Consider the following 72,089-nt stretch of genomic DNA (forward strand, 5'->3'; position numbering starts at 1 on the left):
CTGGGCTCAGAACTGAGAAGATGGAAGGGAAAAGAACTGAGAAGACACCATCACTGAGACACAGGATTCAGTGTCTGCCTAAGACTGAGACTTAATCAAAACATCACAGAATGCCCTGCCACAGTGCCTGCCACTATCAAACTAACACACTTCGAATTACAAATTATAAGTAAGAGCAGAATATTGCAGGGAGAGGACAGAAGTGGAACACAAGCGTACAAAGAGATCTTTTCTGAGGAAAAAGTTCAAGAGGCAACCTAACATGCCTATTCTGGCAAACAAGCTCCCACGCCAAACACAAAGTGAAACTATAGGAAATTGAAGTCCATGCTATACTGAGGGTAAACACCGCCACAACAAACACAGTCCATCTGCTAAGGGGATTAACTCAAATAGAAACCGTTTGAAGTTTGTTTTCAGATCATAATAGAATTAATATAGAAATCAACAACACAAAGATTTTGAAAAATCTACAAATATTTGAAAGTTGAATAACACAATTTTAAATAATCCATGGGTCAAAGAAGAAATCTCAAGGAAAATTTAAAAATAATTAAAAATGAATGAATATAAAAATTCAGCATATCAAAATATGATATGTGCAACAAAAGCAGTGCTTAGAGGAGGAAATGTATAAAGGAAAATATATAGCATTAAATGTCCTAGTAAAAAAGAGGAAAGAACTCAAAGTAATAATCTTAATTTCTACCTTAAGAAACTAGAAGAAGAAAAGTAAACTAAACCTAAAGTAATCAGAAGAAAGAAAATAATAAAGATAAGAGTAGAAATCAATGAATTTCAAAAAAGTGATCAGTGAAAATCAGTGAAACCAAAAACTGGTTCTTTGAAAAGATAAATAAAATTGGTAAACCTCTGGCCAGACTACCCCCCAAAAAAACAGAGAAAATGCAACCTACACTATCAGGAATTATAAAGGGCCATCACTACTGACCCCACAGACACTATCAAGCTAATATAGGGATATCATAAACAATTCTTTGCTCATTAGTTCTGAAACCTAGATTATATAGACCAATTTCTCAAAAGACACAAACTACAAAAACTTACTCAAGGAGAAATAGGTAGCTAGAATAGTCCTTTATTTAGTAAAGAAATTGAATCCTCTCCAAAAAAGAACCCCGTGCCCAAGGGATTTTATTTGTGAATGCTACTTAATATATAAGGTAGAAATAATATATGCCAAGTTTATGCAGCCATCTCCAGAAAATAGAAAAGAATACACTTCTCAGCTCATTTTATGTGGCCAACATTATTCCAACACCAAGAACAAACAAGGGTTTTATAAGAAAAGGACTGAAAAATCTCTCTCATGAACATAGACACAAGAATCCTCAACAAAATATTAACTAATTGAATATAGCAATATATAAAAAAAGATAATCTGTCTTGACCAAGTGGGATTTATCCCAGGAAATGCAGACTGGTCCAAAATTTGAAAATCAATCAATATTTTTTGTAGATATTCACAAGCTTTTTCTAAAATTTGTATGGAAAGGCAAAGAAACTAAGATAACATGATTCTGAAGCAAATTAACAAAGTTGGAGAGCACTCACACTATTTGTTTTCAAGACTTACTAAATGCTACAGGACTCAAAATGTGGTATTAATGAAAGGATAGATCAGTGAAACAAAATACAAAGCCCAGAAATACATCCAATTTAATAAAGTAAAATGATTCTGACAAAGGTGCAAAGACAAATTAAGAGACAAAGTAGTGTTTCAACAAATAGTGCTGAAACAACTCAATTTCCATATGCAAAAATGTGAACCTTGACACATAGGTCACATTTTACACAAAAATTAACTTAATAAGTGTTAGTCAGAATCCTAAAACTATAAAATTCTAGAAATAGACAAAAACAAAAACTGTGTGAATTACAGTTTTGCAGGTATTTTTCAAACATGACTCCGAAAGCAAGATTCATAAAAGAAAAAAATTGTAACTGGATAAATTAAATCAAAATTAATTAATTAATTTTGCTTTGTAAAAAAACAGTGTTAAGATAATAAAAGACAAGCCATATTCTGTGATGAAGTATATGCAAATCACATATCTGATAAGAGACTTTCATGCAAAGTATATAAAGAACTTAACAATTTAAAAAACTCAATTAAAAAAAAGCAACTATTTAAAGAGTTATTTCACCAAAGAAGATATGCAGATGAAAAATAAGCATATGAAGATATAATCAACATTAGTAGTCATTAGGGAAATGCAAATTAAAACTTCAATGAGATACCATTACACATGTATTAAAGTGACTAAAATGAAAAAAAAAAATGACAGCACCAAGTGTGAATGTGAAGAGCTACTTGGTGGGAATGCAAAACGTTATAGCAAACTTGGAAGATATTTTGGCAATTACATATAAATATACATATAAATATACCATACACTTACCATATAACCCAGCTTTCCTATTCCTAGGCATTTACCCTAGGGAAATGTAATATTATACTTATAAATACTTGTATGTTTATGTTCATAGCAGTTTCATCCATAAGCTCCAAATATTGGAAACAATGCAAATGCCCTTCAACACAAGAATGGATAAACAAATGGTGGTACAGCCATGCAGTAGAATATTACTCAGCAATATAAAGGAAAAAAATTATGAATTCTCATAATATGCAAGAACCTAAAAAGCACTTTTCTAAGCGAAAGAAGCCAGACTGAAAGGGCTTCATATTGTATGAGTCCAAATATGTGGCATTCTGGAAAAATGCAAAATGGTAGGGCAGAAAGAAGATCATTGGTGCCAAGGTTAAGTCTGAGGGGAGGGGGTAACCACAAAGGGGTAGCACTGGGAAATGACAGAACTGTTTGGTACGATACTGTGGAGGTGAATATATGACTCAGTGCTTTTGTCAGCACCCATAGAACTCTATACCACAAAGAGGGAATTTTACTGTGTGCAAATTGTTTTTTAAAATGAGCTAGAATGTTGGGGGAATTCAAGATGAAATGTAGACTCTGACAATTGAATCTAAATGTTACAAATCCATACTATAAAGTGGAAAAGAAAGGAGCCACCTTAGGTAACTTTGGGAAATAGTGTGTTGACTGGATAATGTAAGGCTAAAGCTGAAAGTAACTAAACACAAACGTAGAAAGAATGAAAACAAAGTCCAAGGAAAAGCTGCTAGGATTTGCTGGCTCAGTCTCTGTGATGATCTCTAGGCCTAGGATTGCTGTGCCTTTACTCACTTCACAGGTTTTCCTGGGGTTTGCCTTGCCTTGATTCCTGCCTCTTCTCATCACTGGAATGGTTGGGTCATAAGACAATGAACCCAGGTGAAAGGGTTCAACATGTCACTTGGATTAATATTATCAAAGTATAGGCTGGTCTCTTACATGTCAAAAAAAATTCCCTGTAGTATCATTGCCATTTCACAGGTTACACAAAGCCCCATCTAGTGAACTTCATTTGACTGGTTTTGTCTCTGTGTCCAAATTCCCTTCTGGGGGCCACAGTGATGGCTAGTTGATGAAGGGACTCAGAGTTTCTAATTCTAGGATTTTCTCTCTTTCTCTACCTCTCTTGCCATATTTAAAGACAAAATAGACATTTCACACATATGACAAGAAACATATCTTTCTAGTTAAGCTAGGCTCCATAAGAACATAGAGTTAGAAGATACTGAACCTAAGCTATGTTGCTTCAACATTATTTTTTCATAAATCAATTCTATCCAGTCCATGTGCAAAAATCAATAGCATTGTTGCGGACCTTCTCCTCTAGGTGAAATTCACACATATTCAGAAGTACTTCTAGGGAAATCATGTGGTAGAAAAACATTATACTGTATGCCTGGAACTTTGTACATTTAAGAAATTTAAAAGGAATTCACTCTTACAGCAGTATGACCAAAATGTTCCAAGTGTAATTTTTAAAATCATAATATTTATACACTCTTTTTCATGGATATATCAGAACATTTCAGTAATCTAATTTTGTTCTTATCTCTATATCCATCTGTGAACTGTCAATTCAGTTTTTTAAGTGTTTAAAAATTTAGTCAATTGATTAATTCAACCAAAAAATAAATGACTAGGGAAGAAAGGTTGTATCAATTTCTGTTTTAAGATCGTTTTTACTATAGCAATATGTACAGCAAAATCATGTGTGTGTGTGCATATGTGTAAATGAGTGCATAGAATAAATATGAGCTTATCAATATTCCCATATCAATACTGTGTATTTAAACGTGAGCAACTGGTAAATCAGCTGCAACAGCACACTTGAATATATAAACCTTATCCACTCTTTAATATTATTTTCAAGCACTTTTCTCATTTTCTATATTGTATTTCTCCAGAAAAATTGAAATAATCTTCAGTTTCAGGACTAAGCATGCAGTTTCTTTTGATTGAGGCATTATAAATAGTGTAGTCTTCAGCATACAATGGTCTTTTAATATGTGTTACATTTTTCAATCAGAGAAGCAATTTTGTAGAAGTTACCTTATGGGGAGAGGAAAGGAGAACTAAAATCTACTATTCAGTGGTAAGAAATAGTGGAGAGGCATTGACACCCTAGTGTAAACATCACAAAAACCCGGCTTAGTGGGGAGAGGAAGAAGGAAAAGCTCTTCCATTAGGTGGGATTTGTAGACCTTGAGTTATGCCTTATTGCTTTCTGATTCTAAGCTCCATCCTGCAAAAATTTTAGTAGCTCCCTTCTATCTCTATGTGTTTATGTCTATTTTCTTCACTGGACACTGGGTTCTTTGAATCAGAAATTGCATCTTATTCTCCCATATTCCAATATAGCCCTAGCTCAGTGCCTTGCAAATAACAGACATATAATAAGTAATTATTATTTCAGTTTGATTAGACTTTGTTAATGGTTCAGATCTTACTTGCATGCGTGGCCTATTACAAATACTTAGGAAATCCTAAATATTTATTATTTTCCTTAGCTTCTTTTAAGCATATTTGTTCAATGCTCTGATGTTTTGGTGACAGTTCCAGGTTAACTGATTTGGCACATGGGAGGTGCAAATTCCACCAAGGCAAAGTTTAATGGATGAAACAGTACTTTGGGTGCAGGACAATCAGAGCCTTAATCTCATTTTGAGCTAGTAGAAGCTTTCAGTTTAACACCTCTGGCTCACCTCCTCCTCTTCAGCTTTCCACAGAGAAACCCTCAGCCTCTCCTTCATCTCTTCTAAAGAAGTCTTTTTCTTTGGCTACCGGTGGAATTTTGTCCACAAATAATATGGTTTTGCACTTGTCTCTGTTCACTGTCTACCATGAACTTCTGCAGGGAAGACAGCAAACTCTTCTCTTCCCTCTTCAGTAGACACCCTTGGCTGCTTCTTTTGATTTGAATAGTCTGTGAGAGTATTTCTCTTTTTTCATTCTCTTGTGAGGGATTTAGGTGATCAGTTTTCACTTCTATAGCTAAACCAGCTGTCATTCAGGCAAACCTTTAAGCGATGTACAACACAACTCCAGCTGTTTCAAGGCTGTGGAGACCTGTATGTTCCGGTTAACTAAACCCCTAAGGATATCAGAGAAAGACCCTCAAAGGCAGCAGCAGCCACTGAGCAGATGGGTATTTTTGTCTGTTTGTTTATACCTTACAGAGTTGACCACTATTGTTCTCCTTTTAAGCTAAGTTTAGTTATTGTCATTGAAAAGTTAAGAGGATAAATCAAGAAGAGAGAAGTAGGAGAGACTGAATTTGAAGAGAAAAGAAGCTTAGGTGCAGAGCTGGCAAATCCCTTTTCAGATTGAATATGAATGGTATAGCCTACATAAAGGTATGAGTGGTCTTAAATCAAAGAAAATGGAAGTTCTTTGTCCCAGAGGTTACCATCCTGAGGTCACTTTTTATTGTGCTATACACAGTGGAGAACCCCTGGCCAGGACAAGTAGAATAAAAGAGGACTCAATTCTGTGCAGTGCCATGGATTCTTAGTTTACTGTTCCATTTCATTGTGAGACAAAACAATATTTCTTTGAAGAGTTCTTTTTATTTACTCCGCTCACCTAGAGCTATGTGTACCGCCGTAATACGGTCACTTCCTTTCAGGGTAAATGCCTCTATTTTACATATTCCCAGCAAATCTACAGCTCAGCCCAACACATTATTAACTTTTCTGAGAACCAGAAGTGCCCTGAGTTTTACAAAATGGGAAAGTGGAAAGGACGCTCATGGGAGGCTTGGTGTGTACTCACTCTCCGCCAACTCAAGTTGATGGCTTAACAGCGGAGGGCCACAGGAAGAACCTGCTGGAAATAGGCATCGGCTTTACCTACATGGACCAATAGGACCTCATCCCAGGAAGATATTTTATCAAAAAAAAAAATCTACGAATGACTCATCTTTGTTTTCATGTCACTGAGTCTTACAAATTTAGCAGACAAGCATAAAGAATATTCTAAGATTAAAAAGCAGGTTTCATATCCATGGTGGTAACAGTCAGCATTGTTAACTAAGGAAAAAATACAAATCACCTGACCTATCCATCTTCAACAATATTCTGGAACTGTGAAATTTCTTATTTTAACCAAATTCCATAGAGGAATGATGGAAAGAAAGACTCCTTGGTTGAAAAATAATTTATAAGGGAATGCACAGAACAAACCAAGAAAGGAAATTAATCAGATTATTTTCGCACCTTCAAGTGATTGTTGCAGATGTTTTCACAAGTCTCAGGACATCTGCTGTTCATCAATTCTAGCAAGTACATGGTGTCACTATAAAGCCAAAGCATTACTCTCATATTTACAATCTGATGTTTCCTACTTTTTTTTCATGTTTTGCTTCTATAACTTAAAATCCTCAAGAAATTAGTTACTTTAGGCAGCTTTTGTTCTGTGGTAGTAGAGAAGGACTCCCTCAATTCAAAGAATTAAGATGGAGAAATACATGCCCTTTGATGAGCAAAAGAAGCAGAAAGTAATCTACTTTCATTAAACATCTATTTTGTCTGCTTTTTTTGTTTTGGTTTTTAATCTGATATTTATTTCCCTAAAAGGAAGTTAAGCAGTTGGCAATTAACTTGGATTGAATAACCATTTATTACAGAAAGCCATTTAAGGACTAAGAATTATTTGTTAAATCAATCCTCAATTTATTAGCTGTCACACTTTTAGCAAAACCGTTCAGGATGGCTCTTTATAACAATTCCATCTTTGGAATTGCTTAATACTCAGAAATAAAAGAACATTTTTAATAGAAGATATTTTAGTCAGAAACAACTAAGTTCACACATAGTGGAAATTATATATGCAGATTTACATAGGTAGTTTATACTTAGTTCGTAAAACTTAAAAAGTATTATATAGAGACATTAAAACATCTGAAATAAAAAAAAACAAAGTTTGACTTATAAACCAATACAGGATTTGATATGGAGCTATAAATACAAAAAAGGAAATCTTTAACTTTTCATTTCATGACTTAAAGAAAACAAAAACAAGGAAAGAAACAAGTCTGTGTTGATATGTAAATATAATTGCAAATGTGTTCCTTTGCTGTTTAAATCACCCAATATGAATAAGTGCTTTTGTTTTCCATGTTCCTGTGGGATGTATCAGGTCAAATGTCAGCTCTGGCCTCAAAATGTCCTCTTAAAATCCTGCTCTCCTTCCTCCAAAAGCAGGTGCATGAAATAAACCAGCAGGCAGTCAAAGTTGAAATTACATTTGTGTGTTCTAAATCATGACATTCAGTCTTGAAGAGAAAGAAGAAAGCACAGATGTCTTTTCACCAAAAGACCTATCTCTGTGGAAAAAATGGGGAGGGACAGGAAATCACAGAGACACACCACATTCCTGTTCGTTCCAACTGAGCACTTCCACAGACCTTCTTTGTATCAGACAGAACGGAGACCAGACCAAGTGTTCAGGCCAAGATTAGTGCTGTAAATTCTCAGCAATTCTCTGTGCTCACCCTGCATTCCTTAAACGACCAAAATATTAACATCATTTTATATTTGATCATTATGAATCTCATTTCCTGGGTAAGCAGGGAAAAGTTTTAGGATATTGAGAGAGAGAGGGAAACCCAGCTGAGACGTGCATGTGGGCCTCTTTTGGACCATTCCCTTGAATACGATGTCCACTCATATGGTGCTTCCATATAAATAAGCTCAGCAATTTCCCTAGAATGAATATTTGAATGAGTTTTAAAGGAAACTATTTAGAGATCTAGAAATGTAATTTGAATACTAAGATTAAACTGTGTTAATGCACCTGCATTTTCTTCCACCTTCAAATCTAGGATATTTCCCAAATTATGCTCCTGGTTTTTGTTTTATTTTAGTTATTTTAGTTTCAAATGTATATTTCAGCTTTTTGAAAAATAAAGAAAACTGAAAACAATGGAAAACAAAATGAAAATAAAATTTGCGTGTAATGCATCTTCTTTTTTAAAGAATACAATCTAGAAGAGTATAATCTCATGCCTACCCCAGTTCCATCCCCCAAGGTGATGATTACTAACATTTGGTTCTTAGCTCTCCAGACTTTTTATTTCTTGCTTATAAGAATATGTGTATGCCTGTGTATGTACATATGTATACATGCATGTTAATAAATGTCATCCTCATATATACATTAGAAAATTTTATCATATTTTATCTTAAATTTGAACTTAAAATTCTTCAACAAAATATCCTGAACATATTTTCATAGAAAAATATATACAACTACCTCATTTAATAACTATATTATATTATATAGTGTTTTCAAACATTCTCCCGTTGATGCTTGGTTCCAAATTTTGCTAATACAAATGCTGGTTATTTATAGACTGCTAATCTTTGTGCATAGTTGCATGTTACTCTAAGATCAAATCTAAGAACAAAAAAAATTTTCTATGTCAAAGGGTTTGTACATTTTATATTTTTATGGATGCTCCTTAATTGTCCCCAGTCATTGCGAAAAAGAGTATGTGACAGTACCTCCTTTTCCTCCATACTCATAACTGGATATACTTTACAATTTATACTAAAACTGATAGAGGGGAAAGAATTTCATTTTGTGTGGTTGGTTTTCTTCTTACTTAGTGAAATTTTACATTTAATCATATGTTGAGCGACCTTTTATATTTTCTTTTCTGTGAATTAATTGTGTGTTCAAGTTTTGCATCTTGTTTCTAATGTGCTATCTTTCTATTCTCATGTTATAGGCCCTGTTCATATATTATGGGCCATGACTCTTGAATTGCTAAAGGTGTTATAAAAAGTTTGAGTCTATGTTTTGTCTTTTAAATTTATTTAAGGTATATTTTATCATTCAGAAAAATTTAATTCAATGTCTCTAAGCAAATAAATTTTCTGAGTTTTGTGGTTTTATATCTCACTTAGAAAGGCCTTCTTTAATAAAAGAGTATAAAATAATTCCTTTATATTTTATCTCTTTTTTAAAGTTTATGTCTTCTACTCATCTAGGGTGTGTCTCTGTGTGTGTTTGTGTGTAATTACTTAGGCATCTAAATCTACTTTATTTCAAATATATTATTTGTAGATTTTAGAGAATGAGAAACATTTGTTAGGACAAGTTCCCACCCATTATTTTCTACTTTTGAAATAAATTTTTAGTCTACCTCTCAAGGTCCTACCCTCCAAACACACACACACGCACACACACACCGCCCTATAGATTAAATTCTAAATGCAATTAAAAATGCTCATATCAAATGAGGATGAATTAATATATTTACAATGTTAAGTCCTACCATTCAGGATTGTTGTAGGTTTTGCATTTCACTCAATTTTTATTTTATGACTGTTATTATCATTTTCTTTACATAGGTCAGATGTGTTAATGAGAGATATCAGTGTATACAAGATGCTGTCTCATCATATTATCAGAAATGGGAAAAGGCAGCATGGAGCTTTGGAAATTGTGCAGAAAATATTAGGTGGTATATCTACAGCACTGACTATCAACCCCATGAATTTTTAAAAGTATGACTCCTAAAGAGTTTTCTGTAATAATTAGGTAGAAAATACAACTACCTAAGAGAACTTAGAACTAAGTTAGAACTAAGAGAAGGAAAGGGACAATTACAGGGACTAAGTTACAGCTGTGGTGAGTTAATAAAACTCTTAGCCAATTGTTATTCATAGTTGCTTTCAGTTTTTGAGTAACAGCTCACATGGTGTTCCGTTGTCCCTCACATATATCCAGTGGCAGTCCACATAGAAACAACCACCTGTCTTGTAAATCTCATGCCACTGACTCAGAAACAACTGCAAACACTTTATTCATCCTGCTGCTTCCTAGTCCCAACTCCTTCACAGAGCACCAAGTATTAGACTAATCTTTCAAACAACTGGTACAGATTTGAACTCCTAATTGCTTACTATAGTGCTTTAGGAATTTACCTTTCTGTTTCCAGGATTTGAAAGAGTGAGGAAAGATTTGACTACAGAAAGATACACCCAGCATTAGAGAAGCAAGCAGAACCTGATTATGCCTTAGAGGCCAGAAGGTTTGCCAACTGGCAGTGCCTTCTGAATCCCTAGAAAACTTACGTTCACATAACTGATTCCCATTCAAAACAGACTTATTATTTGTGTGATTTTCACAAAAGTTTTTACAAGTAATTATATTTAAATACCATTTTAAGAAGGAAGATGAACTTTAAATTATCCAATATTTTCATCTCCACCAAACCCTGTCAGGCAGACACTTTCTATTTTATTGAAGTATAGTTGATTTATAATAGTGTGTTAGTTTCAGGTGTACAGCACAGTGACTCAGTTTTATATATATATATATATATATATATATATATATATATATATATCTTCCTTTTCAGATTCTTTTCCCATATAGTTTATTACAAAATATCCAGTATAGTTCCCTGTGCTATACAGTAGGTCCTTGTAGGTTATCTATTTTATATATAGTAGTGTATATATGTTAATCCCAACCTCCTAATTTATCCCTCCCCCACCTCCCTTTCTCCTTTGGTATTAAGTTTGTTTTCTGTCTGTGAGTCTCTTTCTGTTCTGCAAATGTTCATTTGTATCACTTTTTTCGATTCTATATATAAGCAATATCATGATATTTGTCTTTCTCTGTCTGATTTACTTCACTTAGTATGATACTCTCTAGGTCCATCCGTGTTGCTGCAAATGGCATTATTTCATTCTTTTTTATGGCTGAGTAGTATTCCATTGTATATATGTACTACATCCTCCTTATCCATTCCTCTGTTAATGGACATTTAGGTTGCTGCCATGTTTTGGCTATTGTAGATAGTGCTGAAGTGAACATTGGGGTCCATGTATTTTTTCAAAGTATGGTTTTCTCTGGATATATAGCCAGGAGTGAGATTGCTAGATCACATGGTAGCTCTATTTTTATTTTTTTAAGGAACCTCCGTACTGCTCTCCATAGTGGCTGCACGAATTTACATTCCCACCAACAGTGCAGGAGGGTTCTTTTTCTCCACATCCTCTCTAGCATTTATTATTTGTAGACTTTTTGATGATAGCCATTCTGAGTGGTGTGAGGTGATACTCACTGTAGTTTTGATTTGCATTTCTCTAATAATTAACGACGTTGAGCATCTTTTCATGTGCCTTTTGGCCATGTGTATGTCTTCTTTGGAGAAATGTCTATTTAGATCTTCTGCCCATCTTTTGATTGGTGGTTTGTTTTAGATATTGAGCTGTATGAGTTGTTTGTATATTTTGTAGATTAATCCCTTGTTGGTAGCATCATTTGTGAATATTTTCTCCCATTCTGTAGCTTTTCTTTTCATTTTGTTTATGGTTTCCTTTGCTATGCAAAATCTTTAAAGTTTAATTAGGTCCAATTTGTTTATTTTTGTTCTTATTTCCATTACTCTAGGAGGCATGTTCAAAAAGAGATTGCTGCAATTTATGTCAAAGAGTGTCCTGCCTATGTTTTCCTTTAGGAGTTTTATAGTACCTGGTCTTACATTTAGGTCTTTAATACATTTTGAGTTTATTTTTGTGCAGGGTGTTAGAGAATGTTCTATTTTCATTCTTTGACATGTAGCTGTCCAGTTTTCCCAGCACCACTTATTGAAGAGACTGTCTTTTCTCCATTGTAAATATATTCTTGCCTCCTTTGTCATAGATTAATTGACCATAGGTGTGTGGGTTTATTTCTGAGCTTTCTATTCTGTTCCATTGATCTATATTTCTGTTTTTGTGCCAGTACCATACTGTTGTGATGACTGTAGCTTTGTAGTATAGTCTGAAGTCAGGGAGCCTGATTCCTCTAGCTCCGTTTTTCTTTTTCAAGATTGCTTTGGCTTTCAGGGTCTTTTGTGTTTCCATACAGATTTTAAAATTTTTTGTTCTAGTTCTGTAAAAAATGCCATTGGTAATTTGATAGGGATTGCATTGAATCCATAGATTTCCTTGGATAGTATAGTCATTTTGACAATATTGATTCTTCCAATCCGAGCAGACACTTTTGAAGTTACCATATCAGATTGTTTCATTTAATGCTATCTCATGATTCTTTTGAAACCTAAGGAAAAAAATTACCATTTGTAAAAATTAAAATTTTACCTTGGTTTTCCTTAAAAAATCTTATATTTGTTTTATATTCCTTAATTTTTAAAAATACCAGTTTAAAAAACTGTGTTATATCTATACAATGGTTGGAATATTATTGAGTGATAAAAAGAAATGTGCTGTCAAGCCACAAGAATGCATATTACTAAGCGACAGAAGCCACTCTGAAAAGGCTACATATGGTATGATTCCAACTCTATGACATTCTGGAAAAGGCAAAACTATAGAGACAGCAAAAAGATCAGTGGTTGCTAGGAGTGCAGGGGTGGTAGGAAGGCTGAATAGGTAGAACATATGAGATATTTAGGGCACTGAAACTATTCTGTGTGAAACCGTAATGGTGGATACAAGACATTATGCATTTGTCAAAAACCAATAGAATGTACAACACAAAGAGTAAATTCCTAGGTAAACTCTGAACTCTAGTTAATAACCTATAGTATTGGCTTTTCAATTGTAACATATGTACTGCACTAATGCAAGATGTTAATAATAGGGAAAGGTGTGTGTGTGTGTGTGTGTGTGTGTGTGTTGGGGATAGGGAGTAATATGGGAACTCTCTATGCTTTTGCCCAATTTTTGTGTAAAACTAAAGCTGCTCTAAAAATTAAAGTCTATTAATTTTAAAAATGCAAAAAAAGGACAGCTCAAAGATGAGGTGCTGCATTTTCCCAGTACATTGTTCACTAGAATTTGTGATAAATTCATACTCATATTTAGAATTCTTCAGTTGAATGGACTGATGATCTGTCTTCTACAATACTTTATTAAATAATGCCCTTTTGGGTTGTCTTTTGAAAAAAAGGAAGAGCAGAAAACAATTGTCTGAATTAGTTTACTAAATTGTCTGAATTTGGGGAAGGTAAAAGGGACAGGAGAAGGGAAGAGATTGTGTATGAGAAGAGATGCCTTGCTGCGTTTAGGTTGTTGGATCTTCAGGCTTTTTCGCATCAGCTTTATTCCATTTATAATACAGATGAAAATGAAAGCAGATTGTCCAGTTTAAAGTGTACTAGATGCAGCCAAAACACTTTAGGCAGACTGCATATCGGTAATCTCTTTGCCTCTCAAGGGTTAGTGCTGAAATCTGGATGGTAATGACAGGTCTCAGGCGTGTCTGAACTGGTGTCAGAAAAATGGATCAGGATCCCAGAATGCATCTTTACATAAATAAAGATCGCAGTAGATGTGAGCCAGGGATAAGATACAGGAGATGAAGTGCAGCACAGGTTGTATTTCATTTAAGAGAGCTGTCAAGCTGGAGACTGAGTCTATGCAGTACTGAGGTGTATGTTCCCAAAAACGTCCCCTGCTCTAAACCACTCAGAAATAACAAGGACAGTCTTCTTCCCATATATTTCTACAAGTGGCAGAGCTCAAAAAGGAATGGCTGGTTTTAAAAATACATTTTCCCATTCACACAGCTTCTATATGGTAAGATGCTATGTTCCAGAGGCTTTTATCTTTGTAACATCACCCTGTGTGCAACTTCCTAGCTGGGGTAACAAAACAGACAAAATATTTTTAAAAATCAGCAAAGAAAGCCTTACTATTTTTCTTTGCTGAAAATCAATTTTTAACTTAACTCCTACAGTATTTTTCCCTCTTATCTAAGTTTATTTTAAAATATAAAATGGCTTTTAAACGTTAGAATTGTGCTGTCTTAGCACTTAGGACAGCTTCCTCTGGGGGAAGAAAATTAAGATGACCAGATACTGTCCTCATTATAATAGTAATGACACTTAAGTTTCTGTCCATTACCTTGAGGAGCATCCACTGGATTATAATTTCAGGGTAGCTATTTTTTTTCTAAAAATTCAAGAATCTGTCCAGAAATAGGTGCTACAGAGAAATATTAGGCCCAGTGTTCTCTGTAACAATCATTCATATACACATACTTTAAGGGGCCCTCAGATTTTTTTCAGTCATCACCAGGGTGCACTTAATTCTTCTGTTCATCCTCAAGGAAATCATTTCATTTAAATCCCCACCATAAAACAAGTCTCAGACTCTTACTGTTGGCACAGACTACAGTGGGAGTCTAAATCTCACCAGTTCCCTCTAACCCAGAGCTTCTCACCTGGGGCAGTGTTGACATTTTGAGCTGGATAACTCTGTGTTGCCGAGGCTGTCGTCTGCATAGCAGGATGTTCAGCGGCACCCCTGACCTCTACCACTTGATGCCAGTAGTGTTCTCCACCAGTGTGACAACGAAAAATGTCTCCAGATGTTGCAGAATTTCCCCAGGTGGCGGGGGGATGGGGTGGGGCATAGAAGTCACCTGAGCTGAGAACTACTGCTCTAAATCTTCCCCAAGCACTTTTCTTCCAGAATCTGTGTGAACACATCTAGCGATGTGGAGATTGCTCTTAAGTGAGGTTTCCAATTAAACATCCGTAACTTGGAACTGCGCTCAAATCAAGGTAACTGAATGTCATTTGGATCGTGGATTTTCTTTATTCAACACCCTCTACTTTCACCTCAAAACAAATCACTCATCTTTCAAGACTCAGGTCAAAGGAAAGATTTTCATGAAGCACTTTCTGGCCTCTCTTCAAATGTGAAAGCAACTCTTCTTTCCCAAGTGTCTCCCCTGAATCCCCTTTTCCCTTCCTCTCTCCCTCCCTCCCTCCCTCCCTCCCTTCCTCCCTCCCTTCCTTCCTTCCTCCCTTCCTTCCTTCCTTCTTTCCTTCCTTCCTTCCTTCCTTCCCCCTCTCTCCTTCCTTCCTTCCCCCTCTCTCCCTCCTTCCTTCCTTTCATTTACGAAAAAAACCTAATATACTCTTGCTATGTGCCAAGCACTCTTCTAAGTCCTACAGTTAAAGTTCTAAACAAAACAGACAAAAAAAAAAAAATCCTCCCTCATAGGGTTTATAGTCTATAATGTAGGTGGAGCATGATAACTATTAAAATAGTGATAAATTCTAAGAAAAAATAAAATAAAAATTGGGAGAGTTGAAATTGTGTAGGGAATCATCAAGGTCTCACTGACCATGTGCTCTCTTGAGAAACAACAGGAAAGAGGAGTGAGCTGAGTCATCCAGCCGTCTGACGGAAAAGCATGCCAGCCTGAGGGAACAGCAGGCATAACTGGAAGTCTTTACTGTGCTACGTGCTTTACACACATAAGGAGCGACACGGCCAATAGTTTGGTTATCCACACACTTGGAATACCCTCAGTGCTTAATATTTTTTTCAGTGAATTCAGACATTTTAAATTACCATTCCAAATATAGGCTCCTAACTGCTTGAGAGTCAGAAGGTTTTACTCAATTCAGACTTCTTTTATTTGGGATTGTTAATTTGGGACATGGAAATGTCTTAACATATGCTACAGAATTCTTTAGCTATCTGTTTATGTATCTATCTCACTATGTATATATCTATCATCATCTATATATCTTTATATCTATTTAACTAAAGGAAATATACATATAACAAACCAAAGTGGCATGCTGTAGGATTTTAGTATTAGGTTTGGGGGTTTTTGTTTTTTGTTTTTTCCATGAAAACTCCCAACCAGCTGTCACCATGTGTGGTCTTCTTTCCAGCCCAAGTTTCTCTTCCTCCTGGGCTACTCAGTTTTGCTGAGAGACTTTGCATCTTGCCACTTAGAGCACAGCTTGGCCTGGTGTAGACTGCTTCTTCTTTATATTGAGGGACTTAAAACTATTAATGAAAAATCCCCAGCCTCTTCATCTGTGACTCAGAGAGATTAGCAGTCTTTCAGAGGTGATTTACTGTGTGCTCACTGCAAAATTCTTTTTCCTCCCTGATACTAGTTTTCCTTTCTCTCTCTGTGATCCTGTGAAAGACTCTGTCTCTCTCACTCTGCTCTCAGTACTCTGTCTTGTGTGTCACTATTGTTCATCCGCCTGTCCCATGGCAATGTGAAGGGTATCATGTACTGTGCCTTCTGGTCGGGGTGAGGACGTTCCTGGTTGATGACTGAGACAGAGGCAGCAACTCCAATATCCATCTTGTGCAACACAACATTCATCTTTCCCTGCTGCAGCAGCCCAGAGGCTTGGACTCCCAGTCAGGAAGTTGATGCCACACAGACTGGAATAGTTTGTAATGATTCTAATCAAGGAAATATTTGCAAAGCTATGGTCAGAGAGTAAGGAAATCACAAAGAGGAGTGCAGTACCAAAGGGCGCGTGGGCCAGGTCGGCCTGCAGCGGCAGGAGGAGAGAGCAGTTACTGTCATTTGGAGAGGGCTGACTGACGGGCTGTAGCCTTCAGTCACACAGCCAGCCGGCAGTAATGACCTGCAGGGAGGAAGCAGGGAGAATACATATTCCAATCTCACTCTTCACCCCTCTGTTTCTCCTGTCTTCACTCCAGCATCAAGGGAGCCTGTTGATACAGTCCACAGAGACTGCAGCCCCTGGAGAACAGCAGGGCAGAGAAGGTTGGCGGGTGAGCAGCAAATGGAAGACATTCAGGGCATATTGTCACAGAAATTTCACCTCCATTATCCTTCGTCAACATTCACATCTCACAGATAGATTTTCCCAATTCAAAATACTCACAAAATAGTAATATTATAAACTATTCAAACAAACTAGGATCTTAGTAATCAATCATTTAGTCAGAAAAATCCCCAAGCAGGTGAAAGAATTGAATGCTGTTCATCGTACAATGCCAGATCTGAAAGAAGAAAACAGACCTCCTAACCTGCAATCTGGTGTGAAATATTCTCATGTTAGAGGAAAACGGAAATCCAAAATGGCAAATGCAATTTAGGACTTCTTGCAGTATGTAAGGTGTGTGTGTTGACAGGTAGATAGAGAGAGAGAGAGAGAGAGATAAAAAATAAACATAGATATAGACATTTATCAAAGACAGAGTGGGGACTTCCCTGGTGGTGCAGTGGTTAAGAATCGGCCTGCCAATGCGGGGAACACGGGTTCGAGCCCTGGTCTGGGAAGATCCCACATGCCGCGGAGCAACTAAGCCCGTGTGCCACAACTATCGAGCTTGTGCTCTAGAGTCTGCGAGCCACAACTACTGAGCCCGCGTGCTGCAACGACTGAAGCCCACGTGCCTAGAGCCTGTGCTGCACAACAAGAGAAGCCACTGCAATGAGAAGCCCTCATACCACAACAAAGAGTAGCCCCAGCTCTCTGCATCGAGAGAAAGCCCGTGCGCAGCAATGAAGACCCAACACAGCCAAAAAAAAAAAAAAAAAAAGACAGAGTGGTCAGAAAGCATAGATGACATGTCAGAAGGTGCCACTGAATTTCAGGCAGAGTTTCAAAAGTTATTCCAGTTCCATTTAATTAACCACAGGCATTGGACTTAACAGTATCACATAATGACCTTAGGAATTAGAAATATTTTCCCTTGTTCAGTTGAATATCTTTATACTTCAAATTCTATACATGTTTCTAATAGTTTTCTTTTTTGCAACATTTAAAGCAGTATTATTATGACATTAATAAAAAAATTTGATTTGATTATAATCGCATAGAGCCTTTAGAAGTCTGAATTGTCTGCACAATAGCAATCACATCTTATTTATTTGCTACTATTGGAGAATAACTGTTACAATGTAAATACATTTTTCAGATAAGTTAAAAATTGCCGTATTAAGCAACATGATTTTATAAGTTTAAGTGCTTGGAGTGGAGACATTTATGAACTGTGTTAAAACTTATATTATCTACTTAAAAATACTTTAAATGATATTATCTTTATTTGGTAACACACAGATGTTACTATAAATATAAATTGTTAAACTAAACTGTAATCAGATTTACCTTGAAGTAGAAGGGGAAGGACTATTTGTCTTTACATGAAATAATCCCAAGGTATTGTGCTTTTTGAGTTCTTATATCTACTTCCTATAGATTTTTGGCCTTTATAAGCACTTCCGTGACATAATCTATCAAGTCTTATTGTCAAGCTACCTGATTCTTGTTGCAGTCACCATCTTCACAAGTTAATTCTACTCAATCTAATCATCCATTCAGTCAATGATACTTATTAAATATCTTCTAAGGAAGTTTCAAGGAGACAAACTGAGTCAATATAAGTGAGCTTTTTAAACAAAATTGTCCAAAGCTAAAATAAACTGCCTCAAAATATAGCAAATTTCCCATTATTGGATGTGTGGATGTGCTGGATGACCATCAGAAGCCATGTTACAGAAGAGATTTTAGTATCAAAAAGGCATGTTATCAAAAAGGCAAATTTGTGATATTTTCCAAACATGAGATGCTGTAATTCTAGCTATAATTGTCAAAAAATCTACCCTCTCTAACTGCCGTAGACTTAGTTCATCTTACTGTCTTTTACATTGGAATTAGCAATGCCTAAAATAGAACTATGAAATTGCTTATTTCTTGGTTTTCAGTTATTTCAAGGAGGAATGGTTCACAAGTTAACACTATGTTCAGAAATGAAGTGATAATATAGGTTATTTCTTCAAGAAATATTTCTTATTTCTTTTACTCTGCTAATAAATCTAAATTAGTTTACTCCATATTCAATACCATAAAAGAAGAATAAAGAGCAAAAATGTTTTTGTTTGATTCAAATCTAAGTTAAACTCTTCAAGAATTCCCCAGTTAGTTAAATCACAGCTTAGCACTTCCACGAAGCTTTGGTTGACTCTCTAGAAGGAAGTCATCATCCTCCATTTTCTCTGCTTGTTGAAAGATGCAACTTCTTTTCCCGCAAAGTTTTCTTATTCAATAGCTTGTCAAAGTTAATGGGTACATGACTAGCATTAAGACTGAAAATAATGTATTATGTAAAATTGGAGCTTTACTTGGTACAAGAAGCTATGAAACCATGGGTTGGACTCAGAATAGGATCGTTTACGCCACAAATATTTGTGAGGTACCTTCCATGCCACAGGTACTCTTCTAGCATAGGCAATGCAGCTGTGAACAAAACAGGCAAAAATCACTGCTTTGAGGAGTCTGGATTTTGGTGTGGGGGGCAGAAAATAAACAAGATAATTATTTTTTCTTTAATTTGGTATATGCTATATAATCATAAGCGCTAGAAAGGAAAACATAAAGCGGAGGAAGGGAATAAGTGCATGTGTCTATGTGTGTATGTTCAGGGGGATACCAAGATTTTAGTTAGGCTGGTCAAGGTAGAGCTCACCAAAAGAGTGACTTTTGAGTACCGACTAATTAAATAAAGGATTAGCCCTGTGGATATCTGGGGGAAGAGCATTTGAGGAATGAAGAAGACGAAGTGCGAAGCCCTGAGATAGGCCTGCCCAGCAGCATATCTGAGGAAGAGCAAGGAAGCCAGAGTAGCTGCAGCACAGGAAGTAAGGGACACGCAGTTAGATCAGGTAAGGTTTCATAGGTCAGAAAACGAACGTTTGCTTTTACACAAAGTGAGATAAGACGTCACTGGGGACCTCTGAATGGAGGAAAGACATGATGTGGATTATGTTTTCATAGGATCACTCTCGCTGCTCAGTGGAGAACAGAGTAAAGGGTACGAGATGGAAGAAGGAATACGACATAGTAGATACAGTAATGACTTAAGAGCAGGATAAAGATGTATGGATGAGGGGGATGGTATTAGAGGTGGTGAGAAGTGGCTGGATTGTTCCAGACATATTTTGAAGGCACTGCTGACAGGTCCAATGTGAAGGATGAGTGTCACAGGGAGTTCAAAGATGACATCAAGATTTTTGGCCTGAACAAGTATAAGGATGGAGGTGTCATTATTTGAGAATACATAGGAACCTAAAGTTTAATTTGGTTGACAACTGAATTTCATTCACCTGTCCAGGTCCCAAGATCCCACCAAACTGAAAATAATCCAAAATACATTTTAGCATATTATATGTTTTAATATACAAAAAAGTTGCAAACTAGACTCATGTAATATGACAGGTAGTACATATTCAACAGGGAGAAATAGAAAATATAATGGCTATGTGGAAGATATATAATGAAGCACTATGACTAGTGATCTTTACCTTGAAATGTGATTCTGAACATTGCCACTTAAGCAGAGTAAAACAATTTGTTAAAATTAGCTATTTTAATTTCCAGTTATTTCCCCATCCACTGGATTTTTTCTCTGCTCTACTCCCCAGCATTCCGTAACTATGCCTAGCAACTATTAACCAAATACACTTCACTGAATCTTTGCATATACTCTAGACCATGCTGTGCAAAAAACATCCCACTATGCCATTCTTGGCCTAGATTGAGGATTAACTTTGAGGAGATCTCATAAATAAAATGGTCACTTTTCTGATTGCATGACTTATGCCAAGCCACTTAAATGGCATGTGTAAGGTAAACTAAAATAAATGGCAAAGAAGTTTAGACTGTAATTTTGTAGCTGCAAAGTATTCAGAAGAGTTGGTTGGAAGGTATCTCAAGAAGGAAAATTATCCTCCTTTTATCCTAACTGCCTGACTTAAGTTCTCCATCAATATCTTGTAATGGCATTATATTTCTTATTTCTGGTGAAAATTTGTCACAATGAATCTGGTGAGATAATCCCTGCAATAGTAATAGCCATTATGAAGCAATTTCATTCAAATGTGTTATAGAATGGTAACCATTTATTTCTTTTGTTGCCAACAAATGAGTCTTTAACCGACTAAAAGACAATAACACAATTTTCCTCTCTTGCCTCAGCACAGCCTGTTCTGATTTGGGGGGAAAATATTCTTAAAAATGTTCCATGGTATGCTTCACTGTAATACAATGATGGAAAAATTGAGATGTAGGACTCTCCTTTGGAGGAGATATGCCATCTTCTTTTCACTGCTTTTGCCTGCTTAACATGCTGCTAGTTATTTTTCTTTTTTAATGTCTTTATTGGAGTATAATTGCTTTACAATGGTGTGTTAGTTTCTGCTTTATAACAAAGTGAATCAGCTATACATATACATATATCCCCATATCCCCTCCCTCTTGTATCCCACCCTCCCTATCCCACCCCTCTAGGTGGTCACAAAGCACAGAGCTGATCTCCCTGTGCTATGCAGCTGCTTCCCACTAGCTATCTATTTTACATTTGGTAGTGTATATACGTCCATGCCACTCTCTCACTTCGTCCTAGCTTCCCCTTCCACGTCCCCATGTCCTCAAGTCCATCCTCTACGTCTGTCTGCATCTTTATTCCTGTCCTGCCCCTAAGTTCTTCAGAACCATTTTTTTAGATTCCATATATATGGGTTAACATACGGTATTTGTTTTTCTCTTTCTGATTTACTTCACACTGTATGACAGACTCTAGGTCCATCCACCTCACTACAAATAACTCAATTTCATTTCTTTTTATGGCTGAGTAATATTCCATTGTATATATGTGCCACATCTTCTTTATCCATTCATCTGTCGATGGACACTTAGGTTGCTTCCATGTCCTGGCTATTGTAAATAGAGCTGCAATGAACATTGTGGTACATGACTCTTTTTGAATTATGGTTTTCTCAGGGTATATGCCCAGGAGTGGGATTGCTGGGTCATATGGCAGTTCTGTTTTTAGTTTTTTAAGGAACCTCCATACTGTTCTCCATAGTGGCTGTATCAATTTACATTCCCATCAACAGTGCAAGAGGGTTCCCTTTTCTCCACACCCTCTCCAGCATTTGTTGTTTGTAGATTTTTTATGATGGCCATTCTCACTGGTATGAGGTGATACCTCATTGTAGTTTTGATTTGCGTTTCTCTAATGATTAGTGATGTTGAGCATCCTTTCATGTGTTTGTTGGCAATCTGTATATCTTCTTTGGAGAAATGTCTATTTAGATCTTCTGCCCATTTTTGGATTGGGTTGTTTGTTTTTTTGATATTGAGCTGCCTGAGCTGCTTGTAAATTTTGGAGATTAATCCTTTGTCAGTTGCTATTAATGGCACACTTGGGATCATGGTGACCTCTCTCCACCTCCTCCAGCAGAAGTAGGCAGACTATGTCCAAAACAAAAGATCAACAGGGGTATAATTCTATTTTGCATACAAAATAGCAGGGTATTAACTACTTCAAAAGATTCTATAGCCTGAAACTTCTCTCTGAAATCAATGCCTATGTGTGTTGTGATTGGTGAAGTGATCGTGCTGCTCTAAATGATATTAATGTCTAGTTGTGTCCTTCTTTCATAACTTTCTCCACCAACTACCTGAGCCTGAAGCTTTCTGTTTATTATTATTATTTCTCAATTTATTTCATTTCTTAAATTTCACTTCTAAAGCCAAAATTACCTTTGTGTCTTTTGGGGTTAAAATTAGTTCACTTTTTCTACCTTGCTAAGCACGTTTCATTAAAACACAATGTTGATATATCTCCACGAGGGAGGTTAATCTGTCCTCTCCAAATTAAAATTAAAATGGGAGATGAGATTGGATCTTCTTATTGTCCCTTCTGATTCACTTTTCTTCACAAACATGAATCAAAAATTTTTCTGAAATAACAGTTCCTATATGTGTCCCCGGGTGTGCAGATCCCAAAGGGAATATTCAATAAATAGGCACTGGGCTCCTACTTGATGTGAGGCATTATGTTAGATGCTAAGGTGAATATTGAAAAATATTGAAATGCTTCCCATCCAATCTTCTGGGAAGTCTCAGAAAAATCAGTCAACAATGACATTACAAATGCAGTCTGGCTACAGGTGAAGTGAGATTAAGTCCAGAGAGATCATAGCTTATTTAGAAAGCATTATAATATTTTATACACTTTCATGTTTGACCTGCACAACAGCTCTTTGCTGTCATTAGAGCATATGTTACCATCCCTATTTGACAAATGAAAAAACTGAGTCACAGCAAGTTATTTGCAGAATAACTACAAGTAGGAACTAGGTTCCTGAATCTTAGTCTGTATGTTTTTTAAGGTAGGTGTATAAAAGATTCTCTCAGGACCTAAACTGCAGCCTTTTTACCTTCACTCTATAAGTTTTTTAGTTATTATTGGAATTTGAAACAACTGCATTTGTATCTTAGTTCCAGTTCCCTGGGAAACAGACCCTGAGGCAGGTACGCACATGCAAAAATTTGACGGGCATGCTCATCTGTAAGGGAGTGGGAGAAACAAGAGTCAGCAGAGGGAGAGGTGGAATTTAAATGCAGTTGCTACAGGGAGTTTTGATGCTCCTTCTTCAAAGCTGTCCCTTGTCCAGGCAACAGGGTTGGGTCTTTATGCTGCCTCATTTACCAGTCATTGAATATAAGGTGCTCTGTAGAGAGAATGAGACTTGGGACAGGAAACTCTCTTTAGCTAGTGCAATTCCAAGAGAGGTATTCAGCCAGCAACCAGTTACTTGAGAAGTGAGTGAACTTTCCAGCAGTGGAGGTCTAGGTGATGCATCACAACCTCCACTACAACTAGTCAAGAGAGACTAAATTATGCTTTGAGAACAAATTAAACTCAAAATGCCAGTGACTTAAATGACAAAATTTATTTCTTGCTCACAGAACATATCCAGTGAACATCAGGTAACTCTCCTGGGCAACCGTCCTCAGGGCAGTGACTGAGTGATCCATGCTCCTCCTTCTTGTGTCTTCACCATTTCCATGTGTGGCCTCCACAGTTATGCAGGGGCTTTCACTGCCTCAGTCTGAAAGTGACAGGTCACTTCTACTCACAGCTTAGAGGCCAGAATTAGTCACAGGGCTCTTCAAGAGGACTGGGTAGTGTGTGCTTCCTTGTGTCCAGGAAGGAGAGAACCAGAGAAGGATCAATACTAGAAGTATCTCCATGTATTCTTTTGGGGTGCCAGGATAAATAATACTAAAACAGTAAAACATCAGCCAGTCAATCAGTAAGCACTTACGGATCACATTTCATGTAACAGTGCTACATTAGGAGTTTTGACAAGCAGTTAGCAGAAAAACAAAACATTAAAAATCTAGTTGGGAGAAAGGATGATCACATCGGCAAAATAAAGGAACTTACTCGCGGCAGTACGTAATTGAGAGTAAAATTGTGACTATTGATGCTAAATGTTATAAGAATGTAGGGAGGAGATGCCAAGGAGGGGAGAAGTCAGAAAAGGCCTCATGAAAAAGACAAAAATTGAATTGGACCCTGAAAATTGAAAACCCTGTGGAAAAAAAGAGCAGTTCGCCTCCACAATTTGAATAAGGTCTACCTCACGACCGATCTAACAACTTTTTAGATAGTTCTTTGTGAAAATCTCACATACTCAAGGATATGCTGCCATAATTAGTGCAAAATATTCCTTAAAATGAGGGAGGATTCGTAAATTGTGAAACGACATCTCACGAACCAAGAAACAATTTGTTGAATAGCAAAAATCAATGAGGTGCAAATGTGCTCATAGCAAAAAGCACTGTGCTAAAACCACCTGCTGAACTATATTCCTCCTGTTTCAAGACCTAAACTAAACTGCTAACTTCATTGATGCCTGCAGTGCTCATCCCCAACACTATGTGATTTCACCATTTGAGTAATTCCTGACATTGCTGTAATTCCTCCTTTCCACTCCCCAAAGGATCCCCCAACAAATGAAGCAATTTGATCTTTTTAATGTTTTTTTTTAAAGAATCAACTCAGAATATGGAGTAAAATTTCATCCACTTATCATTGTTGAGGAAAGAGAGCTAAAATACACACCTGATATGTCTTGGGTCAAGTGTTCCCTAACTTAATGCTCACAATCCCTGAGGGTGAACAATTTTATCCCAATTTTATATATGATGATATTGAGGTTTAGTGAGCTTAAATCACTTTCTCCAAGGTTAGAGTTGGTTAAACTGATTACCCAAAGTGTAATTCAAACTTGTATCTGACCGAATCTAAGATCCATCCTCTTTTCACCACAAAATTTCAAGCAAAGGCAATAATTCTATCAAAGTTAGCCTGAACAGGATCCCAGCTTTATTCTAAAACTTTTATAAGGTGAGCCCCATTTTGAATTTTATAGTAATTCAATTGCTAAAGTTCCTAACAGGGAATTTCCTAATGTCTCCACCATATAGCAGCCCAGGGCCATGGACTCTCAGGAACTACATTTCGGAAGCTCAAACATAATTTACTTGTGGTTGTCATCATTTACTCTACGTTGGTAGTCTGTAAGAAATTAAACTAAGACCACCCAATTTGTGGGAACGATCCTTCTTTCAACTGTTTCTGACCTGAGCCATACTCATACCAATAACCATAAGGTAGACCATGCTATGCCCCATTCTCACCCTGCTGGACAATGCTGCTCCTTTTGAACACTTTGAAAAACCATGTGCTTTCAAAGCATCTGCCCATGTTACTACGCAACAGCAGTTTTCAATGGACCGTGCTTGAGATGAATGGAACACAGGCTACGTCTATCACATAGAGCAGGACACTTGTGATCAGTGAGACCAGATGGTCTCAGGAGTTGTGAGAAAAGAACTAGAAAATGTTGCTCTGCTCTTACTATTGACTTTCCCCCTACCCCCCTCATGTTTGCTAGAACTAACTGCATAATTTAATCTAGTACATCAGTAAAGTTACTCCTAATAATTCAGAAACTGTTGCATCTGAGTTGCTAGGTAACCATATAAACAGTCTGGGACCCCAGCAGAAAATTCTAATCATCTGTTTTATCAACTTAATCAATTAATAAACAAATAAACAAAATGAGCAATCAACAACAAACTAAAAAATTTAAGAGGAAAAATGACCCATGTGACATCAAAAATATAAAATTTTAAAAGCTCCATATTTGTTGGGGGTGGGAGGAAGCATTAAAAACAAAACTCAAAGAAATTTGAATTTTGAGGTCAAATGAAAAATGATTAATTTAAATCCAAAGCACTGAATTAGCTTTTTATTGAGCTACTTTGGTAAATGCCCTGTATGTGTCCTTGCCCTTGAGAAGATGGCCTGTACTGAAATTCTCAATGAAAGGCATCTCACTTCTGAAGCCCAAATTCCATCCAAAGCAAAGCAGTCCCCAAAAGGGCTGAGTCAGAGAAGCTATCAACACTTGCTTTTCAGCCCCCTGCATAGCTCAGAAGCCAAAGGGAAGACTGAGTGGATGAGGAGGAAATGCAATCACCCTTCTCACCGTGCTAATCAAAATCCCTTCTGTGGTAATCACATGGGCAGCTGCTGGAAAAAAGTTCATTTAATCCAAATGTAAAACACAAGGTACTGCTGATGGTCCAGGCTTCAGTCCACTGAGGGGAAATATGTCATCTTCTTCCTTTCCCTTCCCTGGAAATGAAACAGTGTGTTCAGCTTTGAAACTCATCAGCACACCCTGTTTTCACTGTCCCCACAAATTGATAAGAAGTCTGTAATTTTGACTGAGAATGAACACCCTGCAGACATGATGATTTGTGTCAGATAATTCAGTTGGTTCCAACAGTGTGATGTGAGATCACAAGCAATGTGAACAATCAATCTGCAAAATAAAATGTCTTCAGGTCCAGTATTATTCATCAACTGCATACAGAAAACAGCTCATGCACAAAACAACTCTAACCACAGATAAGCAGCTCAAATTATGCTTTTCACTTGTTGATAGCATCATTGTGATAGCTGCATCAAAATGGAGAAGTAGGCCCATGAATAGACTACAGTTTCAGTGTGAAGAAGTTTTGAGGTATTAATAGATGATAGAAAGGAAAATGAAATCTGCAATTCAGAGGACAGCTTCTCTGCCCAACTCCACAACAATGCTAGGAAATTCATCTACTTTTTCTGAAAACCTAACCTCACTTTTTACCTAGAATGTTGCTTTACACTGATATCATGAGACTTAAACCACTAAAACTTGTTATATTCTCTCTCTTCTTAATAAATGAGGTTTTCTATGGAGAAACTCTTCTCCCCCAGTCCTGATGCTTCCTTCCATGAAGCTCCACTGATATGACAAGCCTGGACCTGCTCAACCCATTTGAGACATGGTGGAGACTGGTACAGTTGAAAAGAATGAGGTTGGCAGAGTTGGTTCAGCTCCTCCTCTCTCCTGGGGTTGAGTAGCCAGCAGAGGACTGGCACTTTCTTCTAATGCTCCTGCTGTTACTTTTATCTGGGACAGTCCCTCTAAGTGCAGAGAACTAACCTGAACAAAAGAGGTTCCATGGCTTTGAAAACAATTCCTGTCTTCTCCTCTCTTCTCTTCTCTTCTTTTCTCTTCTCTCCTCTCCTCCCTTTCACCTTCCCTCCTCTCCTCTTCTTCCTCTCTCTCTCTCTCTCTCTCTGTGTATGTATGCGTGTGTGTATATATATATATATATATATCCGCCTCTCTCCATCCTCCACCTCACTGGCTTCCCCACAGGCAGCAGGAACTCTCTGCAATGCCTTCAGGATCAGGCACATCAAATATCATGTTCAGCACTTCTATGACTATTAAAGGTGTCCAGTCCTGGGGTTTGATATTAGGAAACTCATTTGCTTTTCACACTAAGCTTCATCTCACACCTTACCCTTATCAGTAACATAGGTGATACTTAGATTTCCCATCTGCTTATTCCTTGCCTTATTTCTCAATGAGTTACCCAGTTAGGGAAGAAGGATACTTTTTATTGAAACCCATAAATCTCAAGAGTTACACCTTTGTAAAAAGTATATTAAAATGCTGGATAAGAAATCTAAGGTTTTGTTTAATGATATCCTATTATAAATGGTCACATACATTAGTTCTCTAAATTTACTTTGCTTTGCTGCACTTCAGACCATCACATTAAGAGAACAATATGAATTGGTGCTGGATTCAATGACCTCTAAATGGATGGGCATTTAATTCAAACTAGAAAATATTTGAGAATTAAGGGATTGGGGGTTCGGACAGTTAATAATGACACTGGGACAAATGATGTACACCAAGGATATTCCAGGAAGTAAGACCCTGCTTAAATGGAACTTTCCAACCTCAAATTCTATGAATTCTCCACCATTTGTCCTTTTTGCCTTATTTTTTTCACTCCTAATGAAATTTTAATGCAGCTGCCTAGCTTAAATAAGAAGCTTTATTAACACAGTTTTTAATTAACTCAACGCTGTTTCAAGTAGATTAAAATATCTGAACCATGTCTATGTCTATGTATTTGTTTATGTCGCTGTCATTTCTCTATGAAAATTCTCTAAAGGTATTTTACTTGTCAAGAGAAGCATTTAAAAGCTTTCAGGCCCCACGTGACATCAAGATAATTGAGTCTCAAATTGTTTTGTAATCAGCATTATCTGGAAATCTGCCTCAGTTCCCCACTCCATTTTGAAGTTGACACAGCCATCATGTGTGGTTTTGAGAACATCTGTTCCCGTAATTCCCAAGGAGAAAATGTCATGAACCTCTGCTCCCCCAAAGATTTGCATTTTGTTAAAAGTTGAATTCAATTTTACATGAGGTCTTAAAAGTCCCAAAAGACATATTAGAAATTCATTGCCAGGGAATTTGTAGTAAACAGTTGATGTTTTATAGCACAATACTGACAAGAGTTACCCTCTTATTTCAGGAAAGCAAAATCAGCGGGGATTTTCTAGGGCAGTGGCATATTATTTCATTCTCCCTTCCCTCTCAGAAGATTCAATATTACTTGGAAAATTCCCAGGGAACCTGAAACTCATAAAAGTTATTTTATGCTATCAATGAAGTTCCAATTCTCTCCTCTTAGAAAAGTTAGATATCTATAAAAAGAAAAAGACTCTTTATATTTTCATGTCCTTGAGAAAGTTTATCTTATTTCATGGAAATAAGAGTTGTAACCCCACATAAAGTTTGGTAATCTAATAATTTCCTCCATCCTTTGGGTGAGAAAGAAATATCTTCAATGAAAATATTGTGTATATATAGAAATAAAGCAGCAACACCAATGAACCAAGGCAGGTTACTTAGATTCTGAGGACTTGACATGTGGGATGAAAGAGAAAGTCTGGCTTTAAACTTATTTTCCTTTCCCCTGCTATATTTGCCTTTCTAGTTAAATTATAGACAGCATCATTTAATTTGTCTAGCATCAAACCCTTATCTGATGTAGAAATAGTGTAGCAAAATTAAAAATAAGATATTGTAAAAGTTGTTCTGCCCAGTTCTCTCCATATTTTTGTCCCAAAATAGGATTATCATTTTCATTTCCTCTTTTTGTTGATGCCACTTTATATTTCCTCTAATTTTCAGGAATAATTTTAAACAGAAAAGTGAAACTCTTACCCACTTAATTTTTATAGAAACTTTTATATTTTGGAATTTTTTATAGTTCTATAAATTTGTTAAGATAGGACCCAAAGTTCGTGTATACCCTGCCTCAATTTCCCCTAGTGTTAAACTCATATGGTATATTAGATGTAACTAATAACAAATATTGATACATTACTATTAACTAAGCTCCATGCTTCATTTGAATTTCATTAGTTTTCCTCTACTACCCTTTTTTCTGTCCAAGGTTCCATCGAGGATATCACATGGTGTTTTAGTCTTCTCGTCTCTTTAACCTTCTCTGGTCTGTGACAGTTTTTCAGGCTTTCCTTGTTTTTGATGACTTTGATAGTGTTGAGGTGTACTGGTCATATATTTTGCAGAATGTTCCTTAGTTTTGAGTTTGTCTGATATTTTTCCTGACTATAGTTCTGGGTTTTTTAAAGGAAGACCACAATGTGAAATGCCATTTTCATCACTTCACATTAAGGCTATATATCATCAACATGATATATTAACCTTGATTACCAGGCTGAGGTAGTATTTTTCAGATTTCTACACTGTAAAGTTAATACTCCCCTTTTCATGCTTTACTCTTTAGAAGCAAGTCACTAGGCACAGCCTACACTCAAAAGATGGAGAATTAAGCTTCACCTTTTAGGGGGCAGTATAGACTCCTATGAATATTTGAAGTTCTTCATTATAGGAGATTTGCCTCTTTGCTTCCATTTATTTATTCCTTCAATCATTTGTTTATATTAGTAAGGACTCATGGATATTGATTTTATAATTTGGGTTATAATCCAATGTAAAACGTTATTTATATTTTTGCCCAAATTGTTTCATCTCTCACTATTGTGAGCTCTATCAGTTCCCTCCTATGTCCGTTTTGCATACCCCATCATTTTGTTTGAGGACTTCCTTACTTTCTCACACAATAAGATGCTTCAGGTTCATCTCATATATTCCCTGCTGTGGCTCTGGAATCAAGCATTTCTGCAAAGAGCCATGGTTTCTTTTCTTGTAGAATGGTATTAGAAACTAAGGTCTTGGGCCTGGGTGAGCTCAATACTACTGGAGTGTCACTGCTTCAGGCCTCTCTCAGCAGACAGAGCTAAGAAATAATGGATATATGCTAGCTATATGAACATACTTATCTATAATTAGTTTTTTATTTATCAGTTTGTAACTATATCAAGCTAAACATGAATTCCTACTGATGTCTCCAACTTTAATCCAGTACCACATGGTCCATACTAGCCTTAACTCCCTTACTTATCTGTAAGTTCCCACTCCAATAGTGAGAAAAATCCCACCAACATCATTTTTTTTTACTTATTTGTTCAATCCCAGCTTATGTGTGTAATGGTTTCAGAATTATATTAACATATACTCACTTGAGAAAAAAACTTTATTACCTAGAGTACAGTGTTTGTGTATATTTCCTTTTGTATTTAGTCTTACAGTTTCCAGTCAAAACACAAATTTTCAAAGTTACTTAGATCAGAGCCTTTTCCCTTACCTTCAGTGAGACTATGTCATACATGTATGACAGTTAGTCTTCTGTCACAGTCTACATTCCATCTTGGGACCCCTGAATCTCCTGATGGATTTTTTTCAGTTTGTATACATTAAGGTACACTATTTGGTGCTGTAAAGTTCCAAGGGTTGTGATAAACACATAGTGGCATGTAGGCAAAACAAATTACCATACAAATTAGTACCGCTACTGAAAGACAGAGAGAGAGAGAGAAGAAAGAGAGAGAGAGAGGGGGAGGGAGGGAGAGAGGGAGGGAGGGAGGGAGTGAGAGAGAGAAAGAAAGAAAGAAAGAAAAAAGGAAAGAAGGAACGAAAGAAGGAAAGAAAGAAAGGAAGGAAGGAAGGAAGAGAGAAGAGAGGTAGGGAGGGACAGAGAGAAGGAAAAGAGGGCAGGACATATAAGTAAGTTAGCCATTGAAATCCATGATCTTATTAGACATTTCCTCACAATTTCTTCCATTAAATCTCTTTACCAACTCAGACATTTCAACTAGATAAACTTCATTGTGTTCTTTTCTTATATCCAATACTCTTCAGGGCTGTCATTTAGACAGGAAATCTTTCTTAAAATTGATCTACACAAAGTATCAGATGGTAGCCAGAATAATGCATCTTTTTCCTTGTTAGATGCACTGTTTCTCTTATTTAGTGTCAACCTTAGACTATATTTTCAACAAATAAAATATTGTACAAACTGTCACTTCAGGGTCCAAAAGGATTTGTCTCTCCTAGAAAGCAATTTCTAACCTAAGATTACAGTTTATATCACTTATATCCTTTTCTTACTAGAATATAAAAGGCATCTGGGGCACAAGAGTAGGTGATTTGTTTATATTGATCAAGCAATCATTTTGAATTATCAGTTTCTAATGTATACTCTACCACAGCTGGACTAAGAATTTGAAAAGATCAGCCAGTACTCTGTTGGAAACTTCTAAATGACAAAGATAAAAAATATACAATATACTTATAGGAAAAATATCTTTGGATAAAAGAAAATTAGAACCAAAAACAATATAGATTGTGCTAGTACTTAGTTGTGGTAATTTTACTTTTAATACTCAGTGGGTCTGAAAGTATTTCACCAACTCATCACCAACAATAATGTCAAAGGACATAGCTGGCTGTTTATACATGAATAGATCAGGCAATTACATATGTAGATTAAACTTAATTTTATTCAGCAAATTCTCTTTTCACTTGGGCCACTCACTTAGATAATTTCATGTACTGAATGAGAAAGTATTCAATGAACCTGTGGCACTAAAAATCGACAGATTCCTTCTCTAAAAACTATGCTCCTTTGCCAAGCATCAGTGTGATTCTTGCTATCTGTCCCTTTCATTTCATTTCTGGCATTTTTTCCTCATACTAAAGTTCACAGCACTTCCATGCTCCCCTAATCCTCCCAGACTTTTCATGACAGGAAACATCATGATGACTTGGGAGTATTTTGCAGAGTAACGCTTTTCCTTCTGCTAAAGGAAGAGCTGAAAATACATTAAACACAAAGGAACACTGGACTCGGTGTCAGAAACCTTTGTTTCAAGAGCTCAGTCTGCCCCAAATTAGCTAAGGAACTTGAGGCAAGTCATGCAACTTGAATGTCTAGTCTTTTAATTTTAAAAATATAGAATTTAAGCCACCCAGTTTGTGGTACTTTGTTATGGCAGGCCTGGTGAACTAATATAACTGAATTCCCAAGAAGAACACTAAGTTAGGTTCCTGGACCCAATTCCAGTGTGTGTGTGTGTGTGTGTGTGTGTGTGTGTGTGTGTGTGTGTGTGTGTGGCCTTCTCCTCACCAATAAGCAATTCTCAGACACCTGGAGATGGCATCAGATTTCATAGGTAAAGGGATCAGTCCCACAAGACTGCCCTCCACTTTAGATGCCAGTCCCAAGCCTGTACAGGTTGTTACCTGTACTTCTGACCAACTGGCTGTAAATCAGAGGTTCCCATAACTTCCCTGGGTTCAATTAATTTTCTAGAACAGCTTACAGAACTCAGAAAAACTCATTTACTCACTAGATTACCAGTATATTACAAAGGATATTAAAGGATACCAAAAAAAAAAAAAAAAAAAAAGAAAGAAAAAACGCTATGGGAGGTGATGGCCTTCTGCATGTTGCCTGAAATAAAAGGAGGAGCTCTGCATGGATTTGAAAAGAAGGTTAGTTTTATTTTATTTTATTTTATTTTTTAGTTTTATTTTTAAAAAAGCCAAAATAGTGTTGAGAAAAATATGAAACTTTTCTTCCATAATCAAGCTCTAAAAATGTGTCATCAAACACATGACTCTTTTAAACTACCAAAAATGAGCTGAGAATAAATCATTTAGGCAAAGGAAATAGGATTACTGAGTTTAATATAGCTATCAGGAAATTGTTTTTCATTATCTAGAAACTAAAATCTGAGTGACACAAACTTACACTGAATGAAAATATATCAAATGTTTCAATCAAATGAAAATGCTATAGCTTCAGAGAATATTCCTGTTGGCACTTATCTTTCCCGATCAGCATTTAATCAACTAGAATTATTTTTAAAGAAATAATGTATTGCAGTGAATAAATCCCTTACAAGTTTAAATCTCAGGATGCTTTTTCTGGGCATAGCTGAGGTTCCCTTCACCTTTCTTACCTTATGCAGAGCCTACCTATGTGGCCTGCTTAACACTAGTATTCATCTTGTTCTTCCACAGGTGTTCTCTCTATCCACAACCCTCATTCTTTTGAATAAGAGGCTATTATTTTCCAATTTCTTCACCCGACTTCTTTGTCTGAAGCAAAGCACAACCCTTTTACATTTTTGAAGAACCTCCTTAAAGTTCCAAAGGCAAAAGAAAAAAAAAAAAGAAATGAAAAGAAAAAAATAAGTGATAAATAAAGTAGGAGTTGTAACAAACTGTTAAAGTCCTGGTATTAATGGTTCCTGGCCTCTATGTAAATTGGAATGGGGTAAGGTGGGTTCATTTGAGGCTGCTTTTACCATCTTCCCTCCTAATTACTTCCTTCCTTTCTACATCAAACATTAACCCAATCCAGACTGAAATTGGCACAGACTCAAGGTACCTCAAGGTACTGAGTAGAATTAAGGAAACCCAGTCTCTTCCTCCTAGTTTTCTATTTGCATTTCAGTCCAAGGAAACCTCCTCTGACCTGGGCTATGCTGCATATCTGTTATGTCAACTCTTTGATACTCTTAGCTCCTGCCTTAGAGCCTAAGTTCTAAAGGAAAGAAAGGCAATTCTCTGTCGACCAGCTAAGACTCCGAGCTTGGTTTTTTTTATTAAAGAATTTAGTTTTTAAAGAAGTTTTAGGTTCACAGCAAAACTGAGGGGAAGATACAGAGATTTCCCATATACCCCCTGTCCCTACACATGCATAGCCTCCTCCATTGTCAACATCCCCCATCAATGTGGTGCATTTGTTGTAATTGATGAACATACATTGATACCTCATAATCAGAGTCAATAGTTTATATTATGGTTCATTATTAGTATTGTACATACTATGGGTCCGGACAAATGTTTAATGGCTTGTCCATCATTATGATGTCATACAGAGTATTTTCAAAGCCCTAAAAATCCTTTGAGCTCTGCCTATTCATTCTTCCCCTCTCCTCTGCAACCTCTGGCAACCACTGATCTTTTTTGCTGTCTCCATAGTTTTGCCTTTTCAGGAGGTTATATAATTGGAATCATTCAACATGTAGGCTTGTCAGATTGGCTTCCTTTACTTAGTACTATGCACTTAAGTTTCCTCCATGTCTTTTCATGGTTTGATAGCTCATTTCTTTTTAGTGTTTGAATAATATTCCTTTAGTATGAATGTACCACTGTTTATCCGTTCACCTACTGAAAGACATTTTGGTTGTTTTCAGGTTTTGACAATTATGAATAAAGCTGTAATAAACATCTGTGTGCAGGGTTTTGTGTGGACATAAGTTTTCAGCTTCTTTGGATAAACATCAAGGAGCATAATTGCTGGAATGTATGACCAGAGTATGTTTAGTCTTGTAAGAAACAGCCAAACTGCTTTCCAAAGTGGCTGTATCATTCTGCATTCCCATCAGCAATGAAACAGAGCTCCTGTTGCTCAACCTCTTTTCCAGCATTTGGTGTTGACAATGTCCAGATTTTGACCATTCTAATAGGTGTGTAGTAGCATCTCATTGTTTTAATATACATTTTCCTGATGACATATGATGTGGAACATCTTTTCATATCCCTTTTGTCACATGTATGTCTTCTTTAGTGAGGTGTCAACTAAGGTCTTTGGCCCATTTTTTTCCATATTATTTTTTCATGTTTCTTATTGTTGAATTTTAAGAGTTCTTTGTATATTTTGGATAATAGTCCTTTATATCAAATATGTGTGTTACAAACATTTTCTCCCAGTCTGTGGCTTGCCTTCTCATTCTCTTGACATTGTCTTTTGCAGAGCAGAACTTTTTAATTTTAATAAAGTCCAGCTTATCATTTATTGCTTTCATGAACCATATCTTTGTTTTTTTTTAATCTAAAAAGTCATCAATATGCCCAAAGTCATTTAGGTTTTCTCCTATGTTATATTCTAGAAGTTTTATGGTTTTGAATTTTACATTTTGGTTTGTGATCCATTTTGAGTTAACTTTTCTGAAGGTTGTCAGATCTATGTCTAGGGTCATTTTTTGTTGCATGTGGATATCCAGTTGTTCCAGAACCAGCACCATTTGATGAAAAGACTATCTTTGCTCCATGGCACTGCCTTAGCTCCTTTGTCAAATATCAGTTGACTATATATATATGGGTCTATAGCTGTACTCTCTAGTCTGTTCCATTGATCCATTTGTCTATTCTTTTGCCAGTACCACACTGTCTTGATTGCTATAGCTTGTCTTAGTAAGTAAGCCTCAAAGTCAGGTACTGTCAGGCCTCCAACGTTGCTCTTTTCCTTCAATGTTGTGTTGGCTATTCTGGATCTTCTGCATCTCTACATAAAATTTAGAATATGTTTGTCAATATCCACAAAATAACTGGCTGGGATTTTTATTGAAATTGTACTGAATCTATAGATCAAGTTGGGAAAAACTGACATTTTGACAGTACTGAGTCTTTCTATCTATTAACATAGATTCTCTCTCTGTTTTGTTCTTCTTTGAATTCATTCATCACAGTTCTGTAGTTTTCCTCATATAGATTTTGTACATGTTTTGTTAGATTTGTACCTAAGTATTTCATTTATGGGGGTACTAGTATAAATGCTATTGTGTTTTTTGTTTCAAATTCCACTTGTTCATTGCTGGTTCTGCCTTGATTTTTAATTTAATTTTATTTATTTATCTTTTATACAGCAGGTGCTCTTAGTTATCTGTTTTACACATATTAGTGCATATATGTCAATCCCAATCTCCTAATTCATCCCACCACCACCACCCACCCCCACTTTCCCCCCTTGCTGTCCATATGTTTGTTCTTTATATCTGTGTCTCTATTTCTGCCTTGCAAACAGGTTCATCTGTACCATTTTTCTAGATTCCACATATATGCGTTAATATAAGATATTTGTTTTTCTCTTTCTGACTTACTTCACTCTGTATGAAAGTCTCTAGGTCCATCCACATCTCTAAAAATGACCCAATTTTGTTCCTTTTTATGGCTGAGTACTATTCCATTGTATATATGTACCACCTCTTCTTTATCCATTCTTCTGTCGATGGGCATTTAGGTTGCTTCCATGACCTGGCTATTGTAAATAGTGCTGCAGTGAACAATGGGGTGCATGTGTCTTTTTGAATTATGGTTTCTCTGGGTATATGCCGAATAGTGTGATTGCTGGGTCATATGGTAATTCTATTTTTAGTTTTCTAAGACCTCCACGCTGTTCTCCATATTGGCTGTATCAATTTACATTCCCACCAACAGTGCAAGAGGGTTCCCTTTTCTTCACACCCTCTCCAGCATTTGTTGTTTGTAGATTTTCTGATGATGCCCATTCTAACTGGTGTGAGGTGATACCTCACGGTAGTTTTGATTTGCATTTCTCTAATAATTAGTGATGTTGAGCAGCTTTTCATGTGCTTCTTGGCCATCTGTATGCCTTCTTTGGAGAGATGTCTATTTAGGTCTTCTGCCCATTTTTTGATTGGGTTGTTTGTTATTTTAATACTGAGCTTTATGAGCTGTTTACATATTTTGGAGATTAATCCTTTGTCCGTTGATTCATTTGCAAATATTTCCTCCCATTCTGAGGGTTGTCTTTTCTGTCTTGTTTATAGTTTCCTTTGCTATGCAAAATATTTTAAGTTTCATTAGGTCCCATTTGTTTATTTTGTTTTTATTTCCATTACTCTAGGAGGTGGGTCAAAAAAGATCTTGCTGTGATTTATGTCAAAGAGTGTTCTTCCTATGTTTTCTTCTAAGAGTTTTGTAGTGTCTGGTTTTACATTTAGATCTTTAATCCATTTTGAGTTTATTTTTGTGTATGGTGTTAGGGAGTGTTCTGATTTCATTCTTTTACATGTAGCTGTCCAGTTTTCCCAGCACCACTTATTGAAGAGACTGTCTTTTCTTCATTGTATATCCTTGCCTCCTTTGTCATAGATTAGTTGACCATAGGTGTGGGGGTTTATCTCTGGGCTTTCTATCCTGTTCCATTAATCTATATTTCTGTTTTTGTGTCAGTACCATATTGTCTTGATTACTGTAGCTTTATAGTATAGTCTGAAGTCAGGGTGTCTTATTCCTCTAGCTCCGTTTTTTCCCCTCAAGATTGTTTAGCTATTCAGGGTCTTTTGTGTCTCCATACAAATTTTAAGATTTTTTGTTCTAGTTCTGTAAAAAATGCCATTGGTAATTTGATAGGGATTGCACTGAATCTGTAGATTGCTTTGGGTAGTATAGTCATTTTCACAATGTTGATTCTTCCAATCCAGGAACATGGTATATCTCTCCATCTGTTGGTATCATCTCTAGTTTCTTTCATCAGTGTCTTAGAGTTTTCTGCATACAGGCCTTTTGTCTCCTTAGGTAGGTTTATTCCTAAGTATTTTATTCTTTTCGTTGCAATGGTAAATGGGAGTGTTTCCTTAATTTCTCTTTCAGATTTTTCACCATTATTGTATAGGACTGCAAGAGATTTCTGTGCATTAATTTTGTATCCTGCAACTTTACCAAATTCATTGATTAGCTCTAGTAGTTTTCTGGTGGCATCTTTAGGATTCTCTATGTATAGCATGATGTCATCTGCAAACAGTGACAGTTTTACTTCTTCTTTTCCAATTTGTATTCCTTTTATTTCTTTTTCTTCTCTGATTGCTGTGGCTAAAACTTCCAAAACTATGTTGAATAATAGTGGCAAGAATGGGCATCCTTATCTTCTTGTTCCTGATCTTAGAGGGAATGGTTTCAGTTTTTCACCATTGAGAATGATGTTGGCTGTGGGTTTGTCATACATGGTCTTTTTTATGTTGAGGTAGGTTCTCTCTATGCCCACTTTCTGGACAGTTGTTATCATAAATGGGTGTTGAATTTTGTCAAAAGCTTTTCCTGCATCTATCAAGATGATCGTTTGGTTTTTCTTCTTCAATTTGTTAATATGGTGTATCACATTGATTAATTTGTGTATATTGAAGAATACTTTCATCCCTGAGATAAATCCTACTTGATCATGGTGTATGATCCTTTTAATGTGTTGTTGGATTCTGTTTGCTAGTATTTTGTGAGGATTTTTGCCTTTAATCTGTAATTTTCTTTTTTTGTAGTATATCTGTCTGGTTTTGGTATCAGGGTGATGGTGGCCTCATAGAATGAGTTTGGGAGTGTTCCCTCCTCCGCAAGTTTTTGGATGAGGTTGAGAAGGATAGGTGTTAGTTAGCTCCTCTCTAAATGTTTGATAGAATTCACCTGTGAAACCATTTGGTCCTGGACGTTTGTTTGTTGGAAAAATTTTAATCACAGTTTCAATTTCATTACTTGTGACTGGTCTGTTCACATTTTCTATTACTTCCTGGTTCAGTCTTGGAAGGTTATACCTTTCTAAGAATTTTTCCATTTCTTCAAGGTTGTCCATTTTATTGGCATAGAGTTGCTTGTAGTAGTCTCTTAGGATGCTTTGTATTTCTGCGGTGTCTGTTGTAACTTCTTCTTTTTCATTTCTGATTTTATTGACTTGAGTCCTCTCCTTCTTTTTCTTGATGAGTCTGGCTAGAGGTTTATCAATTTTGTTTATCTTTTCAAAGAACCAGGTTTTAGTTTTATTGATCTTTACTATTGTTTTCTTTGTTTGTATTTCATTTATTTCTGCTCTGATCTTTATGACTTCTTTCCTTCTACTTACTTTGGGTTTTTCTTCTTCTTTCTCTAGTTCCTTTAGGTGTAAGGTTAGATTATTTATTTGAGATTTTTCTTGTTTCTTGAGGTAGGCTTGTATAGCTATAAATTTCCCTCTTAGAACTGCTTTTGCTGCATCCCATAGGTTTTGGATCATAGTGTTTTCATTGTCATTTGTCTCTAGGTATTTTTGGATTTCCTCTTTGATTTCTTCAGTGATCTCTTGGTTATTTAGTAACGTATTGTTTAGCCTCCATGTGTTTGTGTTTTTTTCCCTGTAATTCATTTCTAATCTCATAGCGTTGTGGTCAGAAAAGATGCTTGATATGATTTCAACTTTCTTAAATCTACTGAGACTTGATTTGTGATCCAAGATGTGATCTCTCCTGGAGAATGTTCCGTGTGCACTTGAGAAGAAAGTGTAATCTGCTGTTTTTGGATGGAATGTCCTATAAATATCAATTAAATCTATCTGGTCTATTCAGTCATTTAAAGCTTGTGTTTCCTTATTTATTTTCATTTTGGATGATCTGTCCATTGGTGTAAGTGAGGTGTTAAAGTCCCCCACTATTATTGTGTTACTGTTGATTTCCTCTTTTATAGCTGTTAGCATTTGCCTTATGTACTGAGGTGCTCCTATGCTGGGTGCATATACATTTATAATTGTTATATCTTCTTCTTGTATTGATCCCTTGATCATTATGTAGTGTCCTTCCTTGTCTCTTGTAGCACTCTTTATTTTAAAGTCTATTTTATCTGATATGAGTATAGCTACTCCAGCTTTCTTTTGATTTCCATTTGCATGGAATATCTTTTTCCATCCCCTCACTTTCAGTCTGCATGTGTTGCTTGCTTTGAAGTGGGTTTCTTATAGAGAGCATATATATGGGTCTTGTTTTTGTATCCATTCAGCGAGTCTGTGTCTTTTCGTTGGAGCATTTGATCCATTCACATTTTAGGTAATTATTGATATGTATGCTTCTATTACCATTTTCTTCATTGTTTTGGGTTTAGTTTGGTAGTTCCTTTTCTTCTCTTGTGTTTCCCACTTAGAGAAGTTCCTTTAGCATTTGTTGCTGGTTGGTGGTGCTCAATTCTCTTAGCTTTTGCTTGTCTGTAAAGATTTTGATTTCTCCTTCAAATCTGAGTGAGATCCTTGCTGGTTAGAGTAATCTTGGTTGTAGGTTCTTCCATTTCATAACTTTAAATATATCGTGCCACTCCCTTCTAGGTTGTAGAGTTTCTGCTGAGAAATCAGCTGTTAACCTTATGGGAGTTCCCTTGTATGTTATTTGTCATTTTTCCCTTGTTGCTTTTAATAATTTTTCTTTGTCTTTAATCTTTGTCAATTTGATTACTATGTGCCTCGGCGTGTTTCTCCTTGGGGTTTATCCTGCCTGGAACTCTCTGCACTTCCTGGCCCTGGGTGGCTATTTCCTTTCCCAAGTAAGGGACATTTTAGACTATAATCTCTTCAATTATTTTCTCGGGTCCTTTCTCTCTCTCTTCTTCTTCTGGGACCCCTATAATGTAAATGTTGTTGTGTTTAATGTTGTCCCAGAGGTCTCTTAGGCTGTCTTCATTTCTTTTCATTCTTTTTTCTTTATTCTGTTCCACGGCAGTGAATTCCACCATTCTGTCTTCCAGGTCACTTATCCGTTCTTCTGCCTCAGTTATTCTGCTTTTGATTCCTTCTAGTGTATTTTTCCTTTCAGTTATTGTGTTGTTCATCTTCATTTGTTTGTTCTTTAATTCTTCTAGGTGTTTGTTCTTTAATTCTTCTAGGTCTTTGTTAAACATTTCTTGCATCTTCTCGATTTTTGCCTCCATTCTTTTTCCCAGGTTCTGGATCATCTTCACTATCATTATTCTTTTTTTTTTTTTTCACTATCATTATTCTGAATTGTTTTTCTGGAAGGTTGCCTATCTCCACTTCATTTAGTTGTTTTTCTGGGGTTTTTTCTTGTTCCTTCATCTGGTACATAGTCCTCTGCCTTTACATTTTGTCTGTCTTTCTGTGAATATGGTTTTCATTCCACAGGCTGCAGGATTGTAGTTCTTCTTGCTTCTGCTGTCTGCCCTCTGGTGGATGAGGTATCTAAGAGGCTTGTGCATGCTTTCTGATGGGAGGGATTGGTGTTGGGTAGAGTTGGGTGTTGCTCTGGTGTGCAGAGCTCAGTAAAACTTTAATCTGCTTGTCTGCTGATGGGTGGGGCTGGGTTCCCTCCATGTTGGTTGTTTGGCCTGAGGCAACCCAGCACTGGAGCCTACCTGGCTCTTTGGTGGGGCTAATGGCGGACCCTGGGAGGGCTCATGACAAGGAGCACCTCCCAGAACCTCTGCTGCCAGTGTCCTGGTCCCCATGGTGAGCCACAGCCACCACCCACCTCCGCAGGAGACCCTCCAACACCAGCAGGTAAGTCTGGTTCTGTCTCCTGTGGGGTCACTGCTCCTTCCTCTGGGTCCTGATGTGCACACCACCCCGTGTGTGCCCTTCAGGAGTGGAGTCTCTGCTTCCCCCAGTCCTGTCAAAGTCCTGCCATCAAATCCCGCTAGCCTTCAAAGTCTGTTTCTCTATGAATTCCTTCTCTCGTTGCCGGACCCCCAGGTTGGGAAACCTGACGTGCGGCTCAGAACCTCCACTCCTGTTGGTGGACTTCTGTGGTGCAAGTGTTCTCCACTTCGTGAGTCACCCACCCAGCAGTTATGGGATTTGATTTCATTGTGATTTTGCCCCTCCTACCATCTCATTGTGGCTTTCCTTTGTCTTTGGATGTGGGGTATTTTTTGTGTTGAGTTCCAGTGTCTTCCTGTCAATGTTTGTTCAGCAGTTAGTTGTGATTCCAGTGCTCTTGCAAGAGGGAGTAAGCGCACATCCTTCTTCTCCACCATCTTCTCTCCTTGTGGTTCTGCCTTGATTTTGAAGTCACCTCTTTTGTCCTCTCCAGGCAACAATGGACTCCTGACAATTCTAGCTTCTCCAATGTACTCTATCCCTGAGTATCTATTCAGTTTACTCACTTCACTAGCCAGTTATTAAGGTAGTGCATTTTCTTATTTAACTTTTATCTATTTAACAAATTATTGAGAGTTGCTTATGTGCCAAGCACGGTACTAGGCTTGGAGTATACTATAGTGAATAAAAAGACATAGTGCCTGTACTGATGGGACCTAATAGGACAAATATGGAAAATGATATTACAGATCACATACAATGAAAGATAAGAAAAAGATCCTATGAGGGAGAATAACAGAGATCTACTTTAAATTGGTTTTCCAAGAAGCACTTACCTGAAAAAGTAAGATTTTAATTGAGACACTAAAATAAAAATAAAAAACATTATAGAAATGAATGGAAAGTGTGTCAGCGGCAGAGTGAACATCTGAGACAGTCCTAAAGCACATCATGGTGACTTCATACAATTGCTCAGGTTATGCTGTGGCACTAGTTCCTGGGGAAAACATTTATTCCATGAATTGGTCTTGTTGTCTTATACTGGGTCTTACCCTTACTCTAAGTCAGGGTTTGAAACTATCTCATACATGGACTTGATACCTGATGCCCTCATCCATGATGTCAGGCTACCATAGGCCTTTGAAAATATCAGTAGCATGCTTTATGTTCTGCTGTTCCAAAGGTTGTACCTCTAGTAAACCTTCTGCTGAACTTTGTTTCTAAACAGAGAGGAGCCCCTAGCCTCAGCTCATTTTCAGGGCAGATGTTTTCTAACCCTTCTTGTTCAGGTTGACAGCTCTGCTCCCTCCCTTCCCCTTCCAGAGGACTAAGGTCCAAGGGCCTGTCTCTATTTTCAGCCAAATATTGGAAAATATGAGCAACAGTTTAAAAAGCAAATTTTCAATGAGAATGAAATATGCATTTTAACTTTAAAAAAATCTTAGTTTTCATTTCTTTTGGAGAAGGTCATTCTTACTGCTATATACTTATAACATAGTAGGAGATTTAAAAGCACAGCATCCATATCTCATGGACAATAGTCTAAGGACTCAGTTTTAAATATATGCAAATAGAATAATCTTCCTCCATCATATGAAAGTTGAGTTATAATAAAAGTTTTGTGTGTCACAAAATAGAATTTCAGAGTGACAGATAAGGTTAGGAAAAATAAGGTAGAATGGATGGTTAATTCAATTGGAATGGTTGATTCAATCTGAAAGTGGACAATAAAATGTTTAAGCAATGAATAAACACAATGGGGTATTTTTCTAATTCTTGCTTGTTTGCAAAAATGTCAAAGAATATGTCAAATATAAAGTGGAGACAATTTTAAATTAGAAATATAGTTAGTTAATGAAGGTGTTCTTATAAACTTATTCTAGAAGTACAAGCGAGTTTCATATCTAGAACTATTGGCACCTTACTTAAAAATCCTGTTAATGACAGTATCAGTAATGTTGGCATATTTATAATTAAGAATGACACTTCTCAACATAAAGCATAAATTTTTGCATTTCATATTTATGAGTATTAATTGCTCTATTTCCTCATGCCTAGACTATATACTGATGCTATCACAACACAGAGTAAAACCCTAAGGAGATTATCGATTAATTAGCTTTTCCAGTTTATTTGGAAATAACAATTTTGTTTCCAAAATAGAACCAGATTAAGTATGTTTACTAGATCTCTGAAATTGAAGAAATACAATTTACAAAATAGCTACCATTGTACACTTATTTATTTTTAAAAGAATATCCCATTTTTGAAATACTTACTTCCTACAAAATTGAACTAAGGTCTTTTCCAGATTAAGTAGGTTTTTTAAAGGCTCTGTATCATCAAGACTGTAAAGATCTCTTAAATTGGTCAACAATATAAAATAGTACATGAGGAATGGAGTGACAGGCATAGCACTTGTTGGTAGAGTAGAGAGAGAATATTCTTGTCAAAGCTGTAATCAGAAAATTTTCTAGACATGCCAGCCTAGGTAGCCACTTGTTACATGCATTTAAGCTGTATATGATAACTGTATGTTTTTCTTCTGTTTTTTGCCCTGGAAGCCCCAGTCTTGAAACTAAAACCTTGCCCCAGAGTTGAGAAACCCTTTGACTATCTCAAGTGCCGGTGCTAAACCTGAATTACAGTGGAGGTGATTCCTATCTCTGTGCATCTCCATCTGAGTTCTATAACCATCTTGGGCTGCTTTCTCTTTTGGTTTTCATCTGTTTTTAATTTTTCTCATTTTGGGGGATTTTTTCCCACACACTACACACCATTTTGTAAAGTTCTCCTTAATCCCAAAGGTTGAGACAGAAAATGGAAATATGTAACTCTTGACAACTCACCAGGAGCTCTGATTTTATCCAAACAAGATTTTCATATGGAAACAGGGAAGAAGTGAACAAGATACAAATTGCACCCCGTTCCCTCCTCCCAAAGCCACGAGCCTTTCTCTGGCTCCCCTCACACTCCTTGAGGCAACAGACTCTGCATGCTTAAGAGGTTTAGACCTCCAGGATTTCAAAGGGGAAGGCCAAGGGGAACAACACTGCTGAAGCTGATATAGCACATGTGGTGGCCTCATGGCATTAGTACTAGATGTCTGAGGCACTAAATAATAACTCACACATTAAAAGCAGTTTCTTCATTGAATGAACTTTGAGAAAAGATGAACAGGATAGATTAATGAAGATTCTGGTGTATAATCTTTCAAATCAATGAACTGCATGCAGGGGCTGATGACCCAAATAATCATTTGATCCCACCCTCTAGGCTGCAGAGTTCTACCCATTGTCTATTTCCAGGATGGTGAAAAGTCTTCAATACTGACCTGCCCCAGAACAAAGTCTTGGCAGTACCAGAGCCTGGATTTGACTTTATAGCAGCTGTGAAAAGAGTGAATAGTCACATTTAACCTTTCTGAGCCCTGAAATCTGGTAGCAGTTTTATGAACCAGACTTGCGCATCTGTAATGCAATCATCTCTGACCCCAGCACTTCTGAGCCTTTTCACTTCCCTCCACACCAATTTTATTCACAATTATATCATCCTCATGCAAGTACTGAGTCACAGCTTCTCACATTTAACAGCCTAACACATAATTTGGGAAGTTGGAAATAGTTACGACACTCTAGAGGCAAGGTTTTAGAATTTACACTATTTTAGATAGCTTGTAACAAGCCCATAAAATTTGAGAGTGCCTATTCTGAGGTTGATTGAGCAAAAAGGTATGCCTCTAAGCAATGATATCTTATTTCTAGACCTGTAATATGTGATATCATTACAATTTAAATGATTTCCAATGTCATAAATTTCAAGGGCTTTTAATCAAAATTAGTTAATGTCATCAATTAGAGAATCTCTTACCATATTTTCCTTTTTTAAAGGGAAAGGCTAAATATTTGTGAGATATCCAGGATAGCATTCCATGCTAGGTTGCTCCACAGCCAGATTCCTATGCATAAATCCTGGCTCTATCATTTATTGGCTGAGTAACCTTAGTTAATTATCAAATGTATGCATTCTTTGGATTCTTCATCTGTAAAATGGGAATAATAAGAGTGTTTACATCACAAGGTTTCTAGGGGGTTGAATGAGTTAATATGTGTAGAGAACTTAGAAGGATACTGGGCTCATACCATACATTCAACAAATGTTAGATATTATCAGCATCAATGTTTGGAAACAGACAATACTATATATTTCAGCTTTTGAGATGGCAAAACAGTGTAAGAAACTGGTCAATCAAAGGCTCTGTAACTGTGTGACTACTGTCAGTAAGAATAAATTAAAGATGGGAATCAGGAATTTTCGAGTTTAGAAAACGATTCATGTAAATTTCTAATCTATAGAAATAGCTAAAATATACAGCATGGGATTTAACAAATGGCTGTCATGTTATTGTTGAGGAAGGCATCATTTTGTAAATATCTAAACTTAATGTAAATATCTAAACTTAATTCCCTGCAAGTAAGATATTTTGACTTCCATAATATCTTCTCATTCAAAGGAGAGCTGCTGAGTATTCTGTCCAATGCATCTCCACTTTTTAAACAATACACAGGAGCTAGTGGTATCTTCACTATCCCTCTCACCTTGCCTTGTCTTATCTTCTCTCCTTCCTGAATTGAACTTCCACAGCTGTGACTCTGCTTCAGCAGCAAGTCTTTCACATTTTGAACTCAGGAACTTTTTATACTCTTAAAAATCATTAGTGACTCCAAAGAGCTTTTGTTGATATGTATTATACCTATCAATATTTACTATAATCTAAATTAAAATTGAGAAATTTAAAGTATGTATTTATTCATTTATTTTTAAATAACCATAATAAACCCATTATTGTGTTATTATAAATGGCACATTTTTATGAAAAAAAGTATTTTCAAAACCAAAAAAATTTAGTGAGAAAACGCCACAGAAACTTGAAAAAAAGGCAAATAATATCTTAGTATTATTATAAAAATTTTGAACTCTCAGATCCTCTCCAAGATTTCCTGGACTCCACTTTAAAAAACACTGTCCTTGAGAATTCATTTGTTCTCTACTAAGTATTTACTATGCAGTGCTGTACACTGGGGGTATACAAGAAAAATGAGGTATACAAAACCTCTTCAGATACATATATTCTTGCTAAGGAGATTCAAAATATACATTTTCAAAGCAAATACAATTTTAAGACAGCTCCTTTTCTTCTTTCCTGTCCTATAATATGCTAATAAATTTATATATAATTTCTCCTTAAATGAGATTATCAACATATGCCATAAAATTAGGGACAAACCCATAATAGTTCAAAGTAGAAAAATATCAGTGAGGGCAGACTTCAGGAATGGAGAAAGAACCTGAATTGGGCCCAGAATAATCAGTCAGAAATAAATGGAATTAAATCTTGGTAAAGAGATGTCAAACAGCATGACATAACATGGTGTATTCAGGGTACTTTCAAGAAAAGCTTGGAGAGGAAAATGTAGACAGAGGTGAAATGAAAGATAAGATTAGACTGAGACTTAGTTGTGGAAAGATTTGAATTTTATGATGAGAATATAGAGGTTTCCTTATGTAAGTAATGGGAATCACAAATGCTTCTGAGCAATGGCATAATATGAAAAATGTATGGTATAGATGGGAAAGAAAGAGAACTGGAAAGTGAAAGAACAAGTTGGGAGGGGATGGAGTAATGTAGGCACTGCACAACCACTGAAGAGCATTTCAAGGAATTTTAGATTAACTGGAATAAAGCTAGATGATATATTTCACTATCAACTCACTCCACTCTACCAGTATCCCTGAAAAAGCCCTCTCTCTATACAAGGTTGAGAGAGATTGGAAGGTAGGTATTACAAATATCCACATAAATTCTGAATGGCAACAGTTTGAAGAATCCATATACTGACTCATAATTTAGTCCTCAGGGTTTCATCATCATCTAAAAACGCCATGACTAGTTATGGCTTTAGTCCTTGCCATGAAACTTTTCCCTCTAAGAGGGACCAGCAGCCAGTCTTTCAGGGGACTTGCGATATGATTGGCTGCAGTTGGCATCATCTGCTAGTTTCTGGGACATTCTGTCATTAAGGAAAATCTGTCTGACCATTATGGTTTCCATGGCAGCCGATATGTTTTGAATCCAAGGAACAAGTGGGAAATAGAAAGTTAATGTTAGCAGTCATCACTTTGTTCTATGTTCTGTGATCTTTCAATAATAAAATCATTATTGTTATTATTAGCTATCATTTATTGAGTGCTTAATATGGGTCAGCCATTTCCCTAAGCAAAGGGAACCAGAAGTACCTTCTTTTTAAAAATGCTTTTACAGACCTACTGCCTGTTGAGTCTTTTCTTTTTTTTAAAACATTTTTATTGGAGTATAATTGCTTTACAATGGTGTGTTAGTTTCTGCTTTATAACAAAGTGAATCAGTTATACATATACACATATCCTCATATCTCTTCCCTCTTGCGTCTACCTCCCTCCCGCCCTCCCTATCCCACCCTTCTAGCTGGTCACAAAGCACTGAGCTGATCTCCCTGTGCTATGCGACTGCTTCCCACTAGCTATCTATTTTACATTTGGTAGTGTATATATGTCCATATATACACTACCACTCTCTCACTTTGTCCCAGCTTACCCTTCCCCCTCCCCGTGTCCTCAAGTCCATTCTCTAGTAGGTCTGTGTCTTTATTCCTGTCTTGCCCCTAGGTTCTTCATGACCATTTTTGTTTTTTGTTTTTTGTTTTTTAGATTCCATATATATGTGTTAGCATACGGGATTTGTTTTTCTCTTTCTGACTTACTTCACTCTGTATGACAGACTCTAGGTCCATCCACCTCACTACAAATAACTCAATTTCGTTTCTTTTTATGGCTGAGTAATATTCCATTGTATATATGTGCCACATCTTCTTTATCCATTCATCTGTCGATGGACACTTAGGTTGCTTCCATGTCCTGGCTATTGTAAATAGAGCTGCAATGAACATTTTGGTACATGACTCTTTTTGAATTATGGTTTTCTAAGGGTATATGCCCAGTAGTGGGATCACTGGGTCATATGGTAGTTCTATTTTTATTTTTTTAAGGAACCTCCATACTGTGCTCAAGAGTGGCTGTATCAATTTACATTCCCACCAACAGTGCAAGAGGGTTCCCTTTTCTCCACACCCTCTCCAGCATTTATTGTTTGTAGACTTTTTGATGATGGCCATTCTGACCGGTGTGAGATGATATCACACTGTAGTTTTGATTTGCATTTCTCTAATGATTAATGATGTTGAGCATTCTTTCATGTGTTTCTTGGCAATCTGTATATCTTCTTTGGAGAAATGTCTATTTAGGTCTTCTGCCCCTTTTTGGATTGGGTTGTTTGTTTTTTTGATATTGAGCTGCATGAGCTGCTTGTAAATTTTGGAGATTAATCCTTTGTCAGTTGCTTCATTTGAACACAGCAGATGAAGGAGCAAGGTAAAAACCCACCAGACCTAACAAATGAAGAGGAAATAGGCAGTCTACCTGAAAAAGAATTCAGAATAATGATAGTAAAGATGATCCAAAATCTTGGAAATAGAATGGAGAAAATACAAGAAACGTTTAACAAGGACCTAGAAGAACTAAAGAGCAAACAAACAATCATGAACAACACAATAAATGGAACTAAAAATTCTCTAGAAGGGATCAATAGCAGAATAACTGAGGCAGAAGAACGGGTAAGTGACCTGGAAGAAAAAATAGTGGAAATAACCACTGCAGAGCAGAATAAAGAAAAAAGAATGAAAAGAATTGAGGAAAGTCTCAGAGACCTCTGGGACAATATTAAACACACCAACATTCAAATTATAGGGGTCTCAGAATAAGAAGAGAAAAAGAAAGGGATTGAGAAAATATTTGAAGAGATTATAGTTGAAAACTTCCCTAATATGGGAAAGGAAATAGTTAATCAAGTCCAGGAAGCACAGACAGTCCCATACAGGATAAATCCAAGGAGAAACACGCCAAGACACATATTAATCAAACTATCAAAAATTAAATACAAAGAAAAAATATTAAAAGCAGCAAGGGAAAAACAACAAATAACATACAAGAGAATCCCCATAAGGTTAACAGCTGATCTTTCAGCAGAAACTCTGCAAGCCAGAAGGGAGTGGCAGGACATATTTAAAGTGATGAAAGGGAAAAACCTACAACGAAGATTACTCTACCCAGCAAGGATCTCATTCAGATTTGACGGAGTCTTTTTTTAATGTCTCATCAGCTGTAAAGATACATGCCACTCCTAACTGCAACAGAATCTAGTATGAATGAATCCTCTAGTGTTTCAGCCTTTCAAGTAAAGGATATCAGGGAAAAGGTGGCTGTGAAGGACTTTGGTGCCAATAAACAGAGTCTGTAATAGTACCCAAGACAGGGAAGCATTCTGACTTTTGTGGGCCCATGGTACTTTTGCTTTTATGGGTCTCTTCTTCTATATAAGTAAATAAATAAATACATAAATAAATAAAGCAAAATTATATTTTGTGAGTACATTGGTATAAATATATCAGTACTGCACGTAAATATAATTTCTTCAACCTAAAAGTTTACTTTCTTTGTTGATATTAAAAGAAATTTAAAAATTTTGTGAGCTACTGAAAGCACTGTCAGTCATAAATCTACTATATTTAATGTAGCTGGTGCATTTATGTAACCTACTCTCCCATTTCTTCCTCCCACTTCTCTCCTGTAAACTCTACTGCTTACCTTTACCCCAAATTCCTGCTTTCCCCCAGCAGGAAATAATTTACTCCCAACTGTGTACTTGATTTCCAGCTTTGTTCTGGGAATAATGCAATCCTCTCTAGAAGGATCTCTAGCTCAAAAATCAGGTATTTTTTTCCTTGTCCCATTCGCTTCAATACTAGCTCCATTTCTGTTAATTAGGATTCTTTCTTATTTCTTGGCAAAAACCTCTGATCCTGGACTAGTTGTTTGACTCTGTTATGATTATTGGATAATTCTTTGTTCCACAGAACCGTATTCCCTATCTTTCCAGAATGGAATCTCCTTTGCTTGTTCTGCTCCCTCTATAGTAACATACTTGACCCTCCTGCCCCTGGGCTCATCATCTCTGCTGGTAAACTTCCATTACTCCCATATCTGCCTGACCAAGTCTCCAGATATTGCCTATCCCAGATTTGTCTGCCTGTGCACTTGTTTGAAAAACAGAGTAAGACAGGATTCTTGGTTACATTTGACTTAAATTTAAAAAGAGAATTTACTGGCTAAAAGTGAAGGGATGAATTTGACATTTGGTTAGCTAATGCTAGGAAACTTAAAGGATTTTATCTACATATTGCCTGTTTTTCTTTTTGGCCCTTGGCTCTATCTACTTCTGTGTTGGTTTTATTCTAAGGCAAGCTCTCTCTACAAGGTGCCAAGAGCTTATAATCCACCAATTTAGCAAACCAAGCAAAAGAATTTTATACCGAAATCCAGGGTACTTTCATTGGCTGACCAAGATCACAGACCCATACCCAAATCACTCAGTATCCCTAAGTATGTGCAGTACTTCTTTTGCCCAAGCCTGGAGGCAAGATAAAGGTCATCCCCCTGCAACTCCATAGATTGGGAGTGTGGATAAGATGGTTCTACAAAGGAATATCAGGTAGATGCTGTTACCAGTAGAGGGGACTCTCATTAAGCAAACAAACTGAAAAAATAGATGTCTATTCAGTTATTTCTTCTTTTCTCACTTTTTACCTCGTTACCCACCTATTGTCTAACACTGAATTCTCTGGATACTATATGCTACCTACCTGGTTGGATTTCCTTTTATAACTTGCAGATTTATCTACCTAGGATTTTCTTTGCCCTAGGGGAGCTAGTCCTATCCCTTTCAAGTCTCTACAATGCTATAGTGATATTAATTTAGTTTTATTACGAGAAAGAATATCTATAAATCTCCCTACTGCTTATCATTGAAGAAACAGTATTCAGGAATGCCATACATTCATGGCATAATTCAGCATGGTGGTCCTGGTGAAAAAACAGTGAGAATTAGAAGCATTCATTATGAACGAACGATAGAGACCAGTGTGGAAACCAGATAGTAAACACATCCTGGGAAAGATGAAGCTTGTCTGTGGCACCTTCAGAGTCCAAGAAGGATGACAGCAAATGAGTACAATTTCTGGAACTTTGAGAGTTGAGTTGTAAAGGAGGTTGGGGCTTTACGCCCATAACACTAGGAGATGACATTTTTGCAATAACTAGAATAACAAAAATTAAATGGTATGCTTACAGTTAATATATTTGTAGAAAGTTATATTAAAATTCAATGGAAAATTTTCAAGAATGAGTTATTACTCATTAGAACACATTGGGTTGACTTTTTATCTTTTGATTAAGTCTAGGGCTCATGACTCAAGAGTCAGACCAAAGGCTTTATGTGCCTATAGACCATGCCCTCCACCTGAAAGGTCCACAGAGGAATTCACCAACCTGTTCCTGAGACTTTCTCATCAAAGAGAGTAGGAAACATAGTGTTGTTCAGAGGATTTATGGGTCAAAAATGAGTAATAGATCAGCCCCAGCCATATACATATTTCACAAAAGTGTACTTTAAAAGGCTGAAATAAAATGGATAATATTAGAGCCTATGAAAAAGAAAATTTTTCTGCACTTGCATCTACTCTCTCACATGTCATCAGGCAGAAAGAAACATAAAGGGAGTAAAACCAAGTAAAGCACTAAGCCATCAATTCAACCTCCATATTTTCAAATCAGACAAAGCCCTGGTGATGACAATTGAGGAAAAACTAACAACTGATGTCTTAAATAATCATTCCAATAATTTTATTTCCATCTTTAAGAGAGAGTTGAATACTTTCCATCATTCGCAAACAAAGCTTAAAATCAGGATATGTAATAACCCTATCATTAGATTATAGCACCTGATTGTGTATTGTGTATTCAGGCCTATGGCCCAAACTTATCATAAATGTAAATTTCATTCACCCAAAGATAGTTCCATCAAACATACTGATTTTCGAAGATACCAGGAGAGTAAGAGCTAACACGAGTGAATGTCTGTAAAAGATCTGTAATTGTTTTGGTACTTTGGAAGAACTAGGAGTCAAAATATACAAAAACTAAAAACATCAACAATTTAAAATTTTCATAAAATAATTTGAAATACATAGCTTAACTTTAAAATTAACATGTAACCTTTGTTCATAATTCATCTGATTATGAGTGGAAGATGAGATGTTGAGGGGTTTGCAGAGGTTTTGGCATTTGTGAAGTTTGTTCTAGACAATCAAAGGAATATTTCCTGGCTTTGTCTGGGACCCCCAGTCAAAAACTTAAAGTGCCTTCCATATTTCTCTGAGTCCTTACCCTCTTTATTGTTTTCTCACCATAGCCAAAACTTTCACAGGATAGGGTTCCTATCCTATCCTATAGTTCCTATAGGGTTCCTAAGGAACTTTTTGTTCCTTAACAAAAGTCCATTTTGTTAAGAAGATGAATTTAAAGGATCAAATCCATACTCTAAAGAGGAGAGGCAATCCAAGGGTCCTGTTGTGTTCTAGGCTGCTGGCTTCTGCAACCCCTGAATTCTAAGGGAGAAAGACAGAGTGAACGAGGATTAAAGGAATAGAAATAGGGATGACAAAATTGGAGCGAATAGTGATGATATATATATCTTTACCTCCTTAATTTTTTCCTTTTTGTTTCTTCATTGCTTTATCAAGCAAATACTTATGTTTATACCGTGTTCCAGGCATCTAACCTCAAAAAACCACACTCTAGTAAGAGAGGTGGACCTGTAAATAGATACTTGTAATAGAGTGATAAATTACATATACACACACCAAAAAAAAATCCCACTTAAATAAATAAAAATAAGAAGTATATACTTGGCACAGTGGGAGTTCAACGAAAGTGGCTAGATCTTCTTAGACAGTTAGGGAAATTCCTAACAACAGGAGATGACAAAGAGGGAAAGTTTAAATGAATCTGCACAGTTAAAGAAACATGAGCCAGCATGATGTATTTGGAAACAATGATCTGTGCAGTATATCTAGATTGCATAATAAGTTTGGCCTGGTGGAAATAAAAAATGAATTCAGAAGTCATGGAAGAACTTGACTGTCCCTAAAAAGACTTTAGAGTTTATCCTGTAGGCACTGAGAATTTGTTGAATGGCTTAATCAGTGACATAATTTGACACATTTTGCACATTGAAGATCATTCTAACAGAAGAGGAACTTAAGCAAGGGAGACCAAGTAGTCGTTTTGATAATCATAGTAAGTGATAATTAGATAGAATTAAACCATTACAACATGGAGTGGGGAAGAGTAGTCAAATATGCCAATGAGTTGAAAGAGAATTAAAAAGAGATAGATTTTGGGGGGAGGGGGTGATGGGATGAATTGGGAGATTACGTATATACACTAATATGTATAAAATAGGTAACTAAGAACCTTTGTATACAAAAATAAATTTAAAAAATTTTAAAAATCTGTTAACGTGTGTTTTATGGTCTGGAATGGAAAAAAAAAGAGATAGATTGGACATTGAAAGTGAGGTAAATTTAAAAGTCTAAGATAACTTCTAAGATTCGGGATTAGCAGACTATAGGGAGAGAGAAAGAGCTTTTACTCTAATAGGTGATAGAGAGGTTACCTTTCCAGTTCTGGACAAAATCAATAAATTGTTAGTTGGAATAAAATACAATCAATACTAATCCTACTTTGTATATTTTCATGAGTGCAAGGCCAAAGAAAACAAAAAGAAGGATAAATTAATATTGTTAATGAGATTCACCTTATAATACTTAAAGACCCATTTGACTGCAAGAATAAGACGTTATGTGTCCTATATGCATCTTTATAGTAGGGATGATAATGGCCCTGGAATATTTCTCTGAAAATTAGCCATGTTTATATATAACAAAATGCTTTGAATATTATAAAGTATATTATAAAAATCACATATCATTAGTATATCATGATGTCAAATGACATCTGGAACATTAGTGGGGAGAAGAACCCACCTGTTGATTTTCAATTTGTAATAAACATGATAACTGAGACTAAGGCACTGAAATATAAGTTCCATGAAGAGACAGAACTTTGTCTCTCTTATTCATCAATTTGCCTAGGACATGCCAGGTAAGTAGTAGAGGTTCCATACATTTGCTGAAATAAATGCATGCGAATTCCTATAAGAGATATACAAATATAGAGAATGTAAATATTAAATCTCAGAAACTTAAGATGAGCTTCAAGAACATAATTTTGTAAACTTCTTATCATATTAGCTAAACAAATGTTCTTATTTAAAATACATAAATTGCATTCAGTAAATTTTGAAGATATTCTGGAATAAAGAATGAAGAAAATATGTCCAATAAATATTTAAACCATGTAAAAACAATTAAAAGAAAAAACTTCTCTATAAACCAGACTCATGCCAAATTGAGAATAGATTTGTTGTAGTGGGAAGTGTAATATGATGTACCAAATAGATTTTGTACATTGCTTCATTGCATGCAATCATTGCATTATTTTTTTGCAAAATAATTCAGACTAAACTGTTGGTTGTGATTCCACTCCCACACGTGTGGATGGTTTAGAGTCCTCTAGCCAGGAACTGAATCCAGTTCATCTACACCAAATAATGATATCTTCAATAGTAACCTCAACCCTAATTCCTCATTCTCAGTGCCTAAAATATTACTGATTATGTCTTATCCTCCCAAATTCTTTGGCCATAGAGAGAATTCAGCTACACATGAGGACATGGCTATGGTATGACCAACAGACATCCGTAAGTTGCTCATATGCATGGATTGTTTTGTTCTTCTTTGTACCCCTTGTGCTTAGCACGGTGTTTGGAATGTACATGTGTTCAATACATGAATGAAGAATAAACTATGCACAAATAAATTAAGTAACTCCTAGCCAATGATTGTTAATGTTTGCTGAACAATTGAGTCAAAAGCTGTTGAGACACTCAACAATATATGAATCAGGCTGGCAACAACTGACCCTACTTATCAATCTTCATATCACAAGGAGAGAGAGAACTAGATAGTACAGGCCTCCTGATATGATGTGAAGGAAAGCACAGAAGAATTCCAATGAAGTATTCTGCCAAAAATTCAACCTTAATCTGCTCCCCCTTCTAGATCTTCCTACAAGTTTACAAGATATATGAGGACAGAGCAATGTGTTAAATGGCAATGGGCAAGTTTCTTCAACAAATACATTGTAAGGAAAATAAAAGGGAAAGACAACCTTTGGATTAAAATATGGAATGTGGAGGAAAAACGGTTAAAAGAGCTGAGAAAATGGGGGATAACTGAACACTGGATAACATTAAGAATTTATTGTTATTTTTAAGTCTGATAATATTTTGCTTATGCTAAAAATAACTGAAACAGAATCTCTCATATTTTAGAGACTCATACTGAAGTATTTGCAAATATAATTATACAGTCTTGAACTTATTTTAAAATCCTGCAATGAGGCCAAAGTGAGTAGAGGTATAGGAGAAACAAGATCAGCTATGTGTAGCTAATTACTGAAGTTGTTTGATAGGTACATAGAGATGCTTTATACTGTTCTTCCTTCTGTAAATGTTTGATAATTTTTTAAACATCGTTCAATAAATGTAAAACTCCAGGCACTCTGCCTAGCATAGAGTAAGTACTCAGTAGATGTTAACTAATAAAATCCACCCCCTAAAAAAAGCACTGTATGAGTGGCATTTACATGGATCTGTTCACTTTGTACATGTGTATATGTAATGTATCTTAATTTTTAAGAGTTTACATTTCTCTACTGGTAATGGCAGAATAGCTTGTGTTAGACTAACTCTTCCACTGATAATTAATATAAACTCTGAGCAAAATATTTTTTTAAAAAAGGCAGTTTGAATGTACTGAAAGAAAGATGAAAGAGAGCATATATACTAGAGGGAATACAGTCCTTGAAAGAAGGGAAGAAAATTAGATGAGCACCACATTTAGCCACTGTTCCCTTGAGAGCCTATCCCACTTTGCCATGGAGTCCAGTGGAATAGAGCTCAGACAGAAAGCAGCAGCCCTATTAGGTTAAGGAGAAATAGGTTGAGCTGATAGGAAAATTCTGGAAAGGAGAAAGCCACAGAGAGAAAAAAATCTGCATTAAAATTTTCTTCAAATTATTGGCTGACTGTTGAGCTGCTTATGTATAAAATATGACTCAGAACCCCCAAAAAATCAACAGCAGTATCTCATCAGCCCCCCTGGTCAGGGAACATAGTTTTGTTTTTAAAGTCCTATCAAGTTAGAGAGGCTTGGTAAAGACTTCAGGCTTTCCATTAAAGCCACACTTTAGGAATAAGGCCAGGACTAAGGACTATGTCCTAGGACCAAGGACAAAACCAAAAGAAGTCCACTAACACAGCCATCCACAGGTCAAGATGATTAGTCAACAATATAAATGCCCAGCAGAACAAAACTCAACACCTTTAGAGAAAGATAAGGAAATCCAGAATATCTACAACATATCAATCATAATATCCAATATTTAGTCAAATAATGCTAGACACACAAGGAAGCAGGAAAATCTGACCCATAATCAAGAGAAAAGAAATGTCAATAAAAGCCACCCCATAAATGGCCCAGCTGTTTGAATTAGCAGGCAAGAAACTTAAAATATCTGTTACAAACATGTTAAAGGATTTGTAGGGAAAGATGAAGAAATGGGGAATCCTGGCAGAGAACTGGAAAATATAAAAAAATTAAATTTTATTTTAAAAAAGAGATTAACTTACCAATCAATCAACCAGTAAATAAATATACAGCACACTACATATGAATGGCCATGTATGGCAGCACATGCAGAAGTAGGGCTAGATGGAGAAGTTGCACTGCTGCATTATTCAGCTAGTGCAGCTTCTATTCCCTCCTATCTTCCCGCCTGGCAGGCCTGGTCTTGAATAGGACTCTACTCTGGGACAAATCCAGGTAGATAAGAGTTTACAAGTTCCAGACCAGGCAGGTGACTTCCATGCTTTCATAACTGATTGAAATTAAATATTAACCACATCACTGTTAAATTATAACAATAGATCCTTACATACTTATACTACTTTATATTTAGCAAAGGGTATCATATACATCTCCCCAATGTTCTTAGAGAGTCAGATATAATATGAATGCCATGGTCTCTTTATAAAATATGCCCCTCAGATTAGAAGGTTTCAAAAAGATGTTTGTGTCTTCAGTATCCCAAAAGGATTGCTAGACAATTAATTGGTAAAAAGCCCAAGCTTCATTAAAAAGAATGGCATTAGCTCTGAGCTTGGGGACCCTGAGCATATGGGGGTACCAGGTGATCTATTTACTCTGCAATTATCCAAGCAATCCCCTAGGCACTAGATGTTGATTTACTTCACAATTTCAACTATAGAATCTGGCCTATACCCAGCTCTGATCTCAGAAATCATGGAAATAATAAATCATTATTAACTGACCTACAAATCCCCACATTTCCGAATCTGAATCTTACCATCTTCCAGAATTTCTAAGCCTATCTTTAAAAATGTTAAAAATTATTAAATGCTTTTTAGCAAGCCAGTTTTTAAAGTTCAGCATTTCATTTGTAAAAGAACAGCATACAGTTCACAAAATAACACCTCTGATGGTGCCTTACTTTGCCATTATGAGATGGGAGGGCATTCTGAGTTAGATTTCTGATAATAGTGATAGCAAATAAGGAGATCTAAAAGTAAGAAAGTCACTAGGCTGATCAGGCAGTTTACATTGAATCCGGAGGCAACCAAAGTTAAATGTCCTCCTCCAAATGGCCCTTAAATTCCTCACTGAAAGATCCATTTAAATCTCTTTAAGACATGTCAGTCCATTGAAAAGCTGAATTTGTTTGGGTTATTAAAATATATTAAAATTCTCAAAATAGTTTGTATGGTGCAAAATATATATATTATTATTATTTTCCATAAACCATATGAAAAACAGGGCATTTTCTCTATGACTTCCTTATCAAGGGAAAGAGTCATGTTTTTGAGATGTTTATAAATATGTGATATATGAACATCCTGAGGATATCTGTGTATAATTTTTTAAAATATTTTCTCTAAGTTGTCACTTGAGAAGAATTAATAAAAGGGACTAACCTTTTCCTCATAGGCCATATTCCAGCCTAAAAATCCAATTTCAATATTCAAGCTCACAGAGTAAATCCTATATCCAAAGGTACATGTTGATTAAAATATGGGAAAAACCTACTAAAATTTTATATAACCTCATAACAGATCTAATTTCTTAAAATGAAGCATATTAAGCCATCAAGAATTTGCCATCTTTTTTTAAAAAATTCATTCGTTAAAAACTTAATAATGCAAATCTCTGCTTGATATTGGTCCTGGTATATAGAAATATACAATTTATTGTTATGTCTATACAATGCCAAATAAGTTGTTAACTTAATTTCTAGAGATTATTCAGGGGATAATATTTATTGACACACTTGTCTAGTGTGTAGAATAAGATTCCATTTCTCTCTGCTGATTAGTGTGATCCTAAATTGAGTTATTTTCTAAAACAGAAGAAAGGCCAGAAAATCACTTCCCCTGAGCTTCTAAGGAAGTTATTGACCCTTCAGGATGGACCTTGAGGTAGCCATAAAATCAATGCGTAATTAGGTCTAGGAGTTGCAAACAATCTCTAATTACTCAAGAAAGAATAGGCATTCTTTCTTAGTCAAAACTACTGCCCTAGAAACCCATTATGTCTACTGCTTAAGTGACCATTTTCAGCCAATCCCTGTGTCTGCCCTGCAAACTTCCAGACCAGTCAGAAGGCAAATTGACAATATTTTTTAAATCATGGACAGAAAATTTATCAGATAATTTCAACAATTCACTGAATTGGTTTCCAAAAATGAATCACAAAAAGCACTGTGTTCTGAAACAGAGACGTGATTTTTGTTTTCTTTGTTCCAAGTTTCAATGAAGAAATCTAGCATTCCTGAGTTTTCCTCTCACACTCCAGTACTAAAAACTGTATGCAGTGACAGTTGATCTTTTCATAGCAGAAAAGGCTCAAATGAATTACAACTGAGAAAAATAATGTGCAATAAAAACTACATTAGAGAGTAACAAAAAGAGCATTGCCTGAGAAAGATCCTGTTCTTTTGCATGGCATTTGTAACTGGCTAGATATAGTTTATTTGTTCTCTTTGTAATGGGACCAGATGTCACTCAGAATGTATCTTTCAATCCACGTGCAGTATCCAGATTGAAATGAAATTAGGTTTGTCTCCCTTAGGCTGGACAAAAAATAACTGTGTAAGAGGTAAAGCAGTATCTACATAGAGTAATGACCACAGCATTATTGGTCATGTCTTCCTGTGCTATTTTCAAAGAGGAAAATATAAGAACAGATTGGGGCGGGGGGTGGGGAGGGCAGGGGGAGATGTAATATCTAGAGACGGCTGATCTCAGCTGCATGTTTGGAGGGTTAAGCCTAAAAAGTGATAGGCCACAGGTCAGGCAGACAACAGAAGGTAAGAAAGTATTCTGACTGAGGGGTTACTTCGCCCTGGAAATTTGAGAAATATTTGGAAGCTTGGGACATTTTCCCACATCTTCCAGCAAACTGGAATTCAAAAGAAAGGGCAATAGTTTGTAACAAAATAATAATAACGTGTGGGTAGCTGTACACACATTTAATTTCATTTTAATTCTTACTATGATTCTGTAGAGTATTAGTTTTTCATTGTAAAGATGAGGAAATTGGAGCTCAGAGAGATTAAATGATGGCTCAGGAACATAGAACTGGTAATCTAAAAGCTCAGATGAACTTCTGTTTCCAAGTTCCTATTCAATGTGCCATAGCATAGCTGCATCTTAAGGAGTGGGAAAAAAGACTCAACATTCTTTCTTCTCCTTTTCAATCAAATTCAATTCAACTCAACAATTATGTATAAGCACCAAATATATTTTAAGCACGATGTTATGCACTAGTAATATATTAATAAAACACAATCTCTTTTCTTCTTTTAAAGACCTTCAAAATAATTCTGAGAAGAGGAAAATACAGATAAAGAAATAGATATAGGGCTTCCCTGGTGGTGCAGTGGCAGAGAATCTGCCTGCCAACACAGGGGACACGGGTTCGAGCCCTGGTCTGGGAAGATCCCACATGCCGCGGAGCAACTAGGCCCGTGAGCCACAATTACTGAGCCTGCGCGTCTGGAGCCTGTGCTTCGCAACGAGAGGCCGCGATTGTGAGAGGCCCGCGCACCGCGATGAGGAGTGGCCCCCGCTTGCCACAACTAGAGAAAGTCCTCACACAGAAACGAAGACCCAACACAGCCATAAATAAATAAACAAAATTAAAAAAAAAAAGAAATAGATATAAGTATAAATGTAGATACAAATACCAAATATAAGTGTGAAATATATACATACATATTAAACATAGGGTTTTTTTGAATAAACTTTACAAACTTGTAGAAAACCTCCAATTCTGAGTTGGTTGTAAAGAAACTTAAAATACATTTCCCAAACTTCCCTAGTGACAATAATACAATTATAACTAATAGTTATTAAGTGCTAACCATCAACTCATTTAATCCTCACAACTCCCTAAGGCAGATAGCAAAAAACTTATTTTATAAGTAAAGAAGTAAAATAATTTGACCAAGGTCATACAGCTAAAAAATTACAGAGTAAGGATTCAAACACAGATAGAATTATGGTCTCACAGATGAATATGCTTTACAAAATATTAAACCCCAAATAGCCAGGAACCTCCAAAGTTTTATTACTTTCCCTTCTCTTAATAAAATCAATAATGTAAATCTCTGTACCCTTGTATTTAAGAAAAATTGAATGCCTGTCAGACCCCACTCTGAGGCTGAAAAAATCAGTCACATTATTTCTTTTTATTTAAGTGACCATGCTTTGTAATTTGGGAGTCAATATTCTGACCTGTGATCTCAACTGAATGGACCACAGTTGGTGGCTGTGTCAATGGTAGCTGTCTACTGGTGAGCCAATGGCAAGAAAATCCTGAGCACTAAGCATGCCCACTACTGGATAATAACAATGGTGATTAAAAGAGAGACATTGCAAGAAAGTGGCCAGGAGAGCAATAGCACATGGATCAACTTACCCAAGAAATGAGAGCTACTCTTCTGCTAGAGATGATGTTTGAGGACCTTCCCTTGTTATACTTTACTTCCTCATACATCCTTAAAATACATCCTGTAACTTTGGAGACCATAAATGTGTCTCTGTCCTTGAAACCTGAAGCTGTCCAAATAGCATAACCTGAAGAAAATTATTCCAATAAAATATATCATTTTTTTCTCAAGAAAACCCCATTTCTTTTAGGTTAAAATTTATTTTTTAATGGATCGACAAAACTGCACAAAATATAATAAACAGTATTACACACTTCACTAGAGGACTCACCATTCTTTCATTTTTTTAAAGAAATTAAGATATTCTCCAAAATAATAGAAAATAAATTATCCCTCCTTTAAGAGAATGCTAATCCAATTTCTACTCCTGTTTATAAATTCTGGAGAGAATAAATTAAAGAATAAGATTCAGTCACTGGTGAGCCCTAGTTTTTGCCACCATGTCTTCTGTCAGTGCCACATGATTTTGCTTTTCAACACTGGACTCACCTACCTAACATACATGAACTCGCTTATTGCTGCAAGGATGCCTTTGATGGTATAGATTCCCAGTGATGTCCCTGGGAATCCCAAGGTTCCACCTCTTTGGTTTACATGCACAATCCAACAATTGTTCAGGAAAGACATCCATTGAACCAGGAAGTTGCATCAACAGAAGTTTTTCAATTTATTTGCCTTTACATAGCTGAAATTAAAAGGGGCTACTCAAGTGATTCTTTACAGTACAAAGAAGTGTTCCAGGGTGACATGCAATTTCCATCTAAAAAGAGAAGGGTCTGGTTCTTCTTGCCTAACCAGGTTCTACCTAACCAAAATTCTTCTATTCAAGGGTATCCATGTAACAAGGGGTTATTTTCACTATTGTGGTACATATGAAACACTAAACTTGACTCACTGAACTCTCAATTACAGACATTTCCACAGCAAAAAGAAATTTAAAATGTCATGGAATTTACTCCCAATTCTGGCCAAGGTGTGATAACAGAAACTGGATTTACCCTGTCACCTGAAACAAACAGAAAACTGAACAAATTATACGAAAAAGTGGTTTTCAAGACACTAGATATCAGGCAGTGGAAGGCAGTCTTCTCTGAGAGACGGGAAATGAATAAGGCAGTCACTATGATTGCCCCAGATTCCTGCTTTGGGAGACAATCTAGGCTTTGGCACAGAGAGAGATAACTAAGGTAGAGCCTAGAGGACTCCCTGAACTGAGGAGGTGAATCTGAGAATCTGGGGAGACCAAAGAGGCTAGAGGTTGCAGGACAGCATACCTGAGAAGACAGAGAAGCATAGAGAGAGCTCCAGAGATATGTTTTTTTTTTGTTTTGTCTTTGTTTTCTGTGTTTCATTTTGGATAGTTTCTACTGACAAGTCTTCAAACTCACTTATCTTTTCTTCTGCAATGTCTAATCTGCTGTTCCTGTTTTTTTCATATCAGGCATTTTAGTAATCATTTCTAGAATTTTGATTTTAGTCTTTTTTTATATATCTCATGCCTCTGCTTAAATTGTTGAATGCATGGAATACAATTATAAAAACTATTTCAATGTTCTCATCTCATTCTAACATCTGTGTTGGTTCTAGGATGGTTTTGAATGACTGGTTTTTCTCCTTACTATGGGTCATATTATTATGCTTCTTTGTACGCCTGGTAATATTTCACTGGATACTAGACACTGTAAATTTACCTTATTGAATGAGATATTTTGTAGTCTCACAAATATACTTGAATTTTGTCTTCAGGCACAGTTAAGTAACTTGAAAACAGTTTGATCTTTATGCATTCTGTTTTTAAGATTTGATAGTTGAGACCAGAGCAGTGTTCACCCTAGGGTTAATTATTTCCTATTACTGAGACAAGACACTTTTGAGTATGCTATTAATTGTCCCATGAATTATGAGGTTTCCCATTCTGAATTATAAGAAAAATATACCATTTTAAGCCCTACATGAGCATCAGGCATTGTTCCCTCTTATCCTTTCTGGTAGTTCTTTCCTCGGTCTTGGCTATTAATTCACAGGTATATGCTGATTGGTAAATATCAACACTCTTCTGAAAATATAACAGATTGCAGAGTCTCCACAGTGCCCACAATACAATCCAAAATTACTCAACAGACAGAGAACCAGAAAAACGTGAATCTCAAAGAAAGGTAATCAACAGAGCCCAAACTTGAGATAATCCAGATGTTGGAATTATGACATAAAGACTTAAAGAAACTATTCTAATCATGCTCAATGAGATAAAGGAAAATATTCACATAATGAAAAAAAGGATGTGAAATAGCAGAGAAATGGGAAACATAAAAAAGCAAATGAAAATTTTAGAACTGAAAAAATACAATGGATTAAACTTTTTAAAATTTTACTGAAATAGCTTTGTAGCAGAATGAAGATCACAGAGGAAAGAATCTGTGGACATAACAATAGATCAAAAGGACTCCATTCTAATAAATAGAAAAAAATTATAAAAAGTAAAAGAGCCTCAGATTCTATGGGGCAATATCAAAAGGGTAATTAGAGTCCCAGAAGGAGAAGAGAGAAGTAAATTAAAATGAAATTCAAAGAAAAAAAAAAAGCCTAAAGATTTTCCAAATTAGGTAAAGATAGAAATTTATAAATGCAAGAAGTTCAAATCCTAGGACATCAAAACCATGCGTAGATACATTAAATTCAAATTGTTGGAAACTAAATATGAAGGGAAATTTTTGGAAAGCAGCAGAGAATAAGAAACAACATTACATACAAGGGAACAAAGGCTTGAATGGCCTCAAAGTTTCTCATCAGAAAGCGTGGAGGCTAGAAGACTGGGAATAACATCTTTAATGTCCTGGGAGAACAAAACTGCCAACCCAGAATTCTACATCAAATGAAAATATTCTTCAAGAATAATGGTGAAATTAAGACATTTTCAGACAAAGAAAGCTAAGAAAATTTATCTTTACCAGACCTGCACTGTTAGAAATGCTAAACGAAGTTAAAGGAAAGAATGCCAGAAGGAGATTGAACCTTTGGCAACAAAGATCACTGGAAATGTTTATTGTTGGTAAATTATACCTCAATAATGTTTAAAAAAAAAAACTTAAGAAAGAAATTAGCTAAGCTAACATCGTGGTACAAATTAGAATAGCAAAAATTAGAGGAATGAGATGGAAGTATGTCAACTGTTTTGTACAGAAAAAATTCAATGAGGTTGAACCTAAGAACAGGTCTAAGCTTTCTTTGACTCATTGTTTTTTGGTTTGTTTTTTTTTTTTTGTGAAGACATGTGTTTTTATTTTTCTGGAGGAAACAGAAGTGGAAAAGCTGGGTGACCAGTGACAAGATGGGAATAAAGACATAGACCTACTAGAGAATGGACTTGAGGATATGGGGAGGGGGAAGGGTAAACTGTGACAAAGTGAGAGAGTGGCATGGACATATATACACTACCAAACGTAAAATAGATAGCTAGTAGGAAGCAACCGCATAGCACAGGGAGATCAGCTCGATGCTTTGTGACCACCTAGAGGGGTGGGATAGGGAGGGTGGGAGGGAGGGAGATGCAAGAGGGAAGAGATATGGAAACATATGTATATATATAACTGATTCACTTTGTTATAAAGCAGAAACTGACTCATTGTTTTTAAAGCAAAATTATTCTGTCAAGAAGAAACATGTGGGTTGAAATGATTGTTATGATCTAACTGGACTGTAAGTGAAATACACCCCATCTTAGAGAGGTTTTCAAACCCTAGTGGAACTTGGCTACTGGAGAAGAATTAGAGAAAAGCTGTGGCATTCTGCATCCCCTGTGCAAATTCTAGTTCTTTGTCTAGATTGCTTAACAAAGTGCAAGTGAGTGTTAGTTCTGGAACTAAAAGATTTTAAATATTGCAAATTCACTGGAAGAGCTAAAGAAATAAGCTGTAAGCTGTTGGCAATCAAAACTTTAGAAATCAGATTTTGCAAAGAAAAGTTAACTTATGAGAGCATGGAAGAAAAAAATCAGAAATTAGGAATCGAGGATGAAATGAACTAAATGAGGATGTGAATCAACAAAGCACTATGAAGCCAGTGAAACTGGACCCCGTTTTTCTTTACTCTCCCTATCATTATTTAGTTAAAAAGCAAAAGTTATGTAGTTTGACATTCCAGAGACTCTGCTTGAAATAATATTAGGTGTTATTTCCAAATGAAATTGCAGAGCATTTCCTGATAGGAATGATTTACTTCCATTGTGTTTTAAATGAAGTAGTTCTGATATCCATTTGATTCCATGCATATAAGTGTGGGACAACCCCTTTGTTCACTTGCAAATCTCCACATCTCCCAAACAAACAAAAATATGTTTGTCTGAAGCAGGGTTTTACAATTATGAATATATACTGCTCTGTAAATTAGTTGTTCATATGTGTAGCTCCTTTGTTATGATGAGCTCCTAAAATGAGGAGCTGTCCCTTATTTATCTTTGAGTTGCTAGCCCCCTAGCAGAGTGCCTGGTATGTGAGAGATGTTCAGTAAGTTATTATCAAGTACAATGAGTTCTGCATCTATTTATGTAAGACTTGCTACATAATTTGAGAGTCCAGTGCACAATAGGGGCCCCTTATTTTAAGAATCATTAGGAATTTTAAGATGGTGACTGCATAAACTAATACAAGTGCAGGTTCCTTCTGAGCATGGGTCCTTTTGACTTCCATAGGTCACTTACCCACTAAGCCCACCCTATATCCATGCTGTCAATTACCCATGGCTTTTACTTCTGCTCCTGAGTAGGAAGTTATTTAGAAATGACTCTATTTCATAATGGTCTTTAAAAAATGTTGACAAGAATACAAAAAAGGCAGAAAACAGTAGCTTTTGGCCCATTTGTTACTTACAACATAATGAAGAGCAAAGAGAGTTCCCAAATAAGAAGTGAAAAACAGTGTAAATTGCAGTTAGTTAATAAGAAAAAATGTTCAACACTTCATTAGCAAGCTTTGTAGCATTTTTCTTCCTAAATCTACCTATTTAAGAACACTTCATAGTTCACCATAATATTTGATTAGCTTAAACATTTTCAAATAATTTAAAATAAGTTGCCTATATTCACATATAGTATTCTAATGTCAAATATTTAGTGTATGATAAAATGTCACTGATACTAAATGCACCTATGATATCTTGCATGATTCAAAAGGCCCTTCAGGCTTTTTCAAGGTCATTGTTATGAGATATCATTTTCCCTTGACCCTCAGGTGCAGAGGATTGGGTTAATCAGGCTCCCTAGTTCATGGCATGTTATTAACATTGGGCCATAAAAAGGCCTCTTTTGTTTTATTTATTTAGTTCTTTTTATTCCCTTACCTACCTCACACTCACCACTTCTCCAGGAAGCCATTCCATTCCATTCAGTGTATTTTTTCTTTGTATGTCTTATTATAAAAATGTGATTTTTGTTTGCTTGTTTAGAATGAATTGATTCAAATAATGAATTCAAATATATGAATTCAGTTAGGTAAATAATTTTGTGTGTTACTCAGATTCTTATTTATTTCACTAAGCACTATGTTTTAAAAATTCATATATATTTGCTACATGAACGTAATTCATTGTTTCTAACCACTGCATAGTATTCTATGCTATACACCCACTGCATTCTATTATCTCTTCTCCCAGTGATGAGCACTGAGGTTGGTTCAACTCCCACCACCACAAATAATGCATCAATGAACATCCTTGTACATGTCCCTTAATGGATCTCTGTGAGACTTTCCTTGGGATATATATTGAGGAAAGGAATAGTTTAGACATAGGTGTGAGAAAATTTATTTTGAGTAAGTCAACTCAGATTACTCTTCTGAATGGCTGCATCAGTTTTATCTCCCACCAGCAATAAATACAGACTATTCTATCTCTACAACCCTGTCAATAGTTGGTACTTATCTAGCTTTCTAATTATTTCCAGGAGTATAGGTACAAAGTGATAGCTCATCATTCTTTTGATTTCCATTTTCAGCATTGCAAGTGAATTGAGAATCTTTTTGTTTGTTAATTTCTTGAGTTTCTTCTTTGTAAATTGATTTGCAAATCTTATACCCATTTTTATTGGGGTTTCTGTCCTCTTGTTAATTTGCAAAAGTTTCTTTTATATTCTGGATATTAACCCCTTGTCAGTTGTAGATATTGCAAACATTTTCCCCCTTTTGTCATTCTGTTACGTGTGCATTACTTTGGTCTATGATGTTCTTCATTGAACATATGCTTTATTCTGATAAAAATATGTTTTCCGCTTATGCTTTACAGTTAAAAAGTTTAGTTTTAAAAATCTTCCTTGTCCCTAAATCACAAAAATATTCTTCTGAATTTTCTTCCATTACTTTTTTACATATGTGATAAAGCACTACCAATAAATAATCTATTTTTCCCATTGATTTGTGCTGAACATCAAAATATGACTGTGCTTATTAAATGCTAAAATGTACAAAAACTAAATGTCAAAGTTGTCCATTATGTTTCAGATAAAATAATGTACTGCTTTTTGATTTGCTTCTCACAAGGAAGGAAGGAATTTTTACTTTGCAAAAGGAAAATTTTTATAACAATTTAAAACATTCAACTGTAGGGGTAGCAGCCACAAGAAAAGTGAGCTCTCTTTCACTGGAGATGTTTAATCAGTTGTTGACCAGCTACATGATGGAGCCCATATGATAAGTGTGTTGTTGATAGCCTCATTCTCGGTTCTCAATTCTTTCATGTGCAAAAGAAGAGGATCAGGATGTCTACTGTCTAGAGTCCTACATGAGATTAAGTTCAATAATTCTGTAATTCTGTGCCATTTCAATTTCCTTCCATCCTAAAGAAACCATGATTTTTTTTTTGTCTTCTTTCCTTTACAGAATATTCCCATAATTGTATTAAATGTCTTTGCCCTGGATGGAAATTTATGAAGTAACTATGCATATATCCTCACATATATGATTCTCAAAGAGCCCTGACTGCAGCTCCTATGTAAATGAGATGAATTATCTCCTATATCTTTATGCATAAAGCTTACCTCTGTTCACCTTTGCAAACTCCTGGGCTAATTTCTTCAAATAAATAATGCATCTCCTGCAAGGTTTTCCAAAGAATTGCAGAACTGTCCTTGCAGACTCAAAAAGTAAAGTCAGGCACACTGATTTATTGGGAAAACAGCTTTCTTTCTTCTTTCCTCCCTCCCTTCCTTTCTTCTTTTCTTCCTCCCTTCCTTCTGCTCCCTCTCTCTCTCTCTCTCCCTTTCTCCCTTCCTTTAGAACTCAGAGTTTTTTACACATGTAGGGGAAGAAAAAAATCTTTTCTTCTACCCATCTTAAGTTTTCTAGCTAGCACCCTATAAATTAGATTGAACAAAAACAGAGTAACAAGAGAAAAACAAACCAAACTTCATTAAAATGTGCATCACCGATGTATACACGGAAGCACCCAGTGATGAGTAACTCAAAGGAGTGGTTAGAACTTGGGCTTATATACCATCTTAGGCTAAACAAAGGAAAAAGGGTTTGGGGCTTCTTGAAGGAGGAGGCAAGTTATGGGAAGGTAACCAGGAAAAGTGTGGTAAACAAAGGTTGTTTAATCATGTTTGTTATGCCTTTTTATTAAGTCCTACCTTTTTATTAATAGAGCTCTTCTTCCTGGTGCTGGGGAGAGGGAGACATCTTAACAAATAGAAATTTCCTAGAACAAACATATGGATACAAAGAGGGAAGGAGGAGTGGGATGAACTGGGAGATTGGGATTGACATATAAACACTATTGATACTATGTATGAAATAGATAACTAATGAGAACCTACTGTATAGCACAGGGAACTCTACTCAGTGCTCTGTGGTGACCTAAATGTGAAGGAAATCCAAAAAAAAGGGGGATATATGTATACCTATAGCTGATTCACTTTGCTGAACAGTAGAAATTAACACAACATTGTAAAGCAACTATACTCCAAAAAAATTTTTTTTAATAAATAAATAAAAATAAGAAATTTTCTTTACAAAAGGAAAACGTGTAACCTGTTTTTAGAGCTTTTCCTGCACCTGCTGATTTTCAATAGCCTTTAGTCCAAAATAATACATATGCCAAAGAGACATATTTTGAGGCGGTATACTCTGGTATCTGTTTCACATATCAAGTACCCAGTTTCTACATTTTACTACTTTTTCGATTTTGTTTTTTTAAAAAAAAAACAAAAAAACCCTGACTACACGCAATAATTCTGTATTTCGTGGCAGAGCAAAAAGTCAAGTCTTAATTTCAAATATTATTCCTGGGTCAAAAGAAAAGGGAAAAGACATCTTGCAAAAGTTGATGTCACTAGCTTGAACACCATGCGGAAGTCTTGCCTGTTCTTCCTCTTCCAAAAGAATTCCTTAATATAATATACTGAAAATTACATCCAAATTAAAACTTGCGGGCTTCCCTGGTGGCGCAGTGGTTGAGAGTCTGCCTGCTAATGCAGGGAACACGGGTTCGAGCCCTGGTCTGGGAAGATCCCACATGCCGCGGAGCGACTAGGCCCGTGAGCCACAATTACTGAGCCTGCACGTCTGGAGCCTGTGCTCTGCAACAAGAGAGGCCGCGATAGTGAGAGGCCCGCGCACCACGATGAAGAGTGGCCCCCGCTTGCCGCAACTAGAGAAAGCCCTCGCACAGAAATGAAGACCCAACACAGCCAAAAATAAATTAATTAATTAATTAATTTTAAAAAAAAAAACTTGCTGTCTCTGCCAGCGACCTTAGTGATAAACAGCTCAAGTTAGAGAGGTGTCCATAGAAAAGTGACATTTCCAGTCAAATCTAAGTAGGAAATTCTGAGGACAATGAATCCATTACCAATGAATAAGTGCATTTGCACAATAATTGTGTTGAGAAGGTTGTAACAGAGCAATATATTGCTCTGTGGCACTATTTGAGCCATTGTTATTACAATGCAATGAAATGACTAGAACAACAATAAGATGTTGCTTGATTTTCTAATTATTATTGAAAAATGTCTCCTGAGCCCAGCCTCAAAGACTTCTCTTTTGAGTCATCTTCAGCTCACACTGCTTCTCATGCATTATACATTAAATGCATGTGGCCATTTGAGGTGGAAAGTCTCTGGAGGGAAGTTCCATGCTGCTCTTTTCACTGTAGGAGGGAGAAAGGTAGGAAAAACAAGGAGGGGAGAAGGCTGGGACTAGTGAGAAGGAAGGAAGGAACACCACTGGGCAAAGTTCCGAATTCAGGCAAAGGTGAGTCGAATTAATAAACATTAAAAAAAGATGGGAGCCACTTCCAGAAGATTTTTTTGTGTTTAGGGTTTTGTTGCTAAGCTTTGAGGGAGCTCCTGAACAAGGTTGCTCTCTGAATCTGTTAGTTTCTAGTAAGTACCTCTAGCCTGTCCTATTTGCTAGGATGAGAAAGAGCTAGAACAACTTGGCAAAATGGATCTATGCAATTAAAGCTTGATTTTTATAGAATCATTTTAAAATTGATATTTAAAGGCATTTATGTGACATGATATATACAAAAATCTTTTCCTTTTTCCCATTTATGTTGATCAAATATATGTAATTTATTTTAAAAAGAAAGTGTAGAAATTTTCCAGTATGCTCAGAGTTCCCCCTACAGTACTCTTTTTAGAACAGACAATAGATTATTAGTTCCTCAGAAATAAACTGCAGAAAAAATTCCTTCAGTTCTTCTTAACAAAGTAATGCATTTAAACTCTAATTTATGCAAATCTTGAAAGTTACACCCATTTATTTATTTATTATTTATTTACGTTCATCTTTATCTCTCTGTCCTGGAGTTTGTTATGTTTTTCAGATTCCTCATACTTAAGCACTAACCATGTACAAGGCACAATGCTAAGTATTTAAAACTCATTATTTTATTTATTTCTCATAAAAATTCTCTCAGATGTTTATATTACTCATTATTTCCACTTTACAGATGAGAAAACTGAG

The sequence above is a fragment of the Balaenoptera musculus genome, chromosome 3 (assembly GCF_009873245.2).
Source record: "Balaenoptera musculus isolate JJ_BM4_2016_0621 chromosome 3, mBalMus1.pri.v3, whole genome shotgun sequence".
In the NCBI taxonomy this organism is placed as follows: domain Eukaryota; kingdom Metazoa; phylum Chordata; class Mammalia; order Artiodactyla; family Balaenopteridae; genus Balaenoptera; species Balaenoptera musculus.